At 44.8% G+C, this 71,864-nt stretch overlaps 2 protein-coding genes across 2 annotated transcripts; both read right to left on the bottom strand.

Moving 5' to 3' along the window:
- Positions 1–11,560: 11,560 nt before the first annotated feature.
- MAGEB17 (MAGE family member B17) lies at positions 11,561–12,504 on the bottom strand. The gene is given in 2 exon segments (XM_059385315.1): positions 11,561–12,387; positions 12,390–12,504. Coding segments are annotated over 2 exon segments (942 nt in total).
- A 14,464-nt stretch (positions 12,505–26,968) lies between these two features.
- On the bottom strand, positions 26,969–59,260 carry GRPR (gastrin releasing peptide receptor). The gene is made up of 3 exons (XM_059385404.1): positions 56,973–59,260; positions 30,087–30,438; positions 26,969–28,516 (listed from the first exon to the last, which is right to left on the bottom strand). The coding sequence occupies exons 1-3, from the start codon at positions 57,383–57,385 to the stop codon at positions 28,127–28,129; spliced, it is 1,155 nt and encodes a 384-aa protein (XP_059241387.1). The 5' UTR covers positions 57,386–59,260; the 3' UTR covers positions 26,969–28,126.
- Positions 59,261–71,864: the final 12,604 nt, after the last annotated feature.

A 71,864-nucleotide genomic window follows, 5' to 3' on the forward strand; every position in this document is an offset into this window, starting at 1 on the left:
AATAGGACTAGAAATTGGGACTTTTTTCTCTTACAGTTAACTGAGTCCCACTGTATGCATGTCCCCAAAGACAGTTTTTATGTACTGCGATGAATGAAATTGGACTGCTTAAATATCTCTTTTTATTCCTTTTTTTTTTTTTTTTTTTTTAAGAGAGCGAGCACAAGGCACAGTAGGGTGGGGAAGAGGGAGAGGGAGAGAGATAATCTCAAGCAGGCTCCACACCCAGCACGTAGCCTGACTCCGGGCTTGACGTCATGACCTTCAGATCATGACCTGAGCAGAAATGGAGAGTCAGATGCTTAGCCAGCTGAGCCACCCAGGCACCCCCTGCTTAAATATTTTTGTGGAAGTTTTCACTCAGCCCAGAAGAGATAGTGCCAGTTTGCTATAATGATGTCATTTTTACATTAGAGGGAGACCTAACGATTAGACCTTCTTTTTGTGAGGCAGTAGAATTGCATAAGGCTGATAATGTTTATATTTTCTGCCAACATTATATATAATGTTATATATAACATTATATATGTTATAGATAAACATATATAATGTTTATATTTTCTGGCACTTTTTAAGGAATTGATCCTCTAATAGGCAAAACCCTCTAGGTTCATCAGTTCCCAGCATGTCTCAGTCACACCACTATACACATTTGGGGCCAGATAACTCTTTGTTGTGGGGGACTGTGTAGTGGCATCCTACACCTCTACCCACTAGATCCCAGTAGCACTCCCACACTGAGTTGTGACAACCAAAACCAGAAACTGCCAGGTTTGCTCTGGGGGACAGAATCACCCCAGATTGAAACCACAGAGCATTTTGTTTGAGACACACTTGGACTGTGGGTGGGAGGGCAAAGAAGTCTCACAAATGGAGGGCTTACGTCATGGGGGGCGAAATCTGAATACTGCTTAATATTGCTTGGGGAAGAGACTAAAGAGGTGGTAGGAATATGCCAAGTCAATGCTGTGATCTTCATTACTTCTATGTGAGATGAGCCAGGATGGAACAGGATGCCATCTTTTCTTAAGTACTAGAAGGCATCTGATTCTGTTTCTTGCATCAGCTTGCCCAGGGAAATAAATAAGTTTGAGCCTAAGGGCTGCTCATTACATTCACTGACTACATGATAGGTGTTACAATAGAAAAGTAACTAGTTACAAAGTAATTATGTAAAAAATATTGCCTTTGGACTTCAGTTTCCAGTAATAGCACAGGTCAAGTTTCCAGATTGACCCTCCTGCTGAAAACAGTTTCAAATACTAGGTTTAAAAAGTTATTAGAAGAGCTGATCGTTAGGAAGAAAAGAACATGTAATAAATTGTATGAAGGTAATAAATTGTATGAAGATGGAAACCAAAAGAGGTAAATAGTGTCCTGAAGCAGTCTTTGATACTGAAAGTACTGGTAAAACCGATGTGAACTTGAACTTCAGTGTCACGTTGTTGTGTGGTATGGATTCAGAAAAAAAGCAAGGGCCTGCCTAAGAGGAAGAGTCTAACAAAAGGTCTTAGCCAAAACACTGGGAGCCTGAAGGGCTGTAGGGTCAGGGACTGCCCTGAAAATTGCTCTCTGAACCTTTGTACCGAGAAGAGAGGGAAGAGATGTCCTCAGGAAGATATAATCATAAACTGCTTCTTTAGAGCCCAGGCATCCCAAATTCACATTTCTCGAGTGTTCAACAAAACCTGAAACCAATAATGTAGTGGTTTTAGACAGGTTTGCTTAGTGCCCACAGCTGGTAGGCAAAAGCCAAAGCCAGTTCTCTCCATACTAGGAACCTCATTTCAAATCTCCAAGGATTCCAGCAAATGAATTTTTTAAAAGAAATACAAGCAAGAGGGGCACCAAGGTGGCAGTTGGTTAAGCATCTGACTCTGTTTAGGCCCAGGTTGTGATCTCAGGGTCATGGGTCATGTGTTCAGGGCAGAGTCTGCTTGAGATTCCCTCTCCCTCCCCCTCTGCCCATCCTGCTCATGCACACACGTGTGCGCGCGCTCTCTCTCTCTCTCAAATAATAAATAAATCTTTAATTTAAAAAAAATACAAGCAAGAAGAAAAGAAACTTTAAAAAATGGAAGAAAATGTGGCACCATGGGTGAGAGCAGAAAAAATAAGAGCAAGGAGAAACAGACTTCCAAAGATTTCACATATTAGTCACAGAATATAAAATAGCTAATAATTACTTAAAGAAAAAATAGGTAATTTTTAAGATACATGCAGGGGACAAGAAGTTGTGAAAAATGGCCACGTAGATTTGAAATAGAACCTTTAGAACTTGAAAATAGATAACAAACTCAAAAAGAACAGTTTAACAAAATTAGATCCAGTTGTAGAAAAAAACTAATAAAGTGGAAGATATAGCTGAAGAGATTAACCAGAATGCATCAAAGAAAGACAAACACAAAAAAAACTCAGAAACAGGTTAAAAGAATTGCATGGGAAGACTAATATACATCTAATCAGAATTATAGATGCCAAAGATAGAACAAATGGGCACAGGTAGTACTTGTACACACAGTATAATAAAATAAAATCACAGGACACAATTTATAATTCATGTTCATTCTAGAACATAACTACCAAATATTAAAAAAGGAACGTTGAGTTTAATCCAGAAACACAAGATTTAGTATTTAGAAGTCAAGCGTTAATAAGTAGACATTAGACTATCATATTAACTCAGCAGATGTAGAAAAAAGCATTAAAAAAAACCCCAGTGTCATTCATAATATAAAAAATTACCTCAAACCTTAAAAAAAAAAATCAGAAAAGGAGGGACCTACCTTAACCTGCTAAGAGCACCTGTTAAGTTAAAACATATGTATTTTTATAAGTCAAAAATGGTCAAATGTCACCAATTTTTTATATCTTTCAACCTAATAAAAAAAGAGCAAACATCATAGTCAATAGGGCATCCCGAGTGCCTTCTGTCTGAGGTTGGATACAGCACAAAGGACTCAAGTAGGGCAAGAAAAAGAAATATAAGGAAGAACTGTAAAGGAAGAAACAAACCATCATTATTCATAGCAATGTGATTATGTTTATAGAAAAACCATGTACCTAGAAAGAACATCAGTAAGAAATTTAATAAGATTACTTGGTCATGTATATATAACATTTATTATGGTACATGTATACATTATGTTTCTTTTTGTCAGTTAAAATTTGAAAGGGAACAGGATTTCCATATAGTAACATCAAAAATATATGTACCTTAAATTAAATTAACAAACAATGTGGAGTAAATTATAAAACTTTAGTGAAAATTATTAAAAAGACTTAATTCATTAGAGAGGTACACCACATTCATAGATTGGAATACTCAGTATTGTCAAGGTATAAAGTCTTCTTAAACTGATTTGTAGTTTAATTCATAGCAATCAAACTCCAATAATTATGGAAATTGACAAGCTGATTCTAAAATTTATGTCAAAGATTATAAAGGACCAAGAAGAAAAAAGAAAGAAGAGTAAGATGCAGGAATTTATCCTCCTATATAGCAGGGCTTACTATTAAAGTTATAGTGACTAAGATAATGTAGTGTCATCTCAGGGATAGAGTAATAAGCCTGTGGAACAACATAGAACTTGGAAGTATGCTCCTCTGTGGACTTTTAGTACAAGACTGGAGGCATGGAACATCGACTGAGGCAAGGAAGCATTTTTCAGTAATTGGCACTGAATATGGATAAAGAAGAAATGTCACACATTTCTCACAACTTACCCCAAGCTTCATGCCAGTTGAATTAAAGAAATAATAGGAAAGGCAAAATAACAAAAGTTCTGGGAGACAATGTGAGAGAATATTTTTATCATCTTTTTTTTTTTTTTTTTTGAGGGGGACAGGGGAGAGGGAGAGTCAAAACTTCAAGCAGGCTCCACACCCAGTGCGGAGCCCAGTGCAGGGCTCCAGCTCCCAACACTAAGGTCAAGACCTGAGCCAAAATCAAGAGTTGGATGCTTAACCAACTGAGCCACCCAGGCGCCCTGAATATTTTATCCTCTTCAAGTAGGGCAGGATTTCTTAAGCAAGAAATGAAAACTATGAAATTTTAAGGGAGAATAAATTGGAAAGAAATCCTTGAAATTAAAGATGTCTTTAAGATTTGGCATAAAAATTATGAAAAAACAGGTAGTGTAAGATACGTAAAAAACATGTTAGCTATGTGAGGATTATATAAAGAACTCCTATAAGAATCAATAAGGAAACAACCTAACAGAAAAATAAGTACAGAATTTGAATAGATGTCTCAGAAGACGATATCCAAATGAGCAGTAAATACATGGAGAGGCCATCAACCTCAATAGTGAACAGGCAAATGCAAACTAAAACCCCAGGAGATACCACTACACATCACATGGACAGAAATTTAAAAGTGGAAAAGTTGGTGAAAGGTACAGATCAACATTGTTTCCTCCTTTATGGTGAAAATTAGAATCCCCACTTTGGAAAGAGTTGGGCATCACTTTTCCTAGTAAACTTGAACATGTGCATGTCCTATGACCCAGTAATTCCAGTACTAGATGTGAAACTTAGAAAACCTTCTGTATAAGTGAACCGGGAAATAACTACAAAAGTTTTCATAGTAGCATTAAACAATTCAAATATTAGCCAAAGTAATGATTGGAATGAGTATTGTAAGCCCTGACAGCTGGCTTTTCCTTTTGTAATGCAAATGCATGATTTACGTTCTGATTGCTTAGGATCTACTGCAAAGAAGACTATTTCAAATAAATAGGTTGCCAGTCACAGTAGACTAGATAAAGAGCCATGCCACTGCCTATACCCCAGACTTCTTTGTTTTAGAGATCTCGGTTGATTTCCATAATTGAACATTTGGGCCACTATTTTTCCCTCTCTTCCTATGCTTTGAATTCCTGCTTTTATGTTTTAAACGTACCAATAAAAAGTGAACTTGCAGAAACCCTAGGCCCCCATCCTTGACAGAATCCCAAGTCAGCTGGTTCTCCGTTTTACCTGCAACCTCATTGTGTAGCCCCAGGTGTGCTGTGTCATTTTCAGGTCCTGTAAACAATAAACCTTTATTTTTCAAAGTTTTGGAAAAATAATGACGATTATTGGTCATTGGAGCATCTTATGATCATGGTAAGAACCACAAGGGCCAGTCCAGCCATAACAATGCTTACTGATAGGTGGAGACCGGCACAAAACAAATTTACACAGCAGTGAGAATGAGCAGACTAGAACCACATGCTTCAACATGGGTGAATATCACAGATATAATGGAAAACAAAAAAAGCAAGTCACAGATGATTACCTGCAGTGTCGTTCCATTTTTTTCCTTCCTTCCTTTCTTCCTTCCTTCCGTCCTTCCTTTCAAGATTTTATTTATTTATTTGACAGAGAGCGCACAAGCCGACAGAGTGGCAGGCAGAGGGACAGGGAGAGACAGGCTCCCCGCTGAGCAATGAGCCCAGTGCGGGATTGGAGGCCAGGATCCTGGGATCATGACCTGAGCCGAAGGCAGACACTTAACCAACTGAGCCACCCAGGCGCCCCAGTTCCATTTATATAAAGTTCAAAAGCAGGTAAAATTGGACAAAGGATTAGATTGTTTAAAGATATATTCAAAGTGGGGGGAAAAGTAAAGAAAACAGCACAAAATTCAGAATAGTGCTTCCCTCTGGGATAGTGTTTTAGCTCGGGCTGCTAAAACAAATTACCATAGACTGGGTTACTGCATGGGTGGTTCAGTGGTAGAATTCTCGCCTGCCATAGACTGGGTTACTTTAACAGCAAGCATTTATTTCTCATAGTTCTGGAGGCGGAGAGATCCGAGATCAAGGCGCTAGCAGATTCTGGTCTTGTGAAGGCCCTCTTCCTGGTTTGTTGAAGGCTGTCCTCTTAGGGGTAGGTGGAGGGCTAGCTCTCCTCTTTAAGGACACGAATCCCATCATGGGGCTTCCACCCTCATGATCTATTACCCCCCCAAAGGCCCCACTTCCAAATACCACACCCCTGGGGCTTCAACATACTGGGGTGAGGGGCACAATCATTCAGTCCATAGCAGGTAGGAAGGGGTAGATCACTAGGGAAGGACCACTGGGGGGTCACTGAAGTGCTGACAGTGTTGTTTCTTAATCTACATGTGGGCATGTAGTCTCCATGGAATTATTCTATAGACTCTGCATGCATATTTTATAGGATTTTTTGTATGCAATATAGATTTCAGAGTTAAAGGGGGGGGGGAAAGGAAGAGTGATATCAGAAGTTCTCTGGATAATCTCAGTGCGTTGTTGTCCTGAAATTTCTGACTCATGGTAAAAGAAGCAAAATTAACTTGAACCCAGAAAAGACAGACGTTCCTGATTTTTATCAAGCTCTTGTTTTTTTTCCCTGCTCGTGTTGTGCTTGAGGGTTCTAATTCCTTAGAGAATCTAGATGTCAAAGGATGCTAAGATCTTTTATCCCCAGCCTGTTGGTCCACAAAAGAGGGGGAACTATCTTGTTCACCTACCCGCTGTCTGTGCAGGGAGCTACCCTGTTGGAGCCCACTGGCTCCCCAGTAATTCAGTGCAGAGAATTGAATGGCAGTGTTCAATGGGGAGGTGTGGAGAGAGACCCCTTCTGCCCTCGAGGTCCTGCTTACTCCTCTCCAGCTCCTCACACATCTGCCACCCTTCAAAGCGTTTGCTCATAGCTTTGCCCTTGTATGAGTTCTTCTCCGAGCTTACGGTGAGGCCACCTCTGCCTCTCCTGTTCTCTTCCCGCTCTTGTTTCTCGGTTTTTCATTTTGCCTATTCTTGAGTATTTGTGGGTATGTCGACCAAACCCTCTTAGCTTTGCCACTTTTGGGGGTGCATATTGGATTGATTTGGAATAGAAAATCCATTTCATAGTGTGTCTGCTTTCCTTGGCTCCATATCACTGACTTAAGGGGACCCCACTTTAGTGAACAATGATATAAAAAATATTCACATCATTTTTAATAATGGGACTTGTGCCTGGCAGGAACCTGTGCTTTCCCCAGCATTATTTTTAGCACCTTCTTAAGATTCTGTGCATAAAACACCGACAGCAAGCAATGGTGGGGTTTGGAACGGAGTCTCCTGGAGAAGGCTCTGTGACCTGACATCACCCTCGCTCTGGGGAATATGTCCTAAAGGAGAAAAGGAGGGCAGAGACTCTTCTTCCGCTGCGGCAGTGGCCTGTACACCCCCAGACTCTGGCACTCATCTCAGGCCTGGCGGGACTCTTCTGACCTGGAGATCTGATGACTGTGGCTGAGGACAGCAGAAGGGAATGTGTGGCTCCTGGAAAAGAAGGATGAGAGGCTGTGAGGCCCTCTGCCAGGGCCCTGCTTTTAGACCCCACAGGGCTCTCCTTCTCTTGGTCAGCCTGTCCCCTGAGGAGCCCCGAGGAAGTTAGAATGTGTCTTGGGCTGCAGCCTGCCAGCCTTGCCTGGGGCTGTCTGGGGTGACAGGAGGGCCTGGTACTGGTACTGGGGATCCTCTCTGCCGTGGTGGAGGCCTTTCAGTTTATAGTCAACACCATCCTAAGCAACTGTTGGTGGGGGGGGGGGGGGGGGGGTGCTGGGCCCCCCCCTTCTGCTCTTCTAAAGTTGACACCTAAAACCTGGCCCTCTCCTTCCTGGAATCCCTAAGAGGAGGAGAAGGGACCTGGGGCTGACAGCTCAGTGATGGCCTTCTCTGGCCTGGGCTCTACTGATGTGAGCCCACCAGCCTCTAAATAAAGCCCTTACCTCCCTGCCTCCCTAGAGGAGGAACTTGAGGTACACCACATGTGCCTACCCCTGCATGGGGCTTCCAGTACTGCCAACAGGGGTGGGGCTCTGGATGGCCTCCCCTTTTGGAGAGAGGTTCCCCTGGTTAGCATGTGGGTTCCTCACTTGGGTTCCAGTTAGGGCCCAGTCTCCTCTCTTGGTTTGGGAGGAAGCTATGGGAAGAAGTCAGCCCAAAGCTCTCTCCACTCTCCTAGTGCTGGGAGAGGGCACAGGGGTGGGGGGCGGGGGGCACTGGGCAGCTCCCTTTGTTATAGGCAGAGTGAGGTCTTCAGTCCACATTCAGGGTCCCCAACCTAGAACTTCATCTTTTTTGAGTCTGTGCCCCTCAGACCAATGCCCTCACTTTCTGGATTCCCCGAGGAGAAAGTCAGGGTGAGCTGCATCCAACCGAGGCTGTATGGCATCTCTAAGGGGACCCCACTGATATGCATCCTAGCCTCCCAAGGCCAAGAGCAGGCTTGGGATTCGGAGAAGTCCCTTAGTTTGAGGAGAGTTGCATTAGTACTCAGGGTCCTCATCTGGACACCAGTTAGGGCCCCAAATCCTCCCTCTGTGACACTAGAACCACTTATCTCTGTGACTCTCCAGGCACAAATGAAGGGCTCCTGGGCTAAGTGCTCTACCCTTTGTAATCCAAGGGTAAGAACTTGCAGGGTCCTGTGGGAACCTCTCTGCCAGTGGGAGTGCCCTCGTGTCACTGAGTTCCTCGTATCACTAAGTTCCTGTTAGTTCTGGGGTCCCCGTCTCTGCAGAACTGGGGCCACCGCCACTAGACCAAAGCCCTTCTCTTCCTGCTCCCATGCAGGAAGAAATGAGGGGGCACCCCAATGGAACAACTCCTCTCTAGGCTTCCCAGGGTTGCCAGCTGGGGCAGGAGCAGGGGAGATTTGTGGGGCCTCCTGGGTTCTCAGGTGGGTGTCTGTCTCCCTCACCCCTTCAGTGTCCTCACCTTGACACCGAGCACAGTGGCGTCCGGCCCATTTTTGGGATGCCACCCTCAGCTGACCTGGCCCCCTCCCTCAGATCAAGATTCTCACCTTCCTGGAACTACTGAATTGGAAGACAGGGTGAGCCAAATCCAGCCACAACTGTTCCAGAACCTCAAGAGCGGACAGCTGGGGCAGGACTCCATGGGATCCCATTGTTCTGGTTGAGTCCTTCCCTCATTCCTCATGCGAGGTCCTCCCCTTGGTGAGTGTCAGTGGCTCGCAGTTCTCCCTCTGCTGAGCTGAGGTCACCCTCCTTAGACCAAGGCTCTCGTGTTGCAGATAATTCTGAAGGATGAGTGGATGGTCAGCCCTGCCTGGGGCACTATAGGTCTGAGGGCAGATGCAGGTTAGTCTCTGTGAGCCCATCTGTATTCTGGGTGTTGAGCTCCCTGTCCTCCAGCACAGGGTTCTGCATCTTGGCTCCTGTTCCTCGATTACAGGCTTCCTAGGAAATGCTACATCCCTGCAAACACTTGAGCCCCTTTCCTGCTGCAAACCCTGCAGCTAGAATCGGTGTGGCAGGGGCGATGGGAGACGGGGAGACTATAGCTCAAGGCAGCGTGCCTGGGACAGAGGTTGGGCTGTCAGAGAAAAAGCCAGCCGATTTCTTCCTTCTCTTCACCACCTGGACTTAGCCTCATATGTAGCTTCGGTTCTAACACATTGACTTTATCTCAGGCAGGGATGGAGCTGCGTGGTTTGGTGAGCTCCTGTCTTTAGAGGGGATCTGACACTGCATATGTGGATGGTCATCTGGTTCCCAACTATTTTCATTTTCTTTTATCTTGGTATTTTACTGTGCTAGCTATGTATTCCAAACCAGTGGTTTGTCCACAGAGCCCTCTTTTTATCAATCTTAGAGTCGTGAAGGGAAATGGGAATTAGGACACAGTATCTGCCTCTGGCTGAGAGGTAGCGTGGCCTCTAGATGCATCCACACCATGGGTCCAGCACCAGCGGTGCAACTTGCCAGCAGTGTGAGCTCATTCACGTTCGCAAACGCTCTGAACCTCAGGTTCTTTATCTGTGGGCCACGTTTGATAAGCCCTGTTGTCCAGGACTGATGGATATATGGAGTATATGTTGCAAATCCAACACACAGCCTGACAACTGTTGAGATATTTTCGAATAGCAATTAATACCATGATTATTTTGACCCAGACGGTACTACATACCACACTGGGATTTTTTTTTTTTTTTTTTTTTTTTTTTTTTTAATTGAGGAGGAGGTCAGAGAAAATGCAATGCTCTAGGGAGAAAAGAAAAAACCCAAATCAGCCAAAATGCTGCTTACTGAATAAAACGAAGTAATATTTCCCCATAAGATGATGTCATTTGATGTGGGTGTGGGGTAGGCTTCCTAGTTGAGTACGCCGTGAAGCTGGCACAGGTGTGCAAAGGGCAGTGACTTGCTTCCCTCTCGGCTGCCTTTGCACGGAGCCCATCTCTGTTTTTACTCATTTCACCACCGCCAAAAATCTGGACATCAGTTAGAGTTTGCCATATGACAGAAGAATGCCCAGTTTAGGTTTCCTTTTAATGGCGTGGCCAATCCCCCGCCCCGCCCCAGGCCAGGACAAAATGGTTGCAGACTCTCACCCTGTTCTCGGAAACTCTCTGGACTCTGAGTGCGCAAAACCCCTAGTGAGAGATTGTGTTCACCTTCCCCGGGGAACAGAGCCCAGGAGTCCTTCTAGCCCTGCCCCAGGTGTCTGGGGACTTCTCTCTGGTTTACTGCATCCCTAAGGAACTGTTAAGAGCAGTTTTCCATTGCAGACATAGTCTTTCCATCGTGAAACCCACCATCTGGGGCCCTGGTCCCTGCTCAGCATTTCAACAGCTTCAGCTAACTCTTGGTGCAGACACACTTCAAACTCCCTCCCAGAGAGGGACTGGCAGCTTCCTGGGCTCCCAGATTGCCGTGTTTCGGGAGATTGACCCTGGACTGCTTTTATGTAGAATGACCGCCCTCCTTCTGCCTTCTGTTTACTGTCCTTCAGGATTAGGAGTGTTCTCACCCTGTTCCTTATCTGATAGCTTCTCTTGGACTCTAAAATGTTACGGGCAGGGGCTGGGTCTTTGTGTACACGTCCTAGAACTAGTGAGAAGCGTTCCAAAGAGCAGATGCTCCATTCGTGTCTGGTGAACGAAAGAGATGGGGAACAAGAGTTCTAATTCATGACAATTTATTTTCTCCCACATTCTTGAAAAGTAGATTTCTTTTAATTCAACCAAAAGAAAGAGCAGAAGAAATAAGAAAAACCAAGAATTAACCACTTTGTACTTTTTTTTTTTTTTTTTTTTTTTTTCACGATCTTGTTATCCCAACATTCTCTCTGTGTGGTTCTCTTACATTTTAATGAAAATCCCTTTTCTGGTGCTATGTTTTTCTTGTACTGGATCACAGTAGGAGATGCAAGGATTTTCAATTTGTTTTACAAAATACAGAAGCATTACTCTCAAATTTGATAACCAGCAATAAACATGTGAGCCACGTTATTCATAAACTTAGATTCTGAATTTAAATAAACCTTTTTAAAAAGAACACATTGGAAAGATAAGAAAAAAAAAGAGGTAAACCTCTACGGTATTTATGAATAACAAGAACACGAAGAAAAGATATATTCTGCTCTGGCTCCACCTGACTCCCTGCTACATTAGGAGGTTGGCAGCCCTTTCCAAGGGCAAGGTGAAGGCTTTGGCTTTGACTTCACTGAGGCTGAAGGGGGCTGCTGGATGTGGCCTTGGAGCAGGCACTGGCTGGGGCATCTGGGGTAGCCTTGGCCGCCAGGCTGGCCTGGGCTCATTCTTCCTCATCTCTCAACGCTTCTTCATACCGGCTGTGGAAGGCACTGGGGATAGTATCACTGACTTTGGCCAAAAACTCCAGAACTTTCATCTTGCTGGTTTCCGCGTGGGCTCTTGAACCCCACAGGAACTGATAGCGAGGAGGGTCGCTGTCGGGCACCTGGCGGTACTCCAGGTACTTTTCCTGCACCAGATCTTCGGTGATGAGCTTCCTGGGCTCCCCAAAGAGGAGGTGTCTCCTCCCAGCGTAGACCCCCAACACATTCAGGAATTCCCACATCTCCTCCTCCGAGGCGTGGTTGCCATTCATGAAGATCACACCCAAGAGAGGCATCAGGAGCCCATTCTTGGGAAAGCCCACGCCATCACTCAGACGCCCTTCCGTGGGAAGGCCCACTTTGCTAACAAAGGCGTAAGTGTGACTGCTGGGGTCAACCTCCTTCAGCTCAAGGCCAAAGACCAGCTGAAGGCGCTCAGTGGTTTTCCTGAGGATCTCAGGGAATTGCTCCTTGTACTGTTTGTTGATAACCTTCAGCATTTCTGCCTCTGTGATGGGCTCCTTCACTTTATACTTGTACAGGAGAAAATGGACCAGCATGCCTGCCTTCTCGGTCAGAGGATCTCTGTGAGAGCTCCCAGGGGAAGGCACGAACTGGGGGAAGCTTGGACCTTCCTCCCCTTGGCTCTTGGCACCTTCGTCAGAACTTGAGCCTGAAATGTTTGCGACAGGACTGCCGGTGGATCGGGCCCTCTGAGACTTTCGGGGAGGGCCCGTTGCAGGGGGTTTGGGGGCGCACCCTCGCGAACAGGCATGGGGGACGAGGGAGAGTCTTCTTCCACTGCTGCAGTAGCCTGAGCTCCCCCGAGACCCTGGCTCTCACCTCGGGCCTGCCGGCGTTTCTCACGGGCACGGAGCCTGCTCTTCTGACCTCGAGGCATGACTGTGGTTAGGAACAGCAGGCAGGACTGTGACAGGAAGGCGCCTGGTGTGGGCACCTGGAGGAGGAGGATAAAAGGGTGTGAGTCGCTTCAGCAAGGAGATGTCTTTGTGGCTTTAAATTTGCTCCACTGGAGGTGTCCTTGAGGGTGCTGCGGTAGGACCCCACAGGGCTTCTGTCCTGTCAGTCAGTCTGTCTCCTGAGGACCCGGTGGAGGAAGTCAGCTTGTCTTGGGCTGCAGTCTGCCAGCCCCAGCTGGGAGCAAGACCGTCTCTGATCCAGCGCCACTGCCCCCTAAGTCTCATCTCGCCCTAACAGCTCTGCGCATGGCTTTCCCGGTTGACACCACAGGAAGACTTTCTGCAGCCTCTCTGTTCTGGAGTGGTTTCTCCCACTGGATTTTTACCTTCATTCCCAACAGGGCCTGGGACTCCTCTCTCTGCTAAACTGGGGCAACCAGTCCTTAAACCAAGGCTCTCATTTATTGAAACGCTGCAAACTGAACTCAGGGAGCACCTGAATCTGTCAGCTCTGCCCTGGGCCTCCCAGGGGTGAGGCTTGGTGCATCCCTCGAGGGGGCTTGACTGGTCCCCACTGCCTCCCTCGATATCCTCACCTTGACACCTGACCCGTCCTGGGGCTCCCCCTTCAGTGGACCTGAGCCCATGCCGTTCACCCAAGGTCTTTGCTTAAATGGGACCTCAGAGTTGGAAGTTCAGGGTGAATTACATCCCACCAACGCTGCTTGGGTCCTACAAAGGGTGAGAAGAGGATGGGGACTCTGTGGGATCCCATAGCTCTCCACTGTGTCACTGTGTCACTAGCTCAGTCCTCACCCAGAATTCTGACCTTGGCTCAGGGTTGGACTTCTGAATCCCCATTCTACTGAGCTGAGTCACCCAGACTCAGATCAAGGTCTTCTCTGAGTCACTGGAGAGGAAGCTGGGCCACACCACATCTGGATATAACTGCCTTGAGCCTCCTGGAGCTGAAAGCACAAGTTGCTTTCTGGTCTGCTCCCTCTTTTGGGGGGGGGTCCTCTCATTAGCACTCAGGGTCCTCAATCTGGAATCGTACTAGGGTGTTGGTGTCCTCCTGCTGAACTGGGGCCACGTAGGCGAGGCCTTCCTCTCCCTGGGACATTTCAAGCAGGTCAGCCCCCACTCCCGGCTCTGCTGGGACCTCTCAGAGCTGGGGGGGCAAGGGCACTGGGTGGTTGTGTCAGTACATATTCAGGATCTCCACCTTCATACCTGACTAGTCCTGGAACTCTGCACTCCACTTATTAGAGTTCCTGCCCTTCAGAACAAGGTCCTCCCCTCCCGAGTTCCCAAACGTAGAAGTCAGGGCGAGCCTCGGTATAGCCAAGGCTGTATGGGGCCTCCGAGGGCTGACAGCAGGGGCAGGACTGTTTGGGACCCCACTGATGTATCAAAACCTGGGCCTCCTCCTACGTCTGGGTCTCTCGGCCTCACACTCAAGTCCTCACCTCCCTCCGTCGCTAGACAAGGGAGCACGGATACACTGCATTTATCCCTGCCTGTTGCTCTAGTGGCGGATGGCCCCTCCCCCCTTATGAGGGAAAGGTCCCCTCATTAGCACTCAAGGTCCTACCAGGACTCCAGTTAGGGCCCATGAGTCTCCCTGTAGCAGAACTGTTGCCATCCCCACTTCGGCCTAGGCCCTCTCCTCCGTGGTGCGCCCAACAGAAAAGCCAAATAATTTTGCCGAGGATCCCCGTGCCGAGGCTAGCGCGGGACTTCGTGGGGCTTCCTTGGTGCTAGGCAGAGTGGTTCCTTAAGTCCACATCCAATGCCCTTACCCTGATACCTGAGCAGTCCTGAAATTTCCCTCTCCACTAACTCGAGCTCGTGTCTGTCAGGCTAAGTTCCTCACCTTCCAGAACTTTCAAAGCGGAAGTCAGAGTAAGCCACATCTGGCCAAGTGCCCTAGGGGTCCCTGAGGGCTGTCAGCAGGGGCGGTACCACGGCAACCCAGTGATATCAACCCGAGCCGGGGACTCCTTCCTGTACCCACTTGAGTCCACTAATCTCTTGAGTCCCTAGAAGAGCAAGTCGGAGTGCACCACATGTGACTACCATTGCTACGGACTCCCAGACCTGGCAGCAGGCGTGGGACTCTGGGCACCCCCCACCTCTTTTGGGTAGAGGTCCTCTCTGTAGTATTTAGGGTCCTCACCTGAATTCCAGTTAGGGCTAGAACTCTCCCTCGTCATGACTGTCACTGCTGCCTTTCTACCAAGGCCTCTGGACAGGAACGAGGAGCTCCTGGGCTGAGCGCTCAGCTTCCTGCTACAAAGAACAGGGCGCTGGGAATGTGTGACCCTCTCCCCTGGCGGGAATTAGCTCCTATCACTAGGTCCTCGCATTGGCTCTTGTTAGTTCTCGGGTTTCCTCCCTCTGTAGGATTGGGGCCCAGTCCCCCTAGATTAAGGGCTTCCTCTTTCTGAGGCCCTGCAGGCAGAAATGAGGGGCTTCTTCGGCCTGACAACTCTGCCTCAACCTGGGCCTCTCAGGTTGCGAGGTGGGGGTGGGGGTAGGCTCTGTGGTGTCTCCTCCATTAGCGTGGGGGTAATTCCCTCATTGCTCCTTAAATTCCATCACCTTGACACCTGGCTAATCCTGGGACTTCACTCTCAGGAAGGGCTCTCCCTCTCAGGTCAAGACCTTTATCTCCTGGGACTACAGAATTAGAAGTTGGGGTTAGCCAGATTGAGACTTCCCATGACGGACAGCCAGGGCAGAACTCCACGGGACCCCACTCTTCTGGCCAGATCCTCCCCTTGAAGACTGTTAGAGGCTCACACTCCCCCCTCTGCTGACCCCCTCTGCTGCCCTCCTTAGACCAAGGGTTTCGTGTTCCTGACAGTGCTGTAGGGTATCAGGATACGTAGCTGCACACGCCTGCCTGGGACCCTGTAGGTCTTCATGCAGCCGCATGCCAGTCTCTGTGCGTTGTGTATATTCTGGAATGTTCGTCTCCCCAAGTCCTCCTACATCGGGACCCTCATTTCAGCTCCTGTCTCCTTGATTAAAGGCTTTCTGGGAAATGCCACATCCGTTCAAAGTCCTGAGCAGTTTCCCAGCTGTAAATTTTTTTTTTTTTTAAGATTTTATTTATTTATTTGACAGAGAGAGATCACAGTAGGAGAGAGGAAGGGAAGAGATCACAGAGAGAGGAAGGGAAGCAGGCCCCCTGCTGAGCAGAGAGCCCGATGCGGGGCTCGATCCCAGGACCCTGAGATCATGACCTGAGCCGAAGGCAGCGGCTTAACCCACTGAGCCACCCAGGCGCCCCGTCCCAGCTGTAAATTTTGCAGAAAATAGTTCCTTGCCCCAGAGTTATGAGACCTGAAGAAGCTATAGCTTAAGATAAGAGTCCTAGGGCAGGTGATGTGCTCTCACCAGCCAGAGAACTTTGGCTGTGACGTTGAGTCTCTTAACTTTCTACAGGGAAGGGTCAGAGCCTCAGGATTTTGGAGCCGCTGTTCTTTAGACGTGCTGTGACACTGCGTATGGAGATGATCACCTGATTGCCAGATATTATCTCTTTTTTCTTTATTCACAGTCTTCATTTATTTTAGAATTCTTATTGCTCTGGTAGTGTGCGCCAATGCAGCAGTTTGTACACAGCCTTTTCTTCTCATTGCCTGAGATACATTTAATATTTATTTATTTATTTACTGTAAAGATTTTATTTATTTATTTGAGAGAGAGAGAGAGCGCGCGCACAAGCAGGGGGAGCAGCAGAGGGAGAGGCAGAAGCAGGCTTCCCGCCGAGCAGGGAGCCCGATCCGGGGCCCGATCCCAGGACCCTGGGGTCATACCTGAGCCAACCGCAGACGCTTTAACTGACTGAGCCCCACAGGCGCCCCACAGATACACTTTAGAGCAGGGAGAAGAAACGTGAATTAGGAGATACAAGGCATATTTCCTTATTAAAATGAACCCCTAAGCCGTGGACTGAGTGTGTCTCTCCCAAATTCATGTGCTCTAGTTTTAGCCCCCACGGTGATGGTATTAGGAGTTGGGGCCTTTGGGCGGGGTTTGGGCCGTGAGGGTGGAGCCCTCAGGGATGCGAGCAACGCTGTCCTTCAAGCGCCCTGCGGAAGATCCTCGGACCCCTTCCGCTGTGTGCGACCAGCAAGAAGGAGCCATCTCTGAACCAGGAAGTGAGCTCTCACCAAACCCCAGATCTGCGGGCCCCTTGATCCTGGACTTCCCACCCTTCAGAACTGGGGGAAATACATCACTGTTGTTCATAAGCTACTAGTCAATGGTATATTTGTTATAGTAGCCCAAACGGCCTGAGACATCTTAAAACAAGTGTGAGCACTTACAGGGATGTACCTTCAGGAGCTCTCAAAGGCTCACCTGTCTGTGGTTGCGGGCCAGGGAGCTCTGGTTGCTGTCACTAGTGGCCAGACCAGGCGCGGTTGTTCAATACTGATGAGTTCTGTCAACATTACTTGGTGCTGCTGATCAGGGCGCTTTCTTACAGTCTGGGCTTGCAGACTGGACAGCTGCCTCTTACAAACACTGACCTGTGTTCAGATGCTCGCACCTCATGAATCTTCTCAAAGGTGCTGACCAGCCTAGAGCATGGTAGGAGGGATGCCGTGTGCAGCTGGAAAGGTAGTCCTGGCCCAGGAATGCATTTTCACTGTTTTTTGTTTTGTTTTGTTTTAAAGATTTTATTTATTTATTTGACAGAGAGAGATCACAAGCAGGCAGAGGCAAGCAGAGAGAGAGGAGGAAGCAGGCTTCCCACTGAGCAGGAAGCCCGATTCGGGGCTCGATCCCAGGACCCTGGGATCATCACCTGAGCGGAAGGCAGAGGCTTTAACCCACTGAGCCACCCAGGCACTCCCACACTTTCCCTGTTGATGAGCGCCTCTGTGCACTGCAGATGGAGACTATTGGACAGTTCCGCTGGGAATGATAATAAGTAAGGTAAATGTTAACATTTGCCTAAAAGGCAGAATCGACAACTTTGACTCCTCCTGCCTCGTTTTGCCTTATGCAGGCTTGGGCTTGGTTGTGAGAGACTGACCACATAGACCCGGACAAACGGAATTTTGTGGGTGTCTATCACTGATTCAGGCACTGTGATAGACACTAGGGCTAGAGAGGCAGGGAGGGAGAGCAGGAGAGAGTGAGAGAGACTGAACGATTCTAGCCCCTAAAGCGCTATTTCACTCTTGTGCTGGGAAGTCTGCAGCTGTAGCTTTCAAGCCAAATCGAGCCCACCGTCGGGTTTTGCAAATACAGATTTGTTAGAACACAGCCACGTTCATTCATTTACATGTTATCTATGGCTGATTTGATGCTACAAAGAGAGGGTTGAGCAGTCTTGACAGAGACTATAGATCTCACAAGGCCTAAAACATTTGCTACCCGGCCCTTTTCAGAAAATGTTTGTCAGTCCCTGATCTAGGGGGAGAGACCAGCATTCACACAAGTAAATATGATTCAAGGCAGCTTAGGATTAAAGCTAGGACCCCCGCAGAAAGTGCAGATTGAGCACAGGTGAGCAGGAAGGCTTCACAGACTGAGCTGAGCTTTGAGGAATGGGTTGGATTCAGGCCAGCCGAGATGTAAGAGGACATCTCAGTTGATGTGGTCTTTAACGTTGTCTGCTCACTGCAATCCCTTGGGGAGCTTTGACTAGGACTGCCTGGTTCTCCCCTCCTGGAGATTCTGATGCAGTTGTTCAGGCAGGATGCTGGGCATCAGGATCTATCTTCCTTCCTTCCTTCCTTCCTTCCTTCCTTTCTTTCTTTCTTTCTTTCTTTCTTCTTAAAGAGCAGGAGAGCTAGAGGAGGGGAGGGGCAAAGGGAGATGGAGAGAGAATCTTAAGCGTGTTTTGAGTTTAGATGAACGGGAGAATTTTGACAGCCATTACAAGGCAAAGGGAACACAAAAAAAGGGGAAGGGTATTGCGAGAGAGCGATTTTAGTTTTGAATATAAATGACCAGTTAGCATGTAAGTGGGACTGGCTTTATTAGGCACCTGCACAATTTGGAGTGACCCGTTTTCTGTATTCTCTTAAACTGTGCAACAAGGCAGAAACTTTAAGACACCATGAGAGCTAGAGACCACTAGGGGGTTGATGCCCCTTTGTTCCCTTCACAACATTCAGGTAGGACCTAACTGGTTTTCACCCTCCACTTGTACGAGATTTTCCTTTTTCATCTGTCCAGAGAGAACCACACCCTTCTGCTATAAAGGGACAGCAAGCAAGATTTTGCCTGCGGTCTCCATTCTGCTTCTGAGAGGGCAGGTCCAGTGGAGCTTTTAACAACCTCTTCTTGATACTTTTGTTATGCCATCTGGCGGTGTCCACACATTTCCTCCAACCTTCTGGAATCTCTTTCCTCATGTGGCCTGTTTACCACTTTAGTCATCGGGGCCAAACTCCGTCCATACAGAGTGGCCAAATCCCCCAGTGTCCCCTCCTTGCTCTCCAGGTCTTACAGGCCTGGAGTCATCGCAGAACTCATCACACAGGTGCCTGGGGGCTCAGTCATTAAGCATCTGCCTTCGGCCCAGTCGTGGGATCGAGCCCTGCGTCGGGCTCCCTGCTCAGCCTGCTTCTCCCTCTCCCACTTCTCCTGCTCGTGTTCCCTCTCTCCCTCTCTTCTCTCTCTGTCAAATAAATAAATAAATAAATAATTTTTTTTTAAAAAAGTTTAAGGACTCATCACACAACTGATTATTTTTCCTTTCTTGTGGTCTACCAATGAGGTCAACTAACAGTGGCACTTGTCTGAATATGCATAGGATTCACTTGGGGAATCTGTCAAAATTAAAATGCAGAAGGCTGAGGCAGGATCCAAGAGCCTGCATTTGTTTAAAAGATTTTATTTATTTATTTGAGAAACGGAGAGAGAGTGAGCCAACACTTGTGGGGGGAGGGGCAGATGGAGAGAGAGAGAGAGAATTTCAAGCAGAATGTACTGAGCACGGAGCCTGATGCAGGGCTTGATCCTACACGTCTGATTTCACGAGCTGAGCCAAAATCAAGAGTCTGACACTTACCGCACTGAGCCACCCAGGTGTCCCAAGAGCCTGCATTTTTTTAAAAAGATTATTTATTTATTTATTTGACAGAGATCACAAGTAGGCAGAAAGGCAGGCAGAGAGAGAGGGGGAAGCAGGCTCCCTGCTGAGCAGAGAGCCCGATGGGGGCCTCGATCCCAGGACCCTGAGATCATGACCTGAGCCGAAGGCAGAGGCTTTAACCCACTGAGCCACCCAGGCGCCCCGAGCCTGCATTTTTTAACAGGTGATGTCAACACTGCCTGCCCACCGACAATACTTTAAGCAGCAATATCCTGGAAAACTCCTCAGGAGTGGACCCGTGAACACAGACTGTTCTAGCAAGCAGCACACTGGGGAGTCAGAGCTAGTCCAGTCCCTCTGAGCGACATGGAGGGGCACTGGGCTGTCACAGAAGGTGCGAAGGGACCCCCGGAAACATAAATGTCATAAATATCAAGTGACCTAGATAAAATGCTTGACTTCTCTGATTTTTATAATATTGAACATAGTTCAGTCCATATTCAGGGGACAAGATGCCTACTTTTGTGTCATTTTCTTAATAAGATGTTCTCTGATATCTCTTATATTAGAAGCCAAAGGTTTTCAATATTGAGCCCAGTGAACAGGAAGGAAGGTTCTCTGCCTGATGTGTTCCCAGATAGCCGTGCATAGATTTCCCTTCCCTCTAGCAGAAGGGCGTGATGAACCTCTCCTCATCCATGCCAGCTCCAAGCCTGTTGTTTTCATTTCTCTGAAGTCTGATGACCATGTGGAAACGCAAATCATGATGCTCTCTTTAACTTCCTCGTTGGTGAGATGTGAAGTTATGTCTGGGCATTCTCTGGGGTATCTTCCACCTTCAATAATCCAAAACTCTAAGGAGAACGTTAAATTCTCAGTACTACAATCTATGCATCAATGAAGCCACTTTTCTGACATGGCAGGCAGTGTGCTCACAAAGAAGTCAGAGTTTCTGATAAGAAAATTCACCTGGGCTTTGGATAGAGCTCTCAGCTATTAACATGGACCAACCTTAAATGCCAACTGGATTTTTATACCCCGGTGTCTCAGAGATACTCGTCTGCTCATCTTCCCATGTAACGCAGGAAAGCGAGAGATGCAGGGTCTCCTTTAGGCACAATCACGAGTCACCTCTTTAGCTATTTAAAACATTGACACGTTCAGACAGCACTTACAATTTAACGGTGGGGGATCCATCCGGAGAGCCTTCTCCCAAGACGACCCTGTGGTCGTGATCATAGGCACCCCTGCACTCTGGGGCCTCCTTGGCATGACTGTCAGTGTGCCCCTCGAGGAACTTGTTCACTGTATCTGATAGGCGTGCTTTCCTCACCTGGAATGCAGGGCGCTTCAGCAGCCCCCATTTGCAATCAACTGTGTTCTCTCTTTCGTGCTTTCCTGCCCTCTGACGGCTAGGGTTATCCCAGAAAGCAGAGGTTCTCAAACTTTGGTATTTAAGGCCTAAAAAGAGCGATTTGGAGTATCCGTCAAATAATACAAGTGTATGGTCTTTATTTCTGCAATTCCACATTTAAGATGTTTTCCCACATGTGTATGATTACGTGGTATTCTTTGCAGCCCGGTTCATCATAGCTAAATACTGGAAACAACCTAAGTGTTCGTCAAAGGGGGACTGAATAAAAAAGTAGGAGATGCTATGCAGATAGAAGAAAGAATGGGGAAGAACGTTGTATAATGATGTGGATAGCTCTCCAAGATAGATAGAGTGTGTAGTTAAGCAAACAAGGGGCAAAACAATGCATATAATGTGCTACTATGTCTGTAAAATGGTGCTGGGCTACAGGAAAACACGTATTGTATTTACTGGCAGGTGCATAAGAAGTGGCCAGTAGCATACACATCTCACAGCATAGCCACAGTGGTCACCCATGGAGGGGGAGTGCTGATGGCGGCTGGGAACGGTGAGTAGCCTTAGGACTTTTCCCTGAATTTGCTTTCTTATGCTTTTGATTTTGAATCATGAGAAAAGCTTACTTATTCAAAAGTTAAATATATATCTTAAAAGTTTAATGAAACAAAACACTTGCGTTTTGAGGAATCACCTGGGGAACTTGTTTTAAAATGCAGATTTTTAGGCCAAACCCCCAGATGTTCCATCAATTGGGAATTGGAGAATCTGCATTTTGCAACAAGCAGCCTGGATGATTCTAATGTAGACGGTTCTGGAACAGAAGAGCCCGGGAGCAGATGGCCACTGACTATATCCATGCAAGAGCTTTATTTTTATTGAACACTGAATACATGCATCTGTCCATTTAATAAATTATGCTTTATTATATTAAGAAATAAAACACATTTCTTATCTTTTATGACTTAAATATTCAGCTACACTGATTTGACTTAATGTCACACAGATCACATACAATGTAATAGAAGCACTGGAAACATGTCTCAGAAAAACTAGAGTACAGTCATTGAGCACACTTCAGAGAATTTCACATGGTCACACAGTTAAGTTTGCACATTTAAAAGAACCTGAATCATTCATATTAATATTGTGAATTTCTTATAAATAATTCATTAGTCTAAGGAGTCTAGGCAAAGCCAAGCCATGACATTATTTATACAAAGTACCACACCTGGAACTTGTTCTGACTTATTTAACACAGAGCACATTTTTGATGCAATAAATATTTACAGTTAATAGTAACAAGTACAATTATAATTTACAAAATATGAGCCTAATATTTAAAACAAAACAGAAAATGACATAAAGAAGTTTGTGCCATATATTTTTACAACTCAGGCCTTTTCAACAAATTTTATTACCCAAAATTCTGCTGACTCGGATGCAAGAAAGGTTGTGTTTGAATCTGTTAACCCCAGGTTATGGGCGTGAGGGGGGATTTTTTTTTTTTTATCACTTTTACTTTCATAATGTTATACATTATCAGTATCGATATATCAATAGCACTGGCTAAAACTTTAGCAAAGTGATGAAAAAATACGGATTCACAACAGTCCTAAATTATATAATGTACCTTGAACACTGAAATCCCGAAGTATACCAAAATTTCAAGCTCATCTGGGAATTAATGAGGTGTTGAATGTGTGAAGTTTTACTGTCCATTAAAATGATCCTTTTAAAAGACCATAAAATTATGCGAGTCCTGCCATGTCATTATATGGCTCTGGGAATGAATTTTAAATTTGGAGGAAAAAAGGAAATAATCTTATCTTCTAGAACGTGAGCTCAGAACGGGCAGAGAGACGATGGTATCTATGTTTTTAACAGGGCACCTAGGGCTAGGCACTCAGATGCCCAAGTGCATACCTGAGCTCCTAACTTAGTGCAGGAGCTATCTTTCTGTTAAAGGCTATTCTTATAGCCTGGGTCTCCAGGCTTCCAGAAGACCATCTGCTGTCATATCTTACTGTTTGGGAGGGGACGGTGGGAATGGGGAAGGGGTTCTACCCCTCCTGATACCTGTTCTCCAAAGAATCCGAATGCAAAGAAGGATGTCTGGATTGACTGTTCTCCCTTGGGTCTCTGTATACGGCTGTTTGCCAAGGTTTTTTTTCTCCTTGGTTAGTCACCAAACCAAGTGGGAAATTCTTCCCAGGGCTTCCAGTTGCAACTGCATTGTGTCTCGGGGGCAAACCGAACGAACGGACAGACTTCTCGCCCACCTGCTCTGGGCTACGTTTCAGCCTCTGCCTGCAGCGAATCCTTCACTTCCATGCTCAGAAGCACCTTCCATGCCTTTGTGTGTATCCCTGAATCAGCCTCCTGGGTAGCTCGTGCCTCTGGACAAAGCTAGAGTAGGGAATGGGGCTGTGAGTTACTGTGAGCTTAATTTCTCGCACGGGCTGGATTTGGGAAGCGGTGCTGAGCAGTGGAACGGACAGGGTCTTAAGAGAGATCCAGGGCCCCGTTAATACTCTGCCATTCCGCTGTGCCCTGTGACCTCGGGAGGGTGACGGGATCTCCCTGAGCCTCAGCTTTGTCATCTGAACCCTCTCCAGGGTACTCGGGAGCGAGAATGGGAATGGGCTCAGCACCGCATTCGGCACATCACTGGGGCCTGGTGAAGTCGAGCCCCCTCCTTTCCAGCACTTCTCGAGCCACAGAGCTCCACTGAGGTGCCACACAGATCCGATGTGTGCCGTGGCTTGTGTTTTTACTCCCCAGGCTCCCGCCCTTGGTCTCTTAGACTTCCGTTTCAGTGTCATCGGCGCTGGTCTTCGGTATCACAGAATGGCCGTGAACACAGATGCAATCACATGACGGCGGACCATGTGAAATCACCCTTTTGTAGGTGGAATATGCTTCAACATCTGTAGCCTCATCGTCCCTGGGTCTTTCATCTAATCTAGATGGTCACCAGTAAAGGCCATTTACAGATTTCCATAGTGAAGGATGTTAAGCAACTCTTTGGTGAGCAGGGAAGGCTTGGATTAACAATCGTGGACTTGCAATATTTCAACCAGGGGCTCTTAAACTTCTAAAAAACCAGATAAATTCCACTGAGTACACTTCTAATGTGGTTTCAGAAAGGTCTGTTCCTGTGCGCGGTTTGTTGACTGTGCTGGGTCTATTCCGCTGGCATTCACGCTCGGCCCCTACCCAACAAAAGGGTGTCTTTGAAGAACAAAGTTATGGTGAGAGGTGGTTTGATATTAAAAGTTACTGTGTTTGTGTTGGGGGTCGGGGGCTGGGGGCTCTGTCAGGGTGGGAGCCAAGAGGAATGACCGTCACAGGCAGAGTAAACTTGAGCTTGTTAGGGCTTGGTTTCTTTGAACAGCGGACACAAAACCTGGCCCCAGGAGAGTGACTGATTTCTTTGTTTTCAGCTGTTAATCCATTTTATGAAGATTCAGCTGAACTTGAGACAACGTGCAAAATGTGCTCCAGTCCTCCCAGCAACTCAGGGTTACTTCAGAGCCGCTGTCTAACAACAGCTCCTCTGGGTCCTGGATGTGAAGGGCAGAAATGGCAAGAAAGTCTGCCACCGCCAATCCCCCCCCCCCCCCCCCCCCCCCCCCCCCCCCACCAGACTCACCACCACAGAAGTGAGTACCGCTCAGCTCATTCAGCTCTCATACGGTCCCGGTCCCGGGGTGATCCTTTCTATCTGGCTTTTAGGAAAGTGACTTAGCCACCTTTTAGTCCACAGATTGAAGATGTCATTCAACATGTAGTCCCCAAACAAAGCTACACTCTATTTCTAGAAGACATCGGGTACAGGATAGACTCTGAAACCACTCACCACCTCTACTTTGCGTGTGAATGAAAAGTAGAACTTCAGTGTGCCCGTGTCCCATGGCCAAGTTCATTTATTTCTGTTCAGCGTGCGTTTTCGTAACAAGCTGAGTTTGGGTCATCCGAAGCAGCCTCTAAACTGATTCTTCCTTCGGGATGAAACCAAATTGTTTGTGTGGCCAAGAGGGAAACCCAGGGCTCGTAAATGAGGCAGAAAGCCAGGTGCAGTGCGGGGAGCTGAGGGCAGCCAGAGGAAGAGGGTTTAGCGGTCCACCTTTACGGGGACTCATCAGATCGCCAGCGGGGAGGGGCCTCATGTGCAGCAAGCGGGACGCACCATCTCGCTGTGGGATATCGCTCCTAACGCTCCTAACGGCCGCCGCGCGTTCCCTGCGGGCAGCGGCCGTTGGTGGGGAGGCTGCCTTGTTTATTGCTTAATCTATCACTGTTGAGCTGCCTGCCTCAGGGAGGCTCAATTTAAGATAGATTGAAAGGTAGTGTCTGTCAATTGAATAAACACAGATGGTTTTCCACAGCAAAAATTGATTTTTTTTTTTTCCTCGCCAAAGACATAAGCGCTAAACCTGATTATCTTTGGAAGCCAGGCGTGAAATGTCTTAGCTCCAGCCCCGGCCCATGCTCTGCCCTAACAGGGAGGTGATATCACTTGGGGGCCGGGGTGTCTCTCACCATAATTTCAGGTTCTTGAGGTGGAATAAGAAGTTGCTGTCCCCAGAGAAGGGCCCGGCTCAGTCCCTCGCAATAAAAAGGTTTGGGTCTATCCATCAGTGGATTCACAGACGTTTTAGCAGTCCTGGCTCACCGGCGGGCAGAGGCCTTCTCCGACCCTTTCATTTCAGGTCCCAGAGAGGTGGTGAGATTGGCCCCGGGACACAGAACTTGACGGAGACTTCAGTCTCCTTGCTGTCGGTGCAGAAGCTAGGGAGGAGAGCGGTGCGGTCGATGCCGCGGTGTTCCCTGAAGGAGACATTAAGACGAGTCCTACTTCCAAAATGTCTTTGAAAGCAGGTCGATCAGAGACGCTTGAACAAGTCACACTATGCACCCAGAATGCTAGACACTGCAGCCCCTAATTAGGTAGGTACGAAGTGGCTTCATACATACAGTTTTGAAGAAATCCAAGGGTAAAATCGTGGAGCGCTTGTTCACGATGATGGGGGAACGGAGGTTGGGGGTGGGCAGGAAGACTACCCTCTGTGCAGGGAGGAGACCGGCCAATATGCTGTCTTATGTGTCTTTCAGCTTTAATCCCCAAATGTAATAAGCTAATGGGAGGGTTTTCACACAAATGGTTCCAGTGAGCCCCTGGAAAGGATGGAATAGTCGGTCTCCTTCCGTTCCACTGACGGAAACAGGTCTGTGCATGCGGGCTGAAGGATTTCCCAAGAGGCGTTGTTGCAAAGGTAACACAAGCGGGGCAGCTGTGAGCGGGAGGGCTGTATAAAGGCTTTAGAGACAGAACTAGAACCAACAACAAGACCCAAGGATGTTGGCAACAGAGGGGCCTTAATACTGACCTCTCCTGCTAGAGATGAAAACATGAGTCGAGACAAGGGAAACTGATAGGTAAACTCATAGCTAGAGACAGAGTTGGGATGCCCAGCTAAGAATCTTGGTTCTTTTCAAACTGTCCAGTGTTGTTATCCATAACCAGGAAAGCAGGTGGGTACAGAAGTGAAGAGGTCTCACTCCAACTGACAGTTCCTTCTCACTTGGACAGAGAAAACCAGAACGAAAGTCATCTTTGGATGTGAGGGATATACCTTGGGGCACATTTTGCAGAATGTGGGTTAACATGTTTGCCACCTGTCAGAATCAGCCCTTTCCTGGAGTCAAGAAAAACTTGGTTCAGGGTTTCCAAAGTAAGATCGTCAAATCTCTTTGCTCAGAAAAATAATAAGATTTCAGTCCAGTATTTTTCTGCACATGACCTTTTCATAAATGCTCCTCTTAACTAGAAACTTAATGTATCTGTAGTGTTTTATAACTCTTTCTGAAAGCTAAGCCCTCTGTAAATTACTTAGACATATTCAAACAGAAATATATATTACATACCTTTTATTCATTTCCTCCCACAGATTTTAGGTAAGCCTATGTTAAATGTAAACATGTTTCTGTTTCCACTGAGATGTGACCCCCCCCCCCTTTTTTTTTTACATAAGAAATTACTGCTTCAGTGTAGCGGACAAGGACAGCCAAATCTAAGTCAATACATTTGGCTGAAAACCTGTATACCAAAAGTGAATATTATACTTCATGTACTTGTAAATGATGAATTGAAAGCATGATCAAATTCTTCCCTACAAGGACTTCTCTTTTATGGTAGAACTAACTATACCATGGCTCTGAGTTAGAATTCAGAGTCTGAGATATCAATCCATAGCCTCGTGCGGATCTTGGTATATGTGTCTACGTGTTTGGCTGTGTTTTTGCCTTAAAATGATGTGTTGAGTGTTTCTCCGATGTCCCCAGTAACATCTTTTAAAAACAGTCAACACTCAGGGATTTGTTTTAAACTGGCTTCCAGTGTTACCAGTTTGGGAATGGTCCCTCCTACACGGGACTTTTTCACAGGGCTGGCTTTCATGTTAGGTGTGTAAAAAACAGTTCCTTGGTTTGTGATTATAAATATTCCTGAAAAATTACTCAAATCACATTTTTAAAGCACTAGTTTCTGCTTCAAGAAACGATAAGGTGAAGTCTTTCACTTCACTTTTAAAAGTGAACATTTAATATATAATTGTTCTGCTATATAAATCTGGCGGTTCATATAGTTTCTATGACTTAATTGGCCATACTCGTATATCAGGGCTTGTTGCTTAAGATAATAATTTCTCGGGCGCCTGGGTGGCTCAGTGGGTTAAAGCCTCTGCCTTTGCCTCAGGTCATGATCTCGGGGTCCTGGGATCGAGCCCCACATCGGGCTCTTTGCTCAGCGGGGAGCCTGCTTCCTCCTCTCTCTCTCTGCCTGCCTCTCTGCCTACTTGTGATCTCTGTCTGTCAAATAAATAAATAAAATCTTTTTAAAAAAAAGATAATTTCTTATTCCCTTTTCTAAAAAGGGACAGTTGGCTCAACATCAGAAGAACATTCAGAAGTTGAAATGGAAAATATAAGCCTTGATGGGCCTTTCAAACACCACAGCAATCCATTTGGGCTTCTCTGCAACTTGCCTACAAATTCATAGCCTTTTGAAGGCTCTTTGGAGGGTACAGAGACAACAGATGTGAGGGGTTCTTTACTAGCCATAAAGCAAAAGCGGGGCCCCCGGGTGCCAGGGTCAAGGATCAGCCTAGACGTACCCTTCATGACAGATGTTTCCGTTGATGAGGCTGAAGGTGGCCACAGAGGGATTGGTGCTCTTAAAGGAGGTCATGCACGTGGTACTTCTGCCCGTGCTGTGAGAGCGGGTCATCAGCCCAGGCCGGCAGCAGAGGAGCTGGGTGTTGAATTGTTTCCTGAAACTCTTGCTCAGCAGGTAGAGGGCGAAAGGGTTCACACAGGAGTTGGTGAAGGCCAGGAGGCGGGCGCAGATGCTGGTGATGAAGTGGAGCATGGAGGTGTCCACCTCGGAGTAGTGGTAGGAGCGGTACAGGTAGATGATGTGGTTGGGGAGCCAGCAGAAGGCAAAGAGGCCCACGAACACCAGCACTGTTTTGGCGAGGCGCTTCCGGGATTCAATCTAAGGAGAGAGTCACACACACGGAGACAGAGGGACCAAGGGACAGTGTGGGATGTATGCAGAGAGACAAAGATGCAGCCAGGGGGGGGGGGGGCGGGGAACAGGGAAAAAGAATCGGGGGAATAGATGAGCTCACAAAGGCACAGAAAAAGAGTTCAATGGGAGAAAGAGGACAGGAGAAAATCCAGCAAAACGAGAGAAGAGCAACAGAGACAGACGGAGAGAGCGGGGAGAGTCAGAAACGCAGAGATGGAAAAGCCAGGAAGCAGAAACCCATGAAGTAGAATATCGTTAGAATGTGCCGCTGAGAACAGATCTTTAAACAAAGTTGATTACATGCTTGAATGGATTGCACAATGAAATTTTAGTAAGTGACCTCTTTTTCCTCAGGAGAGCCCTGGTGCACTTTATCAGCCATATGACTTCATGTCTTTCTTGGCTCCACAGTTAATCATTTCTTACTTCCTCTGATGCTCAAAAAAGCAGCCAGCTTTGTTCTTTCTCATTGGCCAAGCCAAAATAACTTCCTGTTATTATTATTTTTTCCTATTATTATTTTTTTAAATCTCAAGTTATTTCTGGGCTATACCATACAGGAAGGTTCTTAGAACTTTCTGTTCCCAGCGCCCTCTGCTAATTACTACAAGGGGAAACGTCTTTCTCCTTTAAGCATTTGAGGTACAATGGATGTTCAGTATTGAGAGGTCTTTCAAATGCAGAGAGACAGTTTCACTGAGAACTGTCACTCTCTCCTCATAATGGAGGGGGGAAAAAGAGGGGGACTTTAAAGGGTAAAGCCACCGAGTCAGCTGTACGTTTAAACAGATGGGGAGTCTTTCTGCTTTTTCTGTCATACATACCACATGATCTACATTTTGACAAGAAAGCAAGAACTGACAAAGTGGAGAAAGCTGGAGCCCCTGGTTTCTGCTCTTCATACCTCAAGTGTGACATTATGCGGTGTTACGGGGAATGGGGAGGGAGTCTAACACGTACGGAGGGCAGTCTGCATTCTGCGCTCCAGGTCACACAGCCTCACAGCCCAGGGCTTATCCCCCTATATCGTGGGTGGGAGAACTGAGAGCCAGAGTGTGTAAGCAAGTTAGTCATTAAGTTTGGATTTGAGCCCAAATCGATGTGAGCCTATCTTAACCAAACTACTTCGGTTTCTTCAACCGGCCTCATTTTCCTATTCTCTCTGCTTCGTTCCCATGTGGCAACCGTCTTCCTATCCAAAGAACTTGACTGGAGTTTAAAGAAGTCACAACCCTAGGAGTTCAATATTTTATTTTGTTGACAATATTTATTCAGTTGTTTCTCAAAAAGAAGCCCACACTGCAACTCTTCCAGATTCTCAACACCTCCCTAGCGTAGGTCTTTAGTAAGAAAACAAGATTATAAAGAACACCTGAATTCCTGGGCTTCTGTGACTAGGAGTTTCCATTTAACATCACCCACCTCCTCTAATTACAGAATCAGGTGACGTGACCACCTAAATAATGTGGTTGTCAGTGGAGTGCAAAGGGGACCAAAGCCCCGAAGAGGAAGTGAACCAACCCTAAACACTCACCTGCTTCTTGACATGTATATTCCCTTCCACAGGCAGATTGTAAGCACTCTGGATCAGATTTCTAGCAATGAAGTAGTAGTAGACAGAGATAATCGACAGTGGAATGATGTAGAACACCAGGAAGGAAGCCATGGAGTGAATTTTGGGGTGCAGCTCATTAGAGTGTGGGTATGGGGCACAGCTAATGAAGGTCTGGTTGGTGCTTTCCTCATGGAAGGGATGTAGATCAGAAAACACAGCCTCCGGGATGGCCAGAAGCATGGAGATAATCCAGATCAATGCGGCTTTGAGGCAGATCTTCATCAGAGCGTGAGAGGCCTGGATATCCATTGGTCGGACGATGGCTTTGTACCTGGGGCAGAAAAGAGCCAATGTCATGTATCAGTTGCCTAATATTATTGTGGATGCCGGGGCTGGGACTCGGGTGAAGCAAGCCAGGCAGCTGGGTGCAGTATTTAAGGGTGTGCTCGCTCTCAGGTTCATGCAAGTGCTGACTCTGTATTCATACAACCATGACAGCGAGTGCCTCGTTTAATGTTATACCCGAGTACCTTGCTCTCCTTATCCTAGTCCTGGCTCTGAAGGATGTGTTCCCCTTTCTTCCCACAGTCCCTCCTGAGTTTAAGAATGCTTCTCAGGAAAACTGAAGCTCCTTTTCTTTCTTTTTTTTTTTTTTTTAAGGTTTTATTTATTTATTTGTAAGAGAGAGTGTGCACACAAGCAGGGGGGAAGCAGGTTCCCTGCTTAGCAAGGAGCCCAATGCGGGGCTTGATCCCCGGACCCCAGGATCATGACCTGAGCCGAAGGCAGAGGCTTAACCCACTGAGCCACCCACATGCCCCGCTCCTTTCATTTCTCTTCTTAAATCATAGAAATTAGTAACAAGCATGTTTAACGAAGGACACAGCAGGCACCTGGCACCTGGGTGGCTCAGTGGGTTAAGCATCTGACCCTTGGTTGTGGCTCAGGTCATGATCTCAGAGTCAAGGGATCAAACCCTGAGTCAGTTTCTATACTCAGCATGAAGTCTGCCTGAGATTCCCTCTCCTCTCCTTATGCTCGCCCCCTGCTCGCACTCTTTCTTTCTCTCTAAAATAAGTAAATAAAAATCTTTAAAAAATATAAAGAAGGACACAGGGGCAAGAAGGTTGGGGGATTTGTTTGTTTTTGTTTGGTTTTCAGCAAAGCCTTCATTTTGAGTATTCAAATGCAGTTTAGGAAACCTGAAGTCACCGAGTATTTACATAGCCCTCTTCGCTTTTTCAAAGGGTGCAGAACAAACAGCCCACAGAAAAACTTATACCAGGAGCATCCCTGTAATTGTCAAATTAATCTTCGCCTGCTCGCCTTTCAGTCTCATCTTCTCTTGGAGTATTTAGGTCCCTCCTGGGTTCTGTGCTATATGTGCCCCATTTTAAACTGAGTGCTCAGGGAAGCAGACACTGAGATGGAACCAGAGGGACAAAAATTTATTGGGGAGTAATACCTGTGAAAGGCAAAGGGAAGGAAGTAATACTGAATGGTAGAGAGCTGACTCTGATGCAGACCTGACAAGGTCTACACCAGGGAAAGTGACCAACCATCCTAATTTGCCTGGAAATTTCCCAGTTTTAGCACTGAAAGTCCTACATCTTGGGAAATCTCTCAGTCCCAGCAAACCAGGACAGCTGGTCACCCTATACCAGCCTAATGGGGAGCTTGGTAACAGAGATTGCCCAGCGGAGGGGTCCTGCCTTGGATGGAAATGGCCAGGCCTTTAGATCACCACTTTGCTCAGTCATGGGCTGGGGCCACCCCAAGAGTGCCACCTTAGTTACTATGTGGTTTAGTCACTGGGCAGGAACTGACCAAGAAGACCATGACCATAGCTTGAAAGCAGAAGCTGGAGGCTGTCAGCTCACCACAGTCCCTGCAGCGGGATAGTGAATCTTTTCTTCAAGGGAGGTCTGAGCAGAGCATCTCAATGTCTGCCACAACTCCCCGAACAACACCTAGCACCAACACCTAGCACACAACACCAGTCTTGTGTGCACTTGTCAGAGAACCCACTAGAGAATGAGCCTCTGGTGGGCAGAGTGTCTTCCATCTTGGCATCTGCTAGTACTGTGATCTGCGCACACTCCACGAATGTTTGTTCAAACATGAGCCGTGATCGTGAGGAAGTTGTGAGTTGGGACCCACTAAGTGTGAGAGTATTCACTGATGAAAATGCTGTGTTAAAACTGGTTCTACCACTGATACTCTTTTATGTAATGGACTTTAGTGACGGGGGAACACTTGTTTCTACTTGCTTCTGTGTTGATTAAACTTCCATTGGGTTACCACTCTTTGCTGCACCCTGATTCCTCACTCACTCTCTGCCTCCTTCCAGGGAACGGGGAGTGAGTTATTAAGAGGTTAGTTTGAGAAAAATAACCTGGCCTATACACTAGGCTCAGAGAGGCCTATGGTTGTCTAATTGTCCCTGACTAGGGGAGTGGCACATGTAATATAGGAGATCAGGTGTTTGCAATTCATTATTGCTGTGGACCTAAGTCACAGTCTCCAAATAGATTTATCAGGCATAGAAGCAATTATTTTTATTGTTCTCGATTTCTTTGTCTAGCTCTCTGTTCCCAGCTCAGGTAGAGAAGAGAGGGCTCTTATTTCATGGGCACCCCCAGCACTCCAAAACAATACTATAGTCCTGCTTCCGTGTACCTCAGTTTGCTTTTTCCATTCACAGACTATATTAGTTCATTTTTAAAAAGATGTTATTATTTTGAAAGAGAATGAGAGAGAGAGCCTGAGATGGGGGAGGGTCAGAGAGAGAAGCAGACTCCCTGCTGAGCAGGGAGCCTGATGCAGGACTCGATTCTGGAACTCCAGGATCATGACCAGAGCCGAAGGCAGTTGCTTAACCAACTGAGCCACCCAGGTGCCCCTGTATTAGTTCATTTAAAACAATTACAGAAAAAACTAAAAAATTTCAGAGGAAGTTCTCTTTTCTTTTGGCACTTTCTCTACTCACTAGTCATCTCCAACCTTTTTGTTCCTAGTTTAGAATGTAGGCAAGGAATTTATCTTTAATTAAAGGTATGTCAACATCTTCAGCCAAAGATGTATATGACTAAAGCTATCGCTGATAAATCAATTATAGATAAAGTAGTAATTATGACTTCTATCTGCATTTTCTGGCAGAAAGCAGTCATAAGTACTATTAAGTCTCCAAGTGAAGGTGATTGACTCCTGCATGAGTGACTCACTTCTGCATGAGGCAGAAACCAGAGTGAATGGCTTACCTCCTTTTCTCTTGGGAATCTTGTACTCCCAAGTGCAAATGCCATGGGAACTGTTGAGCTGCCATTTCAAATTCACAACTTTTAAAACATAAAAGATAGTATAGGGACGCCTGGGTGGCTCAGTTGTTAAGTGTCTGCCTTCGGCTCAGGTCATGATCCCGGGGTCCTGGGATGGGCCCCACATCAGGCTCCCTGCTCTGTGGGGAGCCTGCTTCTCCCTCTCCCTTTACCTGCTACTCCACCTGCTTGTGCTCGCTCGCTCTGTCAAAAAAATAAATAAAAATTATTTTTAAAAAAAGATAGCATAAAAAACATTACTTTTCTAGTTTTTCCAGAAAAATAATTTGAATCTAAATAAGCCTCTATATCTGTGTACCAGTTTTCAGAAAATGTGGGGATAAAAGAATCTGCTAAATGATGAAGATACCGTCAAATCCCAAACTGGAAAATTCTACAGAAATGACTCCATTTTTTTCCCCAACAAATACATGCCATAAAAAAGGAGAAAAAGAATTTTTTAAAAGGAAGGAGGATGTTTATAGACCTACTGGGATGTGTAATACATATTAAGTGCAATGTGTAGGCTCCTGTTGGATTTTGATTCAAACCAAACAACCATATAAAAAGATATCTTTGAGATTATTGAGGAAAATCAAATAGAGATTTACTACTGGTAATATCAAAAAGTTATTTTTAATGTACTGGGTGTGGTAATGGTATTATGATTCTGTGTTTTTTAAAAAGACATTATTTGTTGGGATGCCTGGGTGGCTCAGTGGGCTAAGCCTCTGCCGTTGGCTCAGGTCATGATCCCAGGGTCCTGGGATCGAGCCCTGTACCAGGCTCTGTGCTCAGCAGGGAGCCTGCTTCCCCCTCTCTCTCTGCCTGCCTCTCTGCCTACTTGTGATCTCTGTCTGTCAAATAAATAAGTAAAATCTTAATTAAAATAAAAAGACATTATTTATTAAAACCACACCCTAAAATATTACCATGAATATATTTACAGTGAAATAATAAAGTGTCTAGGAATTGCTTTTAAATATCCAGATACATTTCTGTATCACTTGTGCAATTAAAAAACAAGAAAAGATGCACTGCAAACAATTTTCTGTTAATGGCATATTCATAAAATATCAAAAGTAATTAAATAAATCCCATTTACTAAGCTCTTGCTTTATGCCAAGCAGAGAAGAGCATCCACATTATCTCATTTATGTTTCAGACAACAGATGGGTGCCATGACCCCCATTGTGCAGGTGACAAGCTGAGGCTCACTTTCAGAAGTGGTAGAGTCAGCATTCAGTTGACAACCAACTCCTTTCAGGATATCATAGCTCTTTCGGAAGAAAGCTCCGGGTAAATCCTTCTTTGAAGCAGAGAAACAAACCAGAAGTTTCCCAAATGGGTATGGAACACACCAGATGTTCCCTGGAAGTCTTACGGTTCTACAGAGCTTGGGACATGTCAGTCTGCTTCTTCTCTGGTTTAGATAGCTCTCCCCAGAGCACCCAATGCAGGGAGACACCACTGGGGTGAGGGCGGGAGCAGGGGTGGTGGTTCTTGTTTAGGAGTGATGGCTGGTTGGACTGGGGTGGATACTTCATCTAAACCAGCCAGTGAACTGCCTGACCAGCTACTAAAGAGCCTCTCTTTCTCTTAAGCATTTAAACTGAAGGGAAAAAAGAGAGAGAGAGAGGATATAGTTGGTCAATAACAGATGCTGGAAATAAAAGATTTTGATGTCAAGAAAGGGAGTGGGCATATTTTAACCATGTGCAAGATAAATAAGCAGAGTAGGTAGATTGAGAGAAAGAGAAAGAATGAGGCATATTTGAAAGAAGCTGATGGGGCGCCCGGATGCCTCAGTCGGTTCAGCGTCCAACTCTTGATTTCGACTCAGGACATGATCTCCGGGTTGTGAGGTTGAGCCCCAAATAAGGCTCCTCCCTGAGTGTGGAGTCTGCTTGAGATTCTTTCTCTCCCAAGGGGCACCTGGGTGGCACAGTCAGTTGAGCGTCTGACTTTTGGTTTCGGCTCAGGTCATGATCTCAGGATTGTGAGATCGAGTCCTGTGTTGGGCTCTGCACTCAGCGTGGAGTCCGTTTGAGACTTCCTCCCTCCCTCTCACTGTGCTCCTCCCCCTCCTCCAAAAAAAGAAAAGAAAAAAGAAGCTGAGATGATGTGGCTCTAAGTCAAATGGAGGACCTCTGGTTCCTGACCCATGAACTGCTTGTGAATGTACAAGAGCTCTCCTGTTACAGTCTTAAACTCTTCCATTTCCTTTTCACTTGAGTCAGTTTGAGTGGCTTCTGTTCTTTGTCAACACAAGAGCCTTATCTAGAACAGTTAGACATGATGGACATTTAAAGTTATCATCAGATTTATTTCCAGCATCATTTTGCATGCATTATCCCCCACTTGCTGCCCTCTGAAAGAATGAGCTATCAACCTTAATCATACCCAAGAGATGGCCTAGTCTATGGTCTGTTCCTAAATTGTCCATCACTCTCCTGCCTTCCTGCTTTCTTTCTGCCCAGTCCCAGAGTCTTCATTCATCGGAATCCTATCCCTCCAGATTCTAGCTAACAAGTACCATCTTGATGAAGCTTTTGCTGCCCAATCTAGGCCTCCATAATTCCTGTTCTTCCTCCTAACCTGTCTAATTTTATGACAGGATTATGGATGTTTTTTCATTTTATGTTTACTAGGCACCATCTTAAATTCTTTGCTAGCTTTCCATGGGTATGTCTTTTCTACCTGACCACCTAATAAATGTCCTGAGCTTAGAAACTTAAACATCTGTTCCTCTTCTTCCTGTGTCACTAAAAATGCTCCAGGTTCCTTGTTCTATGGACCATTTAATTAAAAGTAGAGGCTCAGTGCATACTTGCTAATTAATTAATAATCTGTGACTTGCAGGTGTGTCTCTTATGCCCAACTTCTCAAAAATAAGAGTAGATTCACTTTTACATATTGAGTAAGAATCATTCTTCTACAGACTGACAGATTCATTCCTCTGATACCATGGGGCTCGAGACAGTGGCTTCCACTCCTAAAAACATCCGTGCTTCATTTTTCTTATGCAAACATCAGAAAGGTCAGAAACTTCCTGTGCCATAAGATTAAAGTCTCAAAGAGATTTTTGGCAAGTAGCGGGAGTGGACTCCCACAGCCAGGGTTAGAAACCTTTGCCCACAGAAGCGTATATGTCTTTTATTCAAATATGGGCAGTGTGTTTATTTTTAAGAATGCAGCATTTCAGTCCTCATTTGTCCATAATTACCTACTGAAGTCTGTAGGAATTGTTGAACAACAATATTTTAAAATCTCCTGAGGAGCGGACTGAGGGGAAGAGAAAAGTAAAGGAATCAAATGGTCTAAGTCATTGGCACATTGTCAGCATTTAAATTAGAATGCTAACACCTAATCAGATTTGATGAGGCTATTAAACATCAGCTTTATTTTGTCCTGAGAATAACATCAGGAAGTTTTCTGAAGAAATGTGAGGCGATTATTAGCTGACTTGTAAAATGACCATAATCCAGAGCGATGGCATCTTATTTCCCTTTGAGCTATTACTCTGCCAGTGCAGAACTTGCTGGTCCTTGGTGCACAGCCAACCATTATCTTTAAGTGTATAACACATTATAGTTATCCTTTTCTGTTCTCTCCAGGCCAAATAGCTCCAATGCTCTTTTTTTTTCACCCTTCTTGATATACTCTGGTTTTCTCTGGCCTCTAATGTGGACTTGGGAGCAGAGATCTGGTTCCTAATGGTGATACTACCAAGTAGATTTACGGTCTTGGACAAATCATAGACTCTGTACTGCAGTATTCTCATCCCTCCACAGGAGATAATAACTGTAGTCTTCAATGTAATAACTGATTCTGGCAAAAATGATAAAACCACTGAAGGAGAGGTTTTAGGGGAACAGGATATTCACATAGACTCAAAGAGTCTCCCCATAGACTACTATCTAATTGCAAAGAGGAAAATGTCCCTCTGTGTTGGGGAGATCCAGAAGGCACTCCTTTCACCAGGGGGCCAAACCCTGGGTGAACTTCTCTGCTAGTTAGAGTAGGCACAAGGCCTATGGCCCAAGATACTCGGGTGTTTCAATTTCTTTTGGAAGTAAAAGAAAAAAAGATGAATATAATCCATCTTGGATTCTATTTATCTTTATGCTGAGATAATTATAAAATATAGTTATTAATTTTTTTAATGGAGAAAGGGTCCTGTGGTAAAAGGTAAAAGTGCCAAGGGCCCATGAAATTCATAATATGGCCTTGATTAAATTTAGCCTCACCGATAATGGGACCATCTGAGACCATGTGCCTCCTCATAAAATGCAACGGGAGGAACACAACATTGCCTATGCAGTCATCTTGCCCCCAATTTTTAACCTGAATCTATATATGAGGAAATAATCAGACGAATCCAATTCTAGCACCTTCTACAAGATAAGTCGCTTAGATTCATCAAAATAGTCAACATCATTTTCTAGAAGAATATAGGGGAGCTACTGTTAACACCTTAAAGGAAATAAAAGAGATATAACAAGTAATCCTTTTCACAACATGTACATACAACGAATTATGCATCTTAAACGTATACAATGTTATGTGTCACTTATATCTCCATAGGACTGGAAGAAAAGAAAAGAAATATAACAAACAAATGCAATGCGTATGCCTTAATTTGATCCTGGATTTTTTAAAAAAAGTAATATCTTCTTTTTTTTTGAAAGTGGGGGAAATGTGATTACATTTTACTTATGTAATGTTATGTATGTATGTATGATATTACTTATGTAATATTCTTTAATACATAGATCATATTAAGGAATTCATTGTTAATTTCGTTAGGTGTGATAATGGTACTGGGGCTCTGCAGAAGACTGTCTGTGTTCTTAGGGAGTGCACACTGAAATACTCAGGATATTTGCACCTTACTTTCCAGAGTTCAACAAAATAAAGCAAAACAAACAAATGTGTGTGCACACGCATGCACACACACACATACACACCACACACACTGGATAGCCAAGAATAAAGCCTAGGAAATGTTAATTGTTGAATTTGGGTGGCTATTATACAGAAGTTCATAAACAAGGGAGAAAACGTGCTGAAATACAGAATTTTAAAAAGATAAACTAGAAAAAGAGATAAACTAACAGTAAAATAACAACTTCAAAATAATGTGTTAGAGGCACCTGGGTGGCTCAGCTCAGGTCTTGATCTCAGGGTTGTGAGTTCAAGCCCCGTGCTGGGCTCCATCATGCTGGGCGTGAAACCTACTTACATAGAAAAAGAAAAAATAATGGGTTATATAATTTATTCTGTTTTATTAACTGTCAACCTGTTTGTCATCAGAAAAAACTTTATTGTAATTCTAATGTGATTGAATGTGTCATATCTGATTAGTGCCTGTACCAGGAAGGAGGGAACTAGCTTCTTTGTTATATTCATATTGTTGTCTTGGGCTTGCAATTTTAGTATCATTGACAATCTGTGGGGTTTTGTTTTGCTCTGTTTTGTTTTGCGGGAATATTTTAAAGCTGCTTATCCATTTGGGGATGTTATTATAATTAAAAGTAGATCATGCCAAAACCCAGCAATCCGGGAAGCCTCTTCAAAACCCGAACGTGCGGGGGAGAAGAAGGTGCCATGGTTGACCCTTCTCCGTGCTGCGCCTTGTACTCCTGCTGCCTGAGCTGCACGGGACAAGAGGTCCTCTGATGTGGACTCACGGAGACAGTGAACCTCAATTTCAAGAGTACATATTTCTAATGTTTAATTCATCTTTGTTATTAAATAAAAATCAGTATAAATAGAAGTTTTGATACCTTCCTCCCTTACCTGTTAAAGCAGGCTGTGCCTCTGCTGAAGGGCATGAACCCCACTTTGCGGTCCTCACAGATGAGGGTTCCCTTCTAAATGTCAGTGTCTCTTACAAAAGGGTAACTTGGATTAAGATTTTCAGAGCCTGTCCTGTGTCCGCTGTTTCTTAAAAAATAATCAGCCTAAAATAAACCTAACGCCAAAAGGGCACATTTTGAAGCGGCAAATTCTGCCCTTTGGCTGGTATTGAAATTAAAGGAGAAGAGCAAAAAAATTATTAGAATGTCCATTCCCCACCTGCTCCATCCATGGTGAAAACATGGTGGTTCGAGGCAGAGACAAAATTCCTTTCTTCCTTGAGTCTGTGACACGGACTCTCCGGCGTCTCTCACTGCCATGTGCCCACCCTCAGGTTCGCTGTGGCCTGGGCCTAGAGTGAGGTCTGAGCTCTTTCATAAAGTCAGAGACTTGGGAGCCAAGCTGAAAGTGGCATCAGGGAAACTCTGAAATCCAGAGGCTGGCACGGGGCTAGAGAAAGCGGGGCTGACACGGGGCAAGTTCAGAAGTGCAGGTACTGGTTTTGGGCTACGAGGGATGCAGAGGCTGAGTTCTAAAACGGAAAGAGAGCTGCAAATAATTGTTGGACATCTCATGGTGCCGTGGCTAATCCTCTAAGGGAATCTGTCAGAGGGGTCTAAGCAGGATGAAACATTACAGTTGCCGGGGGTATGTTTCAAATGACAAAGGGGAGCAGTCACCTAGTGCGACTTCAGTCGCCGCACACACATCCTGGCACAAGCTGTTCGTAGGCCATTCCTTAAAAAAGGTTAGGGAGGGAAGAACATATATTTATAACTTGTTAGACTGTTTCGGCAATTTATAAGCCCCAAAGTTTGAAGAACGTTTATAAATCCCACTTGCGAGTTGTAGTTAGACATGGCCTGCATTAGCTCAACCGAGTAACAGAGAAGCTAGAGGACAGGGAAAAGAGAAAAGTCACCCGTGCTCCAGGGCAGAAGGTAAAATAGACTCGGGGCAAAAAACTGTCTTCAAAAATGGTCATTCACGGCCCAACAGGCCCCGAGACAAGGATTTAGGGGGAAGTAGTTTGTTTGAGGGGGGATCCCAGGAAGCACAGGGAGGGAATGGAAGGGACTAGAAGCCAATGAAGGGTGCCATTCTGGGCAGCTGGAGTACAGGCCTGCTGGGGACACCCTGAGAGACTGGCAAGCCCATTCCAGAACTGTGCCACCAAGGCATGAGGAGGCCGAGGTGTTTCTCCCAGACTCCCCTCCCTCTTTGGTTGAGAATGGTCCTCCATTGTTCATTCTGGAGCACTCCCGCCTGCTTCAAACCCTCCCATGGCCAGGTATCGCTCTTGGTCCGGGAAAAACAGCAAGTCCAGGTCTGTAAGGGACCTCCAGGGAGTGCGAGGGATATGGGTGGGCCACCAACAGCAACCACGATGCAGATTCTTCTCCCGGTCCCGGCAGTTTACCAAATGCATACACAGAAAATGAAATATCAGAGAGAATGTTGGTTTTTTAATGTATTTCAAATTTGGGGGGATAAAAACAGAATTTCTAAATTATCTCAATAAAATGCATTATCTTTTTTTTTTTCAAAATAGGAATTATTATTAAAGCTCAAAAATAGCATCATGGGATATGAGTCATTGTATCTAAGTATAAACATTTAATGGCTCGGGGCAGCCTGGGTGGCTCAGTGGGTTAAGCCTCTGCCTTCGGCTCAGGTCATGATCCCAGGGTCCTGGGATTGAGCCCCGCATCGGGCTCTCTGCTCAGCAAGGAGCCTGCTTCCCCCTCTCTCTCTGCCTGCCTCTCTGCCTGCTTGTGATCTCTGTCTGTCAAATAAATAAATAAAATTTTTTAAAAAAATTTAATGGCTCTATATTTAAATAACCTTTTATGAGAGGCTTCATACAGGGTGAAATGTTGACCTAACTTTGTAGCTTTTTGGGTCCTCTGGCCCAGAGGGTTGATTCTGATGGTGTTCGCGAGGTACCCTGGGTGGTAAAGGAGCCCCAGACAGTGAGATGGAGGGACCGGAGGGAGACTGGGAGCCCTGGCTTCTGCACCCACTTCCATAATTTGCTATTTTTGCAGAAGCATGCTGTCTCAGTTTATTTTATTTTATACTATTTATTTAACTATTCTATACTATTTATTTAACAAAAACTTGTATTAGACTATGTGCCTGATATAGCTCTTAACACTTTTTAGGAATTAACTTTCTGAATCCCTTATAATGATGCAAGGAAGTAGGTACTACGGTGCTCATCATCTTCTTACAGATGGAGAATCTGCTGCGCAAGATGAACTAGGTCACCGGAGCTCACGCAGCCAGCAGGTGGCAAGTGCAGGTTTCAACAGAGGTCCTGGGCCCAGTCCCTAACCCATGAGACTTTCAGATCTCCATTTCCTAACTAATGGTATCAACCTTACTTGCTCTAACGAGGAGCTAAATAAGGTGTTTCAAAAGCACTTTGGAAACTAGGAAGCATGATTTAAATAAAAGGCTATCGCATTCCATGAAAAGAAACGACTATGCCCTGAACAGCTGGTTGAGATTTCAACAACATCCTCTCAGCTCCGTTATGAACAGAAATAACAAAATCCTGCTAATGGTACACTCACTTTTTTGACTAGGAATTCTAACATTTCATAAAGAAGTCAAAACATTACCTCATTTCATCATTATAAAAATTATATTTAATATATCACAGGAATCTGTGATATATTAAAAGTAAATATCCTTGTCCCCATAAGATCAGAAAACTGAGACGTAAAGTCACACAGCTGACAATGAGAAGAGCCAGGACTCCCAACTCAGACATCATTTCAAATTTAGTGCTTTTGAACTTGTCCTCACTATGAATAGTGCTACACTAAATGTGACCTCCAAAAATTAATAATAAAAGAAAGAACAAAGAAAAAAAAATACAATGAAAGAAAGGACAGTGATTATTTAATAGGGAATTTCAGATTGGGAAGATGAAAAAAATCCTGGGGGTGCATGGTGGTGATGGTTATACAACCATGTGAATATACCACAGAATGCCACAGAACTGAGCACTTAAAAGTGATCAAAATAGTCAGTTTTCTGTTATGTATATTTTACCACAGTACACTTAGGAAGGAAGGAAGGAGGAGGGGAGGGAAAAACATGTAGAAGTTTGTCACCAGGCAACTTGGGGGCATCTTAACTAAGAACCAATTGAAAAAGTTTGCTTTGAGTCAGCAAAGCTATCATCAAAGAAAATGGTCTAGACAGTGCATCTGAATGACGTTTTTCAGTTAAAAATTTTAGTATCAAAGTGCTAACAGCCTTCTCCCAAGACATTGGCCATGACCCAAACACTTCCTATTTCTCTAACCATTTCAAGCCCAGACACATCCCTGGATGTACTGAGGAAATGATTCTCCCTGAGAACAATTCTCCTTTTACATCATTTTAAAGGGCCTTGCTTACAAGAGAAGAATTTCGAAGAGGCAGCACTGTGCATGACGGTGAAACCATCGGAGGAGGTTGGGAGAAGTGCAGCATCTGGTCACACCTTCCCTTCTGCCAGGAGCAACAGGAACCCTCTGCCTCCGCCCCCCGCCCCCCGTCCCCCACCATGCCCACCCACCAAGCGAGCTGGGATCTGGGTAAGCCCGGAGTTAGAACTCTCTACCTAAAAAACCTCTCTATTTTTCTTCATTTAGTTAGTATCCAGTGGACATGTTGGAAAAGACACATATCTTAAAGACTTGAAGACTCTCAAGTTTTTGATTCGAAAGCAAATGCGCATGACTTGACAGAGCCTCATATTTTAAAGCACCACAGAGCTGTGTGATTCATCTCGTATTGTTTTTTTCAGATCCCCTAGGGTAGTCCATCCTGGCTAACTGGACAGGGGTCATGGATTCCCCTAGGTTCTACTTTGATACTGTAATAGTGTTATAATGGGACGGGTAGGCAGCTGTCCTTGTGGTGAACATAGCATAATGTAGAAACATGTCAAATCACGAAGCTGTATGCCTGAAACTAATGTAACATTGTGTGTCAACTCTACTCAGAAAACGTATAGTAAAGACTCACTGCTTAATGACCACGTCAGCAAGCATGCACACACTTCTACATCGTGGGGCTCGATCCCAGGACCCCGGGATCATGACCTGAGCCGAAGGCAGATGCTTAACGACTGAGCCACCCAGGTACCCTGGGCTAAGACTAGTTTTTATATTTTAAATGGTTGGAAAATGATCAAAAGAAGAATCACATTTTGTGACATGTGAAAAGTACATGAAATTCAAACTTCAGGGTCGGTTGGTGAGGTTTCACAGCAACACAGCTATGCCCATTTTCTTAGATAACATCTAAAGCTGCTTTCATGGTGTAAAGGCAGTGTCGAGTGCTTGCAAGAGAGACCTTCTGGCCCACAAAGCTGAAAATACTATAGGGCCCCTTGACAAAAAATGTTTACTGGTCCCCAGCCTGTGTGCACTGAATGTGTGAACACGGCTAGCATTTCTATTGTTCTCTGCCTGTTTATACAAAAATTGCTGTTTCCTTCTTTAATGGAGGAGAATCTGTCTTCATTTTACACAGCGCACTGCCTGTTAGGCTTATTAGTTGGCGATAATAAGACAACAGGCCACTGACCTTTGCCGTGGGTCTTCCAGTGCTAAACGCTCATAGTCCAGGATGCTTCGTCAATTTATCGGCACAGGTAAGTGCTAATTTAGTACCTCGGGCTCTCCTTGGCACTATGGACATAAAAATCCTTGACCACGAGGGACTTAAAATCTGTTTGGGGAAGCAAGCTAGGCCCAGGTAAAGCCCTGAAAGAACAGAATGATACTTAACATATTACATTCCCCTTCATGAGGCGCTCTTAGAACAGACGATGCGGGGTCAGTCTGCGAAGTGCTTTTACCATGGTGCAGATATGTGAGTACATGTTTAATGAAAAACCTGTTTTCTGTAGAATTATGGAATTTAAAACTTAGGAGTCATTAAGTCCCGTTCCCGTCATATTACAGAATAGGAAACTAGTGCCCACAGAGGTCCCCACGGTTGGTTAGCTGAGAACAAAGACTTTAACCTACGTCTCTGGATCCCCTACTTAGTTATATTTGACTATAGCTCTTCAGTCTCAGGTCTTTTTAAAGCAGCAGTCAAGAATACTTTAAATATTTACTATGCTTATCTTCATCCTGTGATACTTGTTTCCCTCAAACCATCATTTCAACCTTTAATGGTACCTCTGCTGAAAAACCTAGGAAAGAAAAGATGTCAAATTCTGATTTTTCTATTCTTCTGTAGTGTTTGTGATCATTTAAAGTAGAAGAGGAGGCTTCTACTGCATGGCTTAGTCAGTTGAGAGTCTGACTCTTGATTTCAACTCAGGTCATGATCTAAGGGTCATGGGATCAAGTCCCACATCAGGCTCTGCACTCGACAGGGAGTCTGCTTCTCTCCCTCTCCCGCTGACTGTCTCCTGGCTTGACTACACATGCACACACATGTGCTCTCTCTCTTTCTCCAATAAATAAAGAAGTCTTTTAATTTAATTTAATTTATTTATTTGACAGAGAGATCACAAGTAGGCAGAGAGGCAGGCAGAGAGGAAGGGAAGCAGGCTCCCCGCTGAGCAGAGAGCCCGATGCAGGGCTTGATCCCAGGACCCTGAGATCATGACCCGAGCCGAAGGCAGAGGTTTAACCCACTGAGCCACCCAGGCGCCCCTAAATAAATCTTTAAAAAAAATAAATAAAGTAGAAGGGGGAAAGAATAAATAATAATGAAATTCTTAAAAATCTGTTTTGATTGTCATTTATTTAAAAAGAAATAAGCATTTCCCATAGGCTCTCAAGGAGAAACTACTGTAATTTTGTTCTTACATAATTTTGTATTGTTTTTTAATTGTGTCTAACATATTTCTCAGAGGCCCAACCCTGCTATGATGAAACTGTCTGATAATTAAACAAAACACAACAAACAAAAAACACCACCAAAGGGGGAAAAAAGAAACCTTGAAAAGCTTGAAGTCGACCTGTAGTCATTCTATTTATATGTAGACAGCATACAGAAATAAGTGAGTCACATGGACATATTATTATTGTCATAATACGTTCTTCTCACACTGGAAATAACTTTCTTTCTGTGCTGCACTTCACATTTTCTTCCTGCTTCTTTCCTGTGTATCTTTAGCTATTCCCACTGGTCAATTGGTCTGAGTACAATACAAAAAAAAAAAGAAAAAAGTAATAAAGAAGCAAAGTTTAAAGAAATGTACCTCAGGAACATTTTGGCTCTTTCCTTGCCGTGAAATTTTAGCTGTTATCAATCACTGCATAACTCAATGTCGGCTCTAGCTCTTGCTTATTGGGCCTAAGAGTCCTGGCTTGTTGAAAGGTTCCAGAGGCTTTGAGGTACCTCCACCACTTGGCAGTGTCCAGTGCGGCGGGCCTCAGCCGAGAGTCGCGACTTAATCACTTTGAAGTTAGCCAGAGCTCACTTTTCTGAATCTAAACTGCTAAGACAATGTGAGGCTGTGGGTGCTGGTCCCACAGGCCCGACTGGGGAGTTCTGTACTCTTCTTTAGAGGAACTGGGATATGAATAGCTTCGAGGGCAGCAGAATACTGTGATGGGATTTTCCACTTCTGATGATGGCAAAGCAGCTTGTTGCTGAGTAACTCTCCTACAATGAAAAGTTAGAAGATCTCTTTGAAGACATCAGAGAAATACCAAGGCAGTGAGGATGTGAGGGGCCAAAATCCTGGAAAGAGAGGACGCATAAAGAGATGAAGCTATTAGTACCATTTTCCCTGTAAGGCATTTACCAAGTGGCAAACAGCAGCAGCGAAATAAAGTTGAGCAGAGCTTCCAGCATTGACTGTCAATGGAGTTCAAGGCCCGCCAAGGAGAGGAGGCCAGGTAAACGCTCCAAGCTCTCAGTTCGGATTCCCAAAGGGGGACACCTTAGTAGGAGGGGTGAACTATTTCTTGCAAAGACCAAAGCCCGGCCTCCAATCTGCTCAGTCCCTGATTGGGTCAGATATACTGCCACCTCTGATTATCTGCAAGAAGCAAAAGCTAATCTTTTCTGGAAGATGATAATATCCAGAGCCTCAAATTATTTACAGTTCTTCATCTACAAAATCAGATAGTCAAACAAAGTTGCCTTGTATACCAGGAGGCAAAACAAAATGGCCAATAAACAAGAGAAGAAAATTTGTAATAGAAACCGGCTTGTAGAGCTTCTGCGGGTTAGAATTAACCAGAGAGGGATTTTAAAATATATTGGGACTCGCTCAAGAAATTAGATGACAAGATGGAACCAAATGGAAAGACTAGACACAGCTGAATAGAGGAGTCATGAGTGAGAATGGCCACAGTGAAGAACAATGAGAAAAGAAGAAAGGAAAACACAGTAAAACATTGGAAATTTATGGGACATGCTGAAGGAGATTATGTTTAAAACAGTTTCTAGAAACAGAGGCCTGACCCTAGGATGACATTTTCTGCCTCAGTAAAAGCAAAAAACAAGCAAAGGAGGAAGAAAATTTGAAAAGCGTAAAGTTCACCTGTAGTAGTCCGTTAATATGTAGACAGCATAAAAAAGGAGAGGAAAAAGAGAATGTGACAGAAGCAATATTTGAAGTTGTAATGGTTGAGAACTTGACAACACTGACTAAAATCTGCAAATCACAGATTTAAGAAAGGCTATGACTCCCAAGCAGGAAAAGTACAAAGGAAACCACAGCTAAGTGCATCATGGTAACGCTGCTGAAAACCAAAGATAAAAAAATCTTGAAATCATTCAAAGAGCGGCAAGTCAATAATTCTAAAGAAGCACCAACAAACCCGACATCTGTCATCATAGCGGAAGTCCACGTACAATAAACGCAGTGTCAAAGTGTGAAGGCTCAGAACTACTGGCCTAGAATTCTATGCCCAGTGAAAATCTCCTCCCCAGCTGACATCAAAGAAAGGCATTTTCATACACCAAACCAGAAAATGTATCCCCATTAGATTTCCACTTAGTAAAATACTGAAGGGCATTCTTTGGGCAGAAGTAAAATGATCTCAGGTGAAGTCAGAGCTGCAGGAAGAAAGAGAGAACAGCAGGAAAGGTAAATACCGGAATAAATGTAAATCTAAAGGTAAATATGTGAGTCAGTGCAACGTGTGTGAAAACAATAAACATAATGAGTTGTGGGTTTTAAAATACAAAGAGAATTAAAATATAAAATAACCATAGCTCCTTCCACCCTACCTCCCACAAAAGGCAGGAGGGAATTAAAATTAAAGTGTCCTTGCATGGCTATCTTTGAATTGTCCTGGAAGTGGGAAAGTACTACTTTATAGCAAATTCTAATAAGTGAAGGATACATGTTTGTAAACTCTAGGGTAGAGATTATATAAATAAATTCATGGGGAGGTGTAGAATAATTAAAAGACTTCACAAATTTAAAAGAAGGCGAGAAGAAAGGGAGAAAGGATAATGAGACACGTGAGACCAGTAACAATCAAATAATATAACATGGTAGATCTAAATCCAAGTGTATCAGCAAAGTCAAATTTACCAGAGTGTCTGTGTTTATAGGACAGAAACCTGTAGCCAAGTTACAAAGAGCAAAGACATTTGTGTGAAGTGACTCATGTTGCGCATATCCTCAAAATACCAACACTGATGAGGAAAACTTAAAACTTATAATGCAATGGCATTCGTGGCAAACAGGTTAATGGATGTTAATTAAACGAGCCCTTAAGATTACTCAAGGCACAAAATTTTAAATACTGTGAAACTGTATAGCCCATATAGGAAATTTGATAGTGGGTTTCTCAAATCATCTTAAAACAATAATCCTAAATAATACTAAACATATATGACATAACCAGTAATGACTTACGGAGCTGAAAGAAACTTTCTAACTTCTTAATAATAAGCCCATTTTAATCAACCATGCTACAAGTCTGACTCGTCTTTCTCTTATCTCTATAGAAAAGGACATCACCAATCCATTGCCATTTTAAGAGGAGACAAATGAGGATGAAGCCAAAATATGTAAGAAAACAAGTATGCTCAAGCGTGTCAGGCAATGAATAATAGATATTATGTTATTTTTCTGGATTTTGTGATGTTTGTAGAATTTATCAACTTATTTACATTTTTAACACCGTGATTTCGAAATCTAATATTTTTCTAAATCTTTTAAAACAGCCACATTTCTGCCCAACTTTGCATTCATAATTTTACTTGTTTTTTCTTAAAAAGCATCCTCCGGGACACCTGTGTGGCTCAGTTATTCAGCGTCTGCCTTCGGCTCAGGTCATGAACCCAGGGTCCTGGGATGGAGCCCCGCATCGCATCGGGCTCCCTGCTCAGCAGGGAGCCTGCTTCTCTCTCTCTCCCTCTGACTGCTGCTCCCCTTACCTGTGCTCTCCTGCTGTCTGTCAAACAAATAAATAAAATCTTCAAAAAAAAAAAAAAAAGGGAGATGAACATGATTCACAAACCATAATCCAGCCTTTCAGGTTCTCTCAGTAGGACCTACCAGAATTCATTCATTTCTTTACTCCTTCCTTCATGTTTCCATCCACTCATGTATTGAACACTTACCAAGCCTCTACTGCAGGTTAGGAATGGTTTTAGTATCAGAGAATATGCTACTGAATGAGATAGCCTCCCGCTTTGGGGAGGGTTCTATTTCTAGTGGTAGAAGACAGAAAATAAACAAGTGAGCAAATAAATGAACAAAAGAATTCTCAAGAAAACAATACTGGATGATATTTACCTAAGAAAAATGAAGACATTCATCCATACAAAATCCTATGTGAACATTGATGACAACTTTGTTTATAATCACCCAAACTCAAAAACAACCCTAATGCCAGCTGACTGAAGGAGAGATAAGCCAACTGGTATACCCACGCAGTGGAACACTACCCAGCAACAAGTAGGAATGGGTTCCTGATACACACAACAATGGGAGCTGAAAGAAGCCAGACTTAATCAACTATACACTGTATAATGTCGTTCATACGCTATTTTGGAAAAGATCAGTGGGTTTTGGGAGCTGAGGGTGAAGGAAGGGGACAGACCAGACCACACAAGGACATGATAGTATCTGGGGTGGTGGATGTTCTGCATCCAGACTCTAGTGGTGGTGGTTACCTACTGCATAAGTTTGTCAAAATTCAGAGAAATGTACACCTAAAAGTTTACTGTACGTAAGTTACACCTCAATCATCCTGAAAAAAGAAACTGGATGATGGAGCAGTGTTGGTCATTCCTTTAGAATGAATGGCCAATGAAGACCTTCCTTAGAAAGTGATATTTATTTATTTTTTTAGAGGGCGTAGAGGAGCAGGGGGAGAGGGAGAGAGAATCCCAAGCAGACTCCAAGCCCATACAAGACCCCAATGTTGGGCTCAATCTCGTGACCCTGAGATCATGACCAGAGCCGAAATCAAGTGTCAGGCTCTTAACTGACTCAGCCACCAAGACACCCCTATAGAAAGTGATATTTACTGTGTAAAATGAACTAGCAGCCTCTTAGAGGTTCCTAGACAAATCAGATCATTTCAGGTAGCAGCAAATATCAGACACTAATCAGCAGAATTTCAAAGATGACTATAAGAAACAGAATCCCTTGTTCCATGACTGGGAGGTAGAAAGAGAGGAATGGAGAATTTTTTTTTTCTTTTATTCTGCAGAACATGTGTTTTAATTAAGAGAGAATTTATGCAAACCCTACACACCAGGAGGATTTACAAGTGCAAAAATGCTAATTTAGTCTATTTTTCAAAGGATGTTATTGACAAGCACAGTTCAAAAAACTCACCAGGAAGCCATTTCAGGCTGTTCAGTATGTTTCACGATCAAGTTTGTGCTTTTTTTCCTTTCTGCCTCCATGCATATTAAGTTGCCAGGAAGGATACTTAATTAATCACACGTAAGTTTAACACTTTCGAAGATAATGTGTGAGAGACAAGGTCAAAATCCTTTTCTGCCCTTCTGTCCACAGCGCTCCAGTTGAAAGAGCCTTGCTGGGAAACTCCACTTCCGCTGCACCTGCCCTCTGGGCACCCCAGAGTCTGCCAGCAGCCGTGGCAGATCCATCACCCTGAAGAAACACAAGATGAGTTTCCTTCCAGAGAGGCAGTATGCCTCAGAACAATCATACTATCGAGAAGTGACGAACTGGTGACTCATGTAAGCCCCTCCAACAGAGGGACTTTCTGGAAAAGATGCTTTACAAGAAATTAAATTGTCCTCTCTTGTGCGAAAGTGCCCATCTCCTTGAAATCAATGAAGCTGGGCCTCTAGAACATTAGAGGAGCCTCCGGCATCACTGGGGTGACCTCCTTAGGAGGGCACCACTTTGGGGCTACTCAGGTTATCCTCCCTCAGAACAGTAGGGTTTGGAATCAGAAGCTCCCACTGTCCAGGGAAATGGAATCAGACTCTGTGTTTTGATGGTGCGTAAAGAAAAGCTTCCAGTTCCCCTGAACGCACTAGGACTTAAAATGAGGAGAGCAGGAGTACAGTCTGACTGTACTCTGAATCTGCTGTGACAAGGCCAAATTCCATCTTTTGGTCTCTGTCAAACAAGGGTTTGAATTTCAAGATGACTTCTACTTGTCACTGCTCAAACATCAACCAAGCTGTGGTTATCGTCCTCTTACTAGATGTACGGTAGGCTCGGGTGTCACAGAAGGCACAGACCCCAAGGAGCTTCCCACATGATTAAGGACATAGAAAACACATCTACACAAAGGACCCAGTAATACAATGCGGGACAGATTGGGTATTTCATAGTACAGGCAAAAACATCTTGAGAATGGGAAAAATCAGTGAAAGCAAAAGGTCAGGGAATGCTTCATGGAGGAGAAGAGACTTGAACTGTGCCTTCAATGACTCACAGGATTTGGATAGAGGGAGGGAATGGAAGCCAGCTCTTAAGGAGAGGGAAATAAAGTCAGAGAGGGGAGAAGTCAGAAGGCACATGTGGAAGCAACGAGAAGGGTTTAGCTAGAGGGGCGCCTGAGTGGTTCAGTCGGTTAAGTGTCCAACCCTTGATTTCTGCTCCATGATCTCAGGGTTGTGGGGTCAAGCCCCCTATTGTTGGGCTCCATGCTGGGTCTGGAGCCTGCTTAAGATTTTCTCTCCTGGGATGCCTGGGTGGCTCAGTCGGTTAAGTGTCCGCCTTCGGCTCAGGTCATGATCCCAGCGTCCTCGGATCGAGTCCTGCATCGGGCTCCTTGCTCGGCGGAGAGCCTGTTTCTCCCTCTGCCTCTGCCTACTACTCTGTCTGCCCGTGCTCGCGCTCTCTCTTTCTCTCTCTAACAAATAAATAAATAAAATCTTTTTTTTTTTTAAAGATTTTATTTATTTATTTGACAGAGAGAAATCACAAGTAGATGGAGAGGCAGGCAGAGAGAGAGAGGGAAGCAGGTTCCCTGCTGAGCAGAGAGCCCGATGCGGGACTCGATCCCAGGACCCTGAGATCGTGACCTGAGCCGAAGGCAACGGCTTAACCCACTGAGCCACCCAGGCACCCCAATAAATAAAATCTTTAAAAAAAAAAATTCTCTCTCCTTTCCCTCTGCCCCTCCTCACTGCCCCACCCCCACCCCGATCGCACACCTGTGCTCTGTCTCTCTCTCTCTAAAAATTAAAAAAAAAAAAGGATTTTAGCTGCAACAGTGTGTTCTGGCAAGCCTTGGGATAGGAAGATAGAAAGACAGACTGGCAGATGGAAGAGGACCCAGCACAAGAAAATGGAAGGATCAGAGAGAAGTTCGTAAAGCAGACCTGGAAGTTGAACTGCACATGTATTCTTCAGAAGGTCTCAAACCCTCATCAGTGGGATGCCCCAATCCCCCAAGTCTGTGACTGGGATTGTGTTAGGCTGCCTGGTTTCTCCCCTCTTCAGTTTTGGTATCTTCTGATAGAAGATATTTGACAGACAGGAATAGCCCGTGCAGCTAGTTCAACTAGTTCTGTCCAACAGAACTCTCTGCCATGATGGAAATGTCCTGTATCTGCACTGTCCAGTAGAGTCACATGTGGTTACTGAGCCTTTGACACGTGGCTGGTGTGACTGGAGAACAGAATTTTTAGTGTTACTTGGTTAGGGGCTAAGATGCTGGACCACGAAGCCTGAGATGGCAGGAAAGGCCGAAAGTCCATTAGCTCATAAATTCCTTGCAATTAATTCAAAGAATCTATGAAGTTTACATAAATGCAACTCTTTCCTCTTTCTTTATACACTGCCAATCACAAGGTAGGGGAAGATGTATGAATAGTCTTTTCCATGAAATCAAGGAAGGATCACAATTCTAGTGTAAGTCCTCTATCCGTCTGCCTTTAAGATTCATTTGGCCAGTTCCATTCCAGCAGAACCTGAAGCAGGCACAGTATAACTTGGGCACTATAGGCTGTCAACATTACATCTAGTTTTAAACTTTACATTTATTGGAAAAGAAGACAGAAATTCTCCCAACCCTTCTCCAGGTGAGGGCCCAATTTTGGTCTTAAATTCCATTTACGTAACACTGAGGCACCTAGTACGGAAATGGGCATCTCATAGGAAAGACCAGTATATAGAAAGTATATCCATCCATCCAATCATTGTCCATCCTTCTACCCATCCACTCATCCAACCACCTGTCTTTTCATCTGTCCGTCCATCCACACATCGTCATCCCCTGAATGCATTCACGGAAGGGTTTTTCTCACATTGACTCAAACAGGGAGAGCTTCACAGAGAGGAAGAGATAAGCTGGTGACTGTATGAGACATTTTAAAGAATATGCTTTCTGATGAATTCTGAAAAAGGAGAGGAAGAATGAGAAGAAAAGTATGGTTTGAGAATGAGAAGAAGAAAGTATGATTAAAAGTAATTAATCCACCAGTGTTTACTGATCACGCACTTGGTGCCAAGGAATCATGTGAGGAGATAGAATCATGTGGAAGACAGAAGAATACATAAGAAATTTCCACCCTCAGCATCCTTTTTTTTTTTTTTTTTTAAGATTTTATTTGACAGAGAGAGAGAGTGGGTGCACACAAGCAGGGGGAACAGCAGGCAGAGGGAGAGAGAGAGGCAGGCCCCCCACTGAAGAGGGAGCTCGATGTGGCGCTTGATCTCAGGACCCTGGAATCATGACCTGAGCTGAAGGCAGAGGCTTACCCGACAGAGCCACCCAGGCGCCCCTGCCCTCAGCATTAATAACCTACTTGAAAAGTTAATGCAGTGAATATATGAAAGGCTAAAAAGAGACAAATGAGTGAAATACTTCCAAAGAGCAAAATGAAAGAAGTCATAAGGTAATTCATGTCTCAGATAATAAGCTTTATGTTTGGGGGAGTGCTAGGAACTCGGGGCTAGAATGGTCCAACTTAGGGTTTTAAGGAGGAAGATTGAACCATATTCTGCAAGATAGGCAAGATGATAGATAAGAAAAAATTTGGAGGGACCTTAGAAATAATCGAGCTCAACTCTCTTTACAGATGATTCAACTTAAGGTCAGAGAGCTAAGTGACTCAATCCGACTCCTTTCAATGGGAAGTAATGGCATCAAATAGCCTAAAATGCAGGACAATTGATGCTCATTCCAAGCCTGTAGGTCACATGGGGAGTAGCGTCTTCTATGCAGGGAAGGAGAACGCGGTCTGGAGAGTGGGCGGGACACAGCATCAGCAAAGGAAGCAGAGCCAGGAATTCAGTATGCGGTATGAGGACATCGGTGCGTGTCCAGGGGAAGAAAGCATGGAAGGAGACGGAGGGCAGGGACCAGAAGTGAAGGCCTTGAATGTAAATCTGCAATTAGCCAACTGTGTGAAACCCAGCGTTCTGGTTTCTGGGACTGCCTTGAAGTCTCCCTCTGACACGGTGGCAGCAGCATAAACTTTTCCAGAAAACTGTTATTCCCGTCATAGTAACAAAGATTCAAGTTGGTCTGGGGCGAGGGAGGACTGCAGCGGGGAGGTGGGGATGAGTCCCGGCACTGCAGGTGAGCCTGCGGGGGGCAGGGAGGCCTGACCCCACTGCCCTTCCCACCTCGGCACCCCCGAGGCTGTAGATTGAGGGTGGGGGCTGATCATCCAGTCTGGAGGGTCTGCTGGTTCACCCTTCTACCACCCCGTCCAATACAGGCTAGCACTTTAGGAAACTCTTTGACGATGCTTACTAAACAAATATGTGCCCCCTGTGATGCAGCAGGTCCATTCCCTGGCTCAAACCCAAGAGAAATAAACACGTATGTTCCCCAAAAGTCATGAATAAGAACACCCAGAGTGGGTTATTATGGAAACAACCCAATGTCCATCAGTATTCGAATGGATACAGAAACGGAGGCATATTCCTACGGCAGGATACCACACAAGAGTTAAGAAGAAACCATTGTCGTGCACACCCACACGGGTGACTCTCTCAGACATGATAAGCATAAGAACCATGATGCCCTTTATATGCAGTTAAAGAACGGGCAAAAATAATCTGTGTTAACTGAACTCCGAAGAGTGACTGCTCCTCTCTGGGGGTGGGCATTCACTGGAACGAGGCACAGAAGAAACTCCTGGGGGGCCGGAAGTGGACTGTATCTCCATCTGGGTGGCGGTTATGTGGTTACGAAGACATAAGTAAAAACCCCATTGAGCTACACACTTGTTCACTTTACTGTATATAGATAGTAACTTGTTGAGAAAAATGGAGTATGTGTGTCTCTGTGATTGCCCTGCCATCCTCGTGAGGTTACTGTAAGACCCTGATAGCTTTTAAAAATGAGATTCAACAGACAAGTACAGGTTTACATGATTTAACTAGCTCAGTACTTAACTCTGGTTGAAATTGATTACACGCACTACCTGTGATTCACGGGACTCGTCAGCTTTTTGAAACCTCAGCAAAGCACAGAAGGTTAGATACAGGGATGCTTCTAGTAGGGGAAGGACACGTAGGAACTCTAAACTTGCTGAGAACACACGGGAGCTGGCAAATGCTGTACCCGGGCTTTGGAAAGAGCCTTTCTGCCCACAGGGAACTCGGTCTGCTCGGCAACTCGGGAAGGGGTCCCCTGCAGCTGCCTCTTTACATTCCGCAGCCTCGCCTTCCTCTCTGTCCCCCACCCAGCCCCAAGAAGCCAGTAAACACCCTCTACACCACTGTACCCACCAGTCCAGAGTCCAGAATCTTACCCCCGCATCAGGAAAATCCACCGCTATCCTGAGATGCCCTTAGCATCTGTGGAATGAGCTATGGACCTTCTGCCTGCTCCAGAGTCCGCCTGGCCCGGGACAACCGGCGAGGCTGCCTGTGGCCACGAGTACCTGGTGGGCCAAAGCTGGGAATGGAGGAAGCCCCTCCGGCCGGTACGATGTGCAGACCTTGCCTCAGGGCTCTTGTTTTTCCATCTTTGAAAATGAACAGTGTACTTCAGGCAGCTAAGTATAAACATGTGTCTATAAATACTGATAACACTATCTTTATTCGGCCGTTACTTGACAAAGCCAGATCACCGGGGGACTGTTTGCTCCTCTATAAAATGAAAATCCACTACCGTCTGTGTTAAAATGTGGGAGTTTTCTTCAGAGCATAAACTTTCGAGAGCTGCTTCTATGCCTTTCCTGGTACATGCTCAGATCCTCATACATCTTTCACAGCATCACATACAGAGCATTTTCAAATCAAAGCTTAAGAGTCTCTCGTTCATTGTTCTAGTTTTTCTTAATTTGACCGTATGCCCCGGGATGTTTCTGGAGTCTAGACATTACTGGGTCCAGTTTCTAGAGCTCAGAAACATGTTAGATCCGGGCAGCAATGTGGGCCAACAACCTGCAGATATTTCCCGACTGGCTCACTCAAGCAAGTGTTTTTTTTACAAAATAGATGCTTGGTACATGTTCGAGGAATGATTGTGAATCTTTAAGAATGAATAAATGTGAATTTTTAACCAACACGTTCACACAAGAAATGCAGTTCACAGATACGAGTGTTGCCCAGAAAGAAATGCTGGACTCCCTCCCCTACCGACCCCCCTCCCCAAAGGCACTGTATGTGCAAGTACATCAATAAAGATATTAAAATTCAAAATCAAACTTGAATGGAACTTTCTCAAGGGGGAAAAAATCCACATAATGCTTGATTTCACTGAAGGGACACTTACAAAAACCAGCTTTCTGGTTACAGAGAGCCAAATACAGAATCAGCTATGAGAAAAGTTCAATGGTCTGAGGAAACTAAATTTCAAAGAAATGCTGCTTATTTTCTCCTCTTGTTTATTTCTGAAAGAATATTTTGAGGAAGAAATTCAGTGGGACTTTTCTGTTCTCTGAAGCCTTTGAATAACTTCTAAGAAATGTTTGCCTGGGGTTTAAACTCTATTAGGTGTGATTTTTTTTTTTTTTTTTTTCTCACCAATTAATGTTGCAGGGAGGGAGAGGGTAGGAAAAAGCAATGCTAAACTGTTTTGCCTCCAGAAAATACATGTCAATCTTACGCTCAGAGATTTTTTTTTTTTTTCATTTGTCCCCTTTTGTCCCACGACCCCCCTCACTTCCCTTTCTTAAGCCGACACGTCAAACTCAAGAAGGAATCCCCAGAACAACGTGCCTGGAAGGGAATCTGAGTTTGAGTGAAACTTCCCTTTGTGCAAACAGCTCTGCCTGCCCCAAGCGGGTGGCTCATTTCCCAAGGCATCTGCTACCCTCAGAGAGAAGGTGACTTTCTTCCGGAACTCACCTGTCCGCCGAGAGAGCCGTGAGCGTGAAGACAGACACCCCCACCGAGGTGAGCTGTATGAACGGGATCAGTTTGCAGCCGATCCTGCCGAACAGCCACCTGTCGGCCAGGTACCGGCTGGCGTCCACGGGAGCGCACGTTACCAGGAGGAGCAGGTCTCCCAAGGCCAGACTGGAGATGAACAGGTTGGGCACGTTCCGCATGGCCTTCACCGTACAGAAGATCTTGATCAGCGTGACGTTGCCGATGAGGCCTATCAGGATGATGACCCCATAGACGGCCGGGATGACATAGAAGACCCCTGGGTGGAACCAGTCGTCGTTCACGGGTAGATCTGCACTGTGATTGGAGACGTTGCAGTACAAGAAGTGCTCCACTTCCAAGTTCAAAAGCAAGCAATCATTCAGAGCCATCCTCTGGGTTCCTTCCCACCTGAAAAGGGCTCTCAGGTGCTGTTGCTTAACTCTGATTTTGTAGTTGGGCGAAGATGAGGCTAAAATCGAGGCTGGGCTCTTTATCTTCCTTGACACAGATACTCTGAGGACACATGCACTGTGGCATTCGGAAGGGTCTGGCGTTATTTGGATGCTGGTCTTGCCCTGGTCCTCACATGGCCAACGGAATACATGTCTAAATTCAGTAAGTCACAACCAAACGACAACAAAAAGTCAGCCGGAATTAAACCCACTCTGTATCAACTCCTTCTACCTCCATTCGAGGCTGAGTCTCTCTGGCTGCAGTTTACTAGGAACTTTTGGCCGGCTCTTTTCATACGGCATGTCCTATCCTTCCTGATATTTCGAACCTGAAGGTTTAAAGTGGGTAGGAAAAAAACTGCACTGAGAAGCCCTCCAATCCTCTGGGCAGGATGCTGTGCACGTCACTGACTTCACCAGCAAACAGCAGCGGCGCTGAGCCGGGGCTCTGCGGGGGAACCGGGGCTACTTATAGACAGAGAATGCCAGCCCCCTGCTGGACGCTTCCATCACTGCCCGGCAGCCGGCTCTTCCCAGACGGGAACCGGCCCGCAGACTCCATCCCGCAGATGTCTGGGCCTCTCGTTTCGGATGTGGCCCCCTCTGAAAGGCACTGCAAACCTTGCTCATGCTGAGCCCGAGAACCCAGATAGAACTCACAGCCCCATTTCTCATCTCTTCCAGTACGTTAGAATGGCATGTTCAAGTTGCTATAAAATGCGCTCTGGATCTGAATTAAATGCACACAGACGCCCGCGGAATGCCCATGTGGGAGCTGTCGACCGGCCTTCCCCAGGGCTCTTTGAAGGCGGCCGGCTGCTGAGGGAAAAAAATGGGCCAAGGGATTTGTGCCTTAAACCTTCAGTAACTGACATCTGGGAGGGCCGAAGCAGAATACACACACACACACACACACACGCACACGCACACGCACACGCACACGCACACACACACACACACACACGCACGCTTTTCCCCACAGGCCATTATTGTTCCCTTTACCAGGGAGAAATAAAATCGGGAGCCGGCTGCATTCTCAAATCTCAAAGATCAGTAGTCTTTTCCAGAAAAATGGGATTTTTCTCACTGGACCTAAAAATTACATCAACTGGCATTGTGATGCAGTTCCTCGCAATTTTTTATCGACCGCCTGCCATGTCTTGTAGCGACTGTCCTCTTAAGCCCTGAGTGGGAAATGAACTGAAAAGGGCTTACGGAGAGAATACCAAGGAATGGGGGAATGCGAAGACAGAACTCAGAGTGGCCTGGGGGCCAGAAAAGGCTCTGCCGAGGAGGTAACGAGTTTTGAGTTTGGACCTTTAGCCAACAACTCACACAGACGTGATGCGGGTTTATCTTCAAGACTTCGGAGGAGGCTCCTCTCCCGGGAATATCACAGGAAGCCAGTTACTGACGGGTCCTGCCATTGAAGGTTTGGCTTTTTGGGATCCGTAAGGAGTCGAGAAGCTTGCACGCACTTAGCACCAGGCCAGAGGCCACCCAAAAAGCCTCCAAGCTTGTTGTCAGGGTAATTTCCAACGGCCTGTGACAACATTGAGATGCCCGCCACGGCTCTTCCACAAATCCGAAGGGCTTGTGCTCCCCTCAGCCGGCCGTAGAGAGTCTGACTGCGCATGCCTGGAGTGGGAAGAGCTGCTCAGTATCACCGGTAACGAGTCAATAACCACGAGCCTGGTAGTGTTCATTACTTGTTAGCACTATACCTTCATAATGCTCTCTATGGCTTCGGGGCTTCCATCTGGCCTTCTTCACCTACTGCCCTGACAAATGACGTAGGCAAATTAAAGGACTTGGTGTCTTCAACTTCAAGCTCCTAATCTGAAAAGAGGGGATAATTTGGGAAGTTCACTGAAAATATCCATGTTAAGATTTCACAGCGGTTGGCACATAGGAAGTGCTCAATTAATATTAGCTGCTCTTACTATAAAGAGCAGCTTTTGTTGTTGTGATTGAGACAGATTAGTGTTGTGTGTTTACTCTGGAAAAGCCCAATAAAGTCAGAAGAGAGATCGACCTTGCATTAATTGGCAGAAGGGCCTACTCATACAGGTGAGTCAGCAGCTCCTCCATTAACTTGAAAGACATTGATCCCACGTCTGCCAGTTTTCACGCACCATGCAAGAGCCTGAGAAAAACAATATGAAAATACAGGTTCTTACAAGATCCGTCATGATCCCGGCTACTCTGGCTCATAGTCACAGGACCTGGTTTCACAGAATAATGCAAGAAGGGTTTTCATATAGATTTTGCAAATGCTTCTGTTTGTTTTATACTGAATTAATAACTTTGCTTCTTGAAATTGCTATGGTGGCTTTCTTCTCTGGTCATTTACCTTTCTTCCTCTCAATGACGATGACTGCTTCTAGCATTGTTTTTGGTCATCATAACTGGAGGGACAGCCTCGTGTGAATTACACCAAAACTCAGAGGAATTCGCCACTTGTGGACTGGGAGAATCAGTGAGTTGTCAGACCACCCGGAGTTGTCCTGAAGATTTCAAAACTGGCACCTGGCTATAATATTATATTAAACCAGCTATCTTTGGGCCTTTTGACCTTCTGAAAAATTCCTTGAGTATTGTTTTAACAGAAATAAACTCCATCTTTAAAAAAAAAAAAAAAAAAAGTGGCAGCAATTCAGAACCCATTCCCTTCCCAGAATGAAGCCACTACCTTTTCTCCAGAGGTGACATTTGATCTTAAAGGTTGAGTTACTGTGTGGCAAGACCTCTTGAACAAAGAAAATAGTATGTGCCTAGAACAGAGGCATAAGAGAAAGAGCATGGCAGTGGGCAGGGGACAGCTTTAGGTCTGGGAAAGTCACCTGGATTGGAAGAGAGGGGTTGATGAACGAGCTAGAGGCAGGTTTGGGTGACGTCATGATAGATCATGTATTCTTGTTAGGCTTGGTCCAGAGAGCATATTTTTGGTTGAGAAAGAGGACTCCTAGAGGGGCACCTGGGTGGCTCAGTCAGTTAAGCATCTGCCTTCAGCTTAAGTCATGATCCCGCAGGCCTGAGATCAAGCCCCGCACCAGGATCCCTGCTCCCTGGAAAGTCTGCTCCTCTCTCCCCCTCTGCATCCCGTGCCCCCTCTGTGTGCTCTCTAGCTTTATCTCTCTGTGTCAAATAAATAAATAAATAAATAAATAAAATCTTTTTAAAAAGGAGGACTCCTGGATGTTGTTTCTCTGTCTTTAGGCATCCCAGGATGCTGAGTCGTCCTTACTTCTTAATTCCAACTGAGCCAGAAGTGTTTCTTCCCAAGTAAGTTAAGCAGCTGCTGGTAGATTCTGATGTCTCCCAGCTGGTGTTAGCCTTACATGTTCCGTGGCACTGTAGGCTGTTCTAATCATATTTGAGCAGTAAAGATGTACTGAGGTACAACACCTCATGTTTTCCTGGCACAAGGATGTTTACAAAAGCTAATTAGAAAATTCTGATGTCATTTCAACTAATTAGCTGTAATGACTCTCTCCATCCCTACCATTATGTGTCACCTTCTGGCAGATCACCAGACATACTCAGACATTTGCTTAGCATTTCATTTGATGGTGAACATGAGATGCTTTTGATTTATGAAAATAACACAGAACAAATATAAGACAAAGTCCCTGTCCCCAGGGACTTGTTTCCAGATAGGACTGAAGTGTGACTCAGCATCCTTTCTTATGTGTCAGGACAGGGTGTCACTTCTATTTCAGTCGAGAGAGTCACATTTTCCATTCTTCCAGAAAAATGCGTTTCCCATGGGACTTGAATATGGGGGTGGAGGCAGTGATTTGGTAGAATTTGGGAGGACGCTTGGACTTGACAAGGCTAAAGAGAGTGGAGACAGTCTCTTCCTACCAGCTGTGCGCCTAGCGGTTTGTCTTCCAGGAGTTGGCATTCTTGGTGGAATGACAATCTGTGACAATACACAGATAAGACAGAGTAATTCTAGAGTAGGTAGAATTTACAGGTGGAGCCAGAGTAAAGAGGAGGAAATGCTTTGGGTCTTTTTAAGAGACAGCCTGCCTGGAACAAAGGTTTGGAGGGGACTCATTTATGAGAAATAAAGGAGATTGGATCTGCTGGGGAAGACTGTATTTAAGACTTCAGTTTGGACTTTAGTCTGTAAGACACTGGTTCTTAAAAAATGATGAAGACTGCCTGGGGTGCTTCTTAAAAATATAGATTCTGAGACTCTACCCAAGACCTACTGAGTCAGAATCTCTAGAGGTGAAACACAAGAATCAGTATTTTTCATGACATCTGCAGGGGATTTGAGCACTGTCCTATGCTGGAGACTAGTGATGCTGGTGGTGTGAGATCCAGAAAGCCTGGCAATCGGACAGCACTTGTGTTTTCCCCCTTTGTGGAGGAAGAAGGTGAGTGAGGAAGCACATTTAGGAGAGGGTTGCTATGAGCCCTTGCTACTGAGTGTGGCCCTGGAGCCAGCAGTATTGGTATCACCCAGGAGCTCATTAGAAATACAGAGCCTCAGGCACCGCCCCAGCCCTCCTGGATCAGAATCTGCATTTTAACAAGATCCTCAGGTTTTCATGTGGACATTGTAATAGTCTGAGAAGTGATGATCTAAATGTTAGGGAGATATGGCAGAAAGCGTTAATTTAAGAAACCAGGGCAGGAAGTGGGGACAGAGAGGAAACTGAAATCTCAAATTCAGAACGGAGCCAGCAATTGGACCAATCTGAAGCTAATGAAGAGCTACGGAACTGAGGCTTTTTGATGTCCCTGATAGTGGCTGGGAACCCTCCCAGACTGAGCGGCAGATGAGCTCTTTTTGACACAATACAGGGGCAAGAAGGTCATTACAAATATAGGGAAAATAGGCAACAAAGAAGCCAAAGGCGGTGAATTTTTCTCGATAGGCTCATGACTCCTAGAATGAAGAGCAAAGGCAAGGAAGAAGCTACTGTGGAGAAAAATGCTAAATCTGGGGAAAGTAAGGAAGTCAACAGAAATGAGAACTGAAGTCTGAAGTCAAAGAGGTAAATAATTAAGAGGACTTCCTGAGAACTAGCACACTGAATGTCGAGTAGTACAATGTATAGAAAAGGACTTGCCAAGAATCAAGTAAAGTCAGGGTTCAAGGACAAGGTCATGTGGTGAAAGTCAGTGGATACTGAACATAACTTCAATGTCATTCAGTGGCAGCACCACGGAGAAGCTGCTGAAAGTTGCAGCAACCCTTGCTTGAGAAGAATCAGAGATGTCACATTTTAGTGCGGCAGCAAGAACAAAAGAGACAGGTGACTATAACCAGATCGTGAAAGGTTGGGATTGTTTCAAGTTCCCTTCTCTTTTCTTAGCATTCTGTGACTTTTCATGGGGCTTGGAAACTTGGAAGAGCAATGGGGGGAGTCTTCTGAAAGAAAGCCAAGTTTCACTTTGAGCCACATGAAACTATGGGAGGAAATGCGGTTTCCCAGAGAAAGCCTAGGGTAGAAAATCAAACTTCCAGTCGGAGTCACATCTAAGAGGGCACCTGGTGTGGTAGTTTGAAAATATATCTATCAGTTCTTGGTACTTTTTCCCTCAAGAGGTGAAGATTAATTTCCCTTCCCATGAGTGTGAGCTGCACTAAGGGACTGGCCTCTAACAAACAGAACGAGGCAGCAATGATAGTGCGTCCCTTCCAAAATTAGAAGACAAAGGATGTCGCAGCTTCCTCTGTGCACGCTCTCTGAATCACTTGCTCTGAAGGAAGTCAGCCACTGTGTCGTGAGGACAAATGGCCCTACAGATAGGTGCATTGGGTGAGGCCTCCTGTTTACGGCTATGTGTGTCTTGGAATTGGATCCTCCAGCCCCAGTCGAGCCTTCAGATGACTGCAGCCCTGGCTGCCATCTTGACTGCAACCTCCAGAGATGCTTAGAGCCAGAACCACCCAGTGAAGCTACAGCCAAATTCCTGACCCATGGAGACTGTGAGTTAATAAATGCCTTTCCTTTCACTCCACTGTGTTACAGTCATTTGTTATGCAGCAATAGGTAATACCTGGTAAGTAGAATGGAGGAAGAAGGTGAGAAAAGAAAAACACCAAAAAGATAAAACAAAACAAAACAGAAAAGAAATACCAGAGAAGGCAAGTGCTAGAAACCTGAATTGAACCTCGAGTGGTGAGGCAGAGTATGAGGGGGGAAAAAAGTACGATTGAACCTAGGAGAGTTATGGAGACTAAAATCCACTTGTTATTCAGTAACACCAAAGCTTCTTTTCTGGATGAAATAGATGGATTTTTAAAATATTGTGAATGAGCTGATCTTTCTTATCTAGCCACCATGTACCTGGAAATTAGACAACTAATATTCCATTCCCCTCTTTGCTGTGAGCTTGGGAAAATCAAATTAATTCAGTGAGCATTACTTGCCACTGAACTGTTCTGTGCCATTAATTCTCTCTCCGTTAGATACAGGGGCATTTTCCCCTTACCTATAACTCCAGGATGACCTGAGGTATTAGTACCACCCAGTGGCACCCAATGCAGTGGACAGTGGCAGCTTCCTTCAGTGGCAGCTTCCTTCTACCCTCAGCCATCTCTCTTTCCAGCTATTTCTTCCTTTCTTCCAGGAGAATCCAATCAGTATAGCCCCCAAATCCCTAAAACACAACCCTGTATTATCCGCCCCCCCCCATAACAGATCTGATGAGATAAATATTACCGGGCAGGATTCCTTTTTAAACATTTTATTTTGAAATAACTTTAGGTTTACAGAAATTTGCAATAATGGTATGAAGAGTTCTCATATACCCTTTCCCCAGTTTCCTCTATTGTCGGTGTCTACAAAACTAAGAAATTAACATGGGTACAGTAAGACTATCTGAACTACAGACTTTATTCAGATCGCACCAGTCTATCACTGTCATTCTCTGTTCCAGGATCCAGTTCAAGATGTCACACTCTATTCAGTCCTTAGGATTCTTTAGTTTCCTCTTTTCTATGACACTTTCTCCAGCTTTCTTGTTTCTCATGACCTTGACACTTTAGAAGAGCACTCACGAGTCAGGTATTGGGTAGAGCATGCCTCCATTTGGGTTTGTCTGATGTCTTTTCATTATAAGACAGGAAAGAGAAACCACAGAGTGTAGGTGCTCTTCTCATCACATTGTATCTGAGAGTATGTCTTTGTTGCTGCTGTAACAAATTACCATGAATTTAGTGGCTAAAAGTGACAGAAATTTATCCTCTTATCATTCTGAAGGCCAGAAGTCTGAAATGAGTCTTACAGGGCTAAAATCAATGTTGGCAGGCCTGCTTCCTTTGGAAGGCTCCAGGGAGAATTGTTCCTTGTCTCTGCCGGCCTCTGGAGGCTCCCAGCATTCTTTGGCAGTGGACTGGAGTGGTACAGCACTCTAGTCTCTACTTCTGTCATCATGTTGCGTTCTCTTCTTCCATAGCCAGATCTCTCTCTGCCTCCCTCTTATAAGGCAAGCAGAAGAAGCGGCAGGCAGAAGAAGAAGAGAAGCAGATTCCCCATGAGCAGGGAGCCCAATGCAGGAGTTGATCCCAGGATCCCAGGATCATGATCTGAGCCAAAGGCAGACACAACCAACTGAGCCACTCAGCGCCCCTATAAGGACTCTTAAGATTACATTGGGCTCACCCAGATAATCCAGGATAATTTCCCCATCTCAACTGCAACTGCAAGGTCCCTTTTGTCACATAAGGTTTGCCATATAACACAGTCACAGGATCCAGGGATCGGAACCTGGATATCATTGGGGGCCATTATTCAGCCTACCACAGGCTATGTCATATCTACATGACTTATCAGTGGTGATGTTAACCTTGATCACTTAGTTAAGGTGGGTACCTATCAGGATTCTCCACTGTAGAGTTATTATTTGGGGGAAAGGTTCCTTTTGGTGACCAGAAGTGTGACTGTGCTCAGATCTGAAGTAATGACGTTGATACCATGTAGCCATTCAACACCACTTACATGAAGTGCCCTACCCCACCAGACCCAGTTCAAGGCTCTGCAATGGTCCCTACTCTCAGGGAGCCAACTGCCTAATGAGGACAACATTTTCAATTTCTTAAAGCTAATTTGTAAACATAAACAAGCTTTCATTTTAAATAATCCGGACACTGCTTGGGTGATGACCCTCGATTATAGAGAGTTTCAGGTCATGTGAAAATGGTAACTAATTTTCTTATTGTTTCTGAAATACAGTTGGACTTCATATGATTATTTCCCACTATTACAAGCTCCCTTGGATTTTCTTCCCGAAGGTGGAGTATTATCTCAAAGGCAAACCAATAAAAATGCCATCAGGTTTCTCATGAGAAAGACTAGTTTTTATTATGTTTCCAGCCAGCTTTATGGGACAGAAAAAGTTGGGACTCTGGGTACTCGCATAACTAAAGTGAATTTCCACCCCTCACATTTCACCCTTTTTCTTTGGCCTGTAAAATGATACACCATGTTCTTCTCTAAGGAAGATGCAAGGAAACAAGATTACCCATAGATTTTTCTCCAGACGCCACTGTAGCTCTTCAAACGCAGAGTGGTTCGATGGGAACTCATCACCCAGTATAAAAACTCGGTTATTTTTACTGCTTGGAGGAGGTTCGCCTTAAATTAACTCCAAGTCATGTCTGAAATATATATGCCACCCCAGGTTCTTCAAGTCACGTGCTCATGAAATAGAACTGAGAAGTACACAGGAGTTTATCAGTCACATACTGCAGAATTCAAACTTCCCCTTGACCTACCACAATGTATCAGAGGCAGAGGCCTATTCAAACTGCTTATTAGCTGCGTGGCTTTGATGAGATCACTTAAATTCTCTATGCTTCCATGTTTCTTCATATAGAAAAGGGATTTAGATGGCATTAGAGTCTTCCAGCTCTATCTCAGAGAGTTGTTGCAGATTCAAATGAAGTAACAAATAGGAAGGCACTTAGTAAGGTATAAATTCCTAAACAATTTCAAGTTACTGCATAGTAAATTACTGGTAATTTTTGAGGTGTGATAATAGTATTCTAGTTATGTTTTTTTAAAGTCCATGCCTTTTAGAGCAGGGATGGAGCAGCTTATCAAACTTTTTCTTAGAGGGCAAACAGTAAATATTTTGGGCTTTATGTCCCATAGGGTCTCTGGGAAATGGCAACAGACAAGAGGTAAGTGAATGGGCATGGCTGCATTCCAGTAAACCTCACTGATAAAACAGGAAGTTGATCCATGGGCCAGAGTTTGTGAACTTCTGTTTCAAAGAAATTTACTCAAATACTTAGGGATGGAATGATATGAGAGCCTGGATTTGCTTCAAAATCATATGGGAAGTGGAGAAGTGGTTTGGGGTAAAAATGAAACAGAACCGGCCCCAAGATGATAATGATAGATGCAGGGTACGGGGCAGCTCGTGTTATGCTTGTGTCTGTTTTCTTTAGGTTTTAAATCCTCCACTGTTAAAAGCTTGTACAATGTCTAAAACATAATCTAGGATTGACAGGATTAATAATGCCAACCAAGTAACTCTGCACATGTCTTTGAGGCCTTGGCTTGAGGCATACACTGGAGCTTTCCAGAAGGTTGGCAGCATCATTCCAGCCATTCAGATATGCCTTTCTTTTGGTCTACATCAATCTGGGGGCCCAAGATTGAAGTGCCATGGAGCGCCCATGATTTGGGATGGAACTGACTTCAGATTGGCCAGCGGATGGTCAGCCTAGGAAAACACCTCTTTAATGCAGTGGGGAAAGGGACTGATTTGCTTTTTTTTTTTTTACCACCTTCTCTCTCTGTCATCCTTTCTCATTCCTCCCCACAGCTGTATTAATGCATTTTAAATTCTGCTTCTGTCCTACAGAAGCTGAAAGAGTGCGATCCATTTTTAGTCCAAATTCTTTTCCAAGTAGATGTAATAAAGGGGCTCTCTATCATGGGGTCAGAGAGACTAGATATGGCTTTGCCTACATCCCTATTTTCCTATATGAGTTATATGAGCTCAAATGATTATTCTAGACCCTTATGCAAAAATTCTAGAGAGTGCCTTCTCATACTTCACTGGCAATTAACAATCCCCCTAACTCGAAAGCTACTATACCAGCATTCACCTTTTTGTTTCTTTTAGCCAGTTTTCCTTTCCTTTTCCTTACTTTACTCAATTAATAATAATTAATAATAATCCTTAAATTCCTTAAGTTGCTAGTTAATGAGTGATCCTGGATTTATGGGAAGGAGTGAGGACAGAAGATATGTAATAGAGCTAATAGTGATTCGGATGCTTTTTACAGACGAGGGCACACGCTAAGAGGAGGGGAAGCAAGTTGCCTGAACTTACATGGGCTAGGAAGTGTGTTCTGATAACTGGGTACTTAAGCATGCCTCTCAGGGGACAAAGGGTAGAACTGAAAAGACTTCGAGGTTCTCCTAGGAGGTGAAATTGACAGACAGGAAGAAGGAAAAAGTCTGCTGAAATACAAGTGAGTAGAAACTAGGGATAAAAAATTAGGGAGCTGAAAAACAAATGGGAAAAAACAGAGTCCAGCAGCTGTGGTCTCTGTTTCTTCCTCAGCAATGGCGTCCTGTATTTTTTGTTTTCCTCTTTTTCTTTTCTTTTTGTTTTGTTTTGTTTTGTTTTGCCTCTAGGGACATAAACGGGATGCTCAGTTCCTGTCTCATGACTTCAGGCACATTTCTTTAATATCAAAGTAATTTAACGTGTAGAATAGAGAGAAGGGATTCTGCTCACTGGTTCCCAGGCGTGAAAGGACCTCAACTGTGCTCCCTCTTTCAGTAAATGAAATGAAACATCTTTATGGAAACATAAAGCAAATTATGCACCATTTTTCTGAAGGCACTGCTATGCTTCCGGATGACTATTTTTTTTTTAAGATTTTATTTTTAAGTAAACTCTAGACTCAACATGGGGCTCAGACTTACAACCCCGAGATCAAGAGTCACAGGCTCTACTGACTGAGACAGCCAGGAGCCCCCGGTTGACTCTTAACCATGAACATTTGCCATTTCTGATCCCATGGCAAAGAGGCTACTTGTAAGATCAGAGCAAGACTTGATGTGTTGTTTTTTATTTCCCCCTCACACACCCTCATCCCTGTCCTAATTCCACTTCTGTATCCTTTTGCCAGCAGTGAGGATGTCCTTTCAAAAGGAATAGCCCTGCCGTTCTACTGCGATGAGAAAGACCTCATTCCAATCATCCAAACATACAATCCTCTTCCTTCACTTGGAAGCTCCATGTTTGATGATTATGATTGACAACAGTCTTTCTCTTTGGGGTCTGTATCATCACTGGAATCAATTTTTAAAATATGGGAGCCTTGCCTTTAAAAAGAGATTGGCCAGACCCCCGCCCCCCCAAAAAGCCTGGCCCACCCCCCCGCCCCCCCCGCCCCCCCCCCCCCGCCCCCACCCCTGCTGTGAGGCTGCCTTCCGGGTGATGCCTCATTAAGGCCGTAGCAAAGGAAGGCTGGTTGTCAAGCATCCAAAAAATAAAAGAATAGAAAGTTAATAGCTCTAAGCAGGTTGTAGCACATGATGATGTTTATGGGCTTCTAAAGCCCAGAAGAGACTCAGTGTTTGTTTGAGACTCAGTGACTTCGAATGGTCAGAGGAGCAGAACTCAATTAACAATTTTTGAAGACCTTCAATTAAAAAATCATTGAGGTGCAAACAATCAGATCAGAGAATGAATGAGAAGAGACAGCCCAGAAGCAACACACACTGTACTCTGGGAAGAAAAATGCTTTCTACCCTTTCTCAAAAATGAGGATATTCAAAAAGCAGGGCTAACGTTCTTAGACGCAGCTGCAGCCCAGCCTAACCTGGACCATTTGCTCCTGAAATTCTCACTCTAAGCTTGGGGTCCTTTCAAGAGTATTTGTGCATGGGGAGATGTGCAGCAAGGGGACGGGAGTTATTACTAGCCTCTGTTGCCTATCCACTGTGTGAATAAATGCCTCCTTCTCTTTTGATTTTCACCCTCATTAGGTAGGTATGTACCAATATTAGTCCCATCTTAAAGAGGAGGGAACCAAAGTCCAGAGAGATTTTTATTTCTTAATTTTCTTTTTTAATTTTTAAGATTTTATTTATTTGTTTGATGAGAGAGAGACAGCGAGAGAGGGAACACAAGCAGGGGGAATGGGAGAGGGAGAAGAAGCAGGCTTCCCGCCGAGCAGGGAGCAGGGAGCCCGGAGCCCGATGCAGGGCTGGATCCCAGCACCCTGGAATCATGATCTGAGCCAAAGACAGACGCTTTATGATTGAGCCACCAAGGCGTCCAGCAGAGAGATTTTTACTATTTACCTAAGATCGGTGCTAAAGCCAGATTTCAAACTCAGGCCATCTGCCCTCAGTCCATGCTCTTAATACCATGTTAGTTCCATGGAATTTCTAGATAAGAACTCATGCTATCCGGAATCAAATATTCCTTAGATTTCACATAGAACGCCCTCTCCCTTTCTTAGCTAAGGAAACTGAGACCCAGAGAGGTTAAGAGATGGTTGAGTGGGGGTCAGTCAGAAATCAGGTCTGCTGTGAGCTTACCTGTTTCTCTTCTTCCATCTCCAGTCCGCGGTGTTCTCCTAGGAGACATTTCATCGGAAGAACTATGGTAGCCATGGAGAAGCACTTCTCAGGTCTTCCTTCCAGACAAAATGTGTTGTTCAGCTACAAGGAGTATGTTCGGTACAAGGAGTTCCTCTCTCCTGAGCTTCCTCTCCTTTTTACTCCTTGATTCTCTGAAATGGGAAGTAGACAAGTATAATTGTTATGGCTCCTGGGTTCAAGCAGTTGATGTCATTAGGATCTGCAGATTGGGGAGTGGAGGACAAACCTAGGCCAATTTTTCTCTGTTTAAAGCTTTCTTCCTAGCTCTCACTGCTGTGTGTCCACGTATGCACCCCGATGTGGCGAGAGCAAAAAGTGTGGGTCTGAGCCTTGTTAAAGTGGTAACAACTGTGCAACTCTTAGTACTGCTTTCCCCATATAAGAAATGTGCCACCTTCGGCTAGATTCACAGCTTCTGTATATTTCTATTTTATCACTTAGAAAATAGGAATAATCATCTCTAATTCAGAAAGTAGTTGTGAAAATTAAGTGACATACAGCAGTGCTCAATGAACAGTAGTTCCCTTTCTCAGGATCACTGTCAAATTTTGTGTTTGATCTTCATAGTCCACTCCATTATAGTCTCTTGAGCCATATTTGTATACAATTAGCTAATTCCCACATTTTATGGGGATACTTGATTTTTTGCTATAAGCACGCTGTCTTTATGTGACTATAGAATACAAAATACATTATATATAATAAAAATTCGATGTCATAATCAATATACTTATTTTTTTGGACAGACAAATCAAATGATTTGATAGGGAGAATGATTTGATGTGTAAAACTGACTGGGAGAAGCAGATCTTATTGGTTACTAGGAGATTTTGTTCTAATTCATGATAAGACGAGAAGGGATGTAAGAGTTCTAATAAGGCATGGAATGGTAAAAGGATTGTTAATTGGAGGTAACCAATTAACATTAATTTACAACTATGAGGGACTAAAATATCAGGAAAAATGGGTTTTCAGGGGCGCCTGGGTGGCTCAGTGGGTTGGGCCGCTGCCTTTGGCTCAGGTCATGATCTCAGGGTCCTGGGATCGAGTCCCACATCGGGCTCTCTGCTCAGCAGGGAGCCTGCTTCCCTCTCTCTCTCTCTGCCTGCCTCTCCATCTACTTGTGATTTCTCTCTGTCAAATAAATAAATAAAATCTTTTAAAAAAAATGGGTTTTCAAACTGCTGTAACATTTATTCGCACACCCACTCACTCATCCGTGTACGTCTTCATCTACCCATCCATTAGCTACGTGTCCTCCATCAGCTTGTTATCTAGCCATTCATCTACCCATGCATCCCTGCTTTCGTTCACCAACCCATTCGAATAATCCATTCGAGGTAGTTAACACTGCAGTGTATAGAAGCCCATGTAAGAAACGATCCTTACCACATGAGAACTTCCCATTTAATAGGGAGAAAAGAAAGGAGGGGGGAATGAGATAAACGTTTGCAAAAGTTGTATGATAAGTCTGCAGATGTCTCAAGCAGGAGAAATGACATCTGGCAGAGGAGAAAGACACATTTCTTCAATGGAAGAGATAGAATTTATTTTGGGTTTTGAAGATTCTTGAAGAAGGAGAGTGCATCTTGGGCCAAGAAGGTGGTAGAGAGAGCAAGTCATAACTCCGGGAATGGTGAATATATTGCTTTAGTCAGATGATAGTGATAGAAGATTAAACCTGAAAGGCATGTTGGGTGGCTGGGTGGGGAACATGGGACATCTACAATAAAGGTCTGAGAAATTTCGTATATTCTTGGTAACCACGTAAGGACACAGAGACTTTTAAGTAGTAGACTGATATAGTCAAAGTT

This window comes from Mustela nigripes, chromosome X, assembly GCF_022355385.1.
Source record: "Mustela nigripes isolate SB6536 chromosome X, MUSNIG.SB6536, whole genome shotgun sequence".
Classification (NCBI taxonomy): domain Eukaryota; kingdom Metazoa; phylum Chordata; class Mammalia; order Carnivora; family Mustelidae; genus Mustela; species Mustela nigripes.

Excerpts from the sequence above, each read along its gene's own strand:
- GRPR (XM_059385404.1), bottom strand. The coding sequence starts at position 57,385 with ATGGCTCTGAATGATTGCTTGCTTTTGAACTTGGAAGTGGAGCACTTC. Across the intron at positions 30,439-56,972 it reads ACGGCTCTCTCGGCGGACAG|GTACAAAGCCATCGTCCGAC; the intron begins GTGAGTTCCGGA and ends TTTCTGCCCCAG. Across the intron at positions 28,517-30,086 it reads ATATACATGTCAAGAAGCAG|ATTGAATCCCGGAAGCGCCT; the intron begins GTGAGTGTTTAG and ends CTCTCTCCTTAG.